The sequence below is a fragment of the Agelaius phoeniceus genome, chromosome 5 (genome assembly GCF_051311805.1).
Source record: "Agelaius phoeniceus isolate bAgePho1 chromosome 5, bAgePho1.hap1, whole genome shotgun sequence".
Taxonomy (NCBI): domain Eukaryota; kingdom Metazoa; phylum Chordata; class Aves; order Passeriformes; family Icteridae; genus Agelaius; species Agelaius phoeniceus.
Window position 1 is genome coordinate 12,466,352 of NC_135269.1, and position 72,089 is coordinate 12,538,440.

Below are 72,089 nucleotides of genomic sequence, written 5' to 3' on the forward strand. Positions count from 1 at the left end.
AATGTAGACATTGATTATCTGCTGCTGTGGAATGGAACAGGTGGATCTGTGATTGGTCTCATGTTGGTTGTTTCTAATTAATGGCCAATCACAGCCCAGCTGGCTCAGACAGAGAGTCCGAGCCACAAGCTTTTGTTATCATTCTTTCCTTTTCTATTCTTAGCTAGCCTTCTGATGAAATCCTTTCTTCTGTTCTTTTAGTATAGTTTTAATGTAATATATATCATAAAATTATAAATCAGCCTTCCAAAACATGGAGTCAGATCCTCATCTCTTCCCTCATCCTGGGACCCCTGTGAACACCATCACACATCAGTGCATGAGTTCCCTTGAGTGTTCTGGTGCCCTTCAGCTGCAGCAGCAGCAAGGGCAGCAGCATCCAGTGGGATGTTGCTGAGGCTGAAGATCCTCTGAAGCTGTTAATACCAAAGCAGAGGAGAAAACAAGTGAAGGAATAAGTGAACTTTCATCTTCATGAGTTCTTAGCAGGGAAGGAAGGAAGAAGAATGGACAAGCAGACAAACAGCACTGAAGTGAACAAGGCACTGTGATCTACTGAGGACATGCAGATTTCTGTACCCCAGAAACCTGGAGTACAAATAATCAGCTATGTGATGCTCCCAGAGCAGACCTCTGAAGCAGGTGTCCACACTTCTTGCACAGGCTTTGGGGAGCTCAGGAGCTCTCAGTAATTCTTTTCTTGAAGGCCCTGTAATGAGGTCAGCATCATTACTCCCAGTTTACAGATGAGGAAACTGAGGCAGAAGGAGGAGAGGTGATTGAGCCAAATATGCAGCCTGATCCAGCTACAGGCTTGCTCAAGCTCCTTTTATTATCTCTTCCAAAGAAAAGAGAGCATCATGCCATCCAGGAGTACAACCCAAACTTATTTACTTGGTTCATCAGCAACAAACACTGCAATGTCATCAGTTACTGCTAATCTTTTCTGAAAGTTATGGTTTGAAGGGATGGGTAAAATGTTTTCCAAATTCAACAGAGTGCACTAAGAGAGGAAAAAAGAAAATAAGATCTGCTACGTACAAATTTCACATCAGAGACAGAGCTAATGTTTCCTATGAGCTGGGAGGGGGCAGAGCACAATCCTGCTAAGCAGAGGGTGGAGTACAACCCTGCTGAGAGAAAGTCTTGTTATGATGTTTAGCTTAACAAAGAGAAATGGGAGGTGAGGTGTTTTCACCTCCTTAGTCTGTGGTTTTATTCTGAAGCAATGCTAAGGTTGTGGCAATTCCCAAGTTTGTTCTGATCTCCCTGCAGGGTTGGGCTTAGTGATGGAGATCTGAGGGGTGAAGCTCTGCTTTGTGCAGACTGTTTTTTCACCAGATTCTGGGTGTTGCTGTTCTCTGTTGTACTGGTTGGTTGGTTTCACCTGCCTCTCTCTTATCAGAAGAGCACAATCTACTCTGGCAGACTGCATAAACAGGATCAGAACCTTCAAAAATAGTAGTTTTAGTATTTTTCTTTCTTGTATGCAAGAAAAACACACATTTCTGACCTCTAGTGCAAGTCAGATGATTCAGAACTGGAGACAGACTTTAATTGTGACATTTAACCTTAAAAGACCATTATATCAATGTCATATCATTGACCTAGGGAATTTTTCAGAATGGCCTGTGTTTTTGAAGAGATAGATAGATAGATAGATAGATAGATAGATAGATAGATATAGATAGATAGATGTAGATAAATAGAGAGATATCTAAATAAATGTACTTTCTTTTTGCTTAGAAGAGGTTCACTATCTATACACTGTATGTATGTCAGGAAAAGCATAGTGAAGATGCAATAAGCTTAAAAGTGTTGAAAATAAGGATGTCGCTGCTAGGGCTCCAATACTTAAAGCCAAGCTGGAAATCAAGAGAAATAAAATTTGTTTCCATGTGAATTTAGTGGAGCAGTAGAGGGAGTCTGATGTGAAAGGACTCTGGGAAGCAGCAGTAGCGGGCAGGGTGTTGGAAAGGCAAACTCCTCTGAAACCTCTCACCCTAAACCGCAATTGTTTTAATGCCTGTGACAGACCCTGCAGCCAGGACAGGAACCAGCAATTTGCTCACTGTTCAGGAGCCCCGAAGTGCAAACAGCTCATTCCGAAGTGGTTTGCACCTAAAAACATATTAGAATGCTACAGACCCAACCGGACTCGGCAGAGAGATGGTGGGATATTGACATGCTAATTCTGGTGTCCCACCGGGGAGCCGCTCAATCCATTTTGTAGGAAAACAAAGGGAGAGGTAGTTGCACAATATGCAAAGGCTTTTGTAATTTTCATTAAAGGCTGGAGAATCCCCAGGGTTTTATTTAAGCAGAGAAGCAGTGGGCAAAGTTATTTCAAATGCACACCAGTACCAGTGCAGAATGGGAAATGAACTAACAGTAGCTATAGGTCAGTGAAGGTTGCAAGGTAAAAAAAAAAAAAAAAAAAAAAAAAAAAAAAAAAAAAAAAAAAAAAAAGGATGACCAGATAATTATCCTTTCTTTCCTAATTGACTCTTGTTTTCAGTTTCTGCCTAGCTTTCCAGCCCTGAGGGAGAACGTGTTTGCAAGACAGGTGCCAGGTGATCCAGTTCAAGGTGTCCCATCACTTCTGAAGCAGAAGCAAATTACCTGAACTTGAGAATAAGCTGGCAGCTACAACAAAACCTGCTGTCACTTGTTATTTTTAGATCAAGAAAACGAGATATGTGGCCACAAAGGAAACCCCACCTGCATGCTTCGAGTGTAAGGCTGAGGACACTTTTTTTTCCTCTTAAAGGGCACCACTCCCCTATGTGAGGCAATTTTGACAGGCCTTCAGAAAGTCAGACTGCCCTCTGCAAACCTCTGCAAACTCTAGTGAGTAATACTGAAACAAATTTAGAAGCAGCTCTCTCTGGTCCTTATAAAAGAACCTGTAGAACTGTGCTTTTCTATGCTTTCTAATGGCTCTGTATTTTTCCTCTTTCCTATAAGAAAATAGGTCATATCTAGCAAGATCATGTTTGTTTGGGGTTTTTTTTTAATTACATGGAAAAGAAATTCCTGCTTGGCATTCTCTAGAAAAAAAAATTCTGGAGGAAAAGTAACAACCTAATGTGACTCATAATCTTCCAAATCTATATTAGGGAGAAACCACCTATCCTGCAGGAGGAGGGGTAGTCATAGGTTGATCAAATCCCCACTAATTCCAGACAGGGCATAAAATCTTCCAGCACCACTAGAGGTAGATTCAGAATGAGGAGAAAGAGGGGTTTACATGTTGCACCCAGCCCCTGACTTCAAAGCATGGAGATAATTCTTCCATGTCACAGAAGATCATAAAGAATAGCTTGAACAGGACATGAAGCAATTACTGCTATGAGCTCTTCACAGCTCTCTGCTTCTCAATCACTCCCCCCAGCCACAGCCTCCTGGAAAAATTTACATTTCTTTCCCATAGCTCAGGCACATATTCTACAGAGTAGGAAGAATGATGGGAAAATTAAATCCACACATTAGACTAAAGTGCTTCCCTGCTCGAGTAAGATGTGCTACATCCACAGGAGAAGGAGAACAAGCAATTGATCACTGTGTCACAGGACAGGATGGAGCTGCTGAATTAGTATTGAGCTGGAGTGCTCCTTCTCTTAGGAAGCCAAGCTGCATTTCACAGATGTCATTTATAATGAAAGATAAGGTTTATATTCATCTGCAGGTTAGGTCTATAAGGAGATTCACTTCCCTGGCGTCTGAGTCACAGCACTGGAGTGACTCCAGCTCTCCAGCAGGCAGTGTCTTAGCCCCAGCCGTGGACCTGCCAAACATCAAACACAAAATGCTCAGCAAAGCACCCTCTTGGTGTCCCTTATCATCACATATTCACCTGGGGTATGGCACCTCCTGTCACCACAGAGCCATGGATAGTGTGACACTGGAGCGTGACCAAAAGGAGCTGCTGCCTCAGGGTCTGTGTCCTTGAAAAGTGCCTAGTTCACCTGAACCCTCCCCTAGAGAAATAAATGGTGCTGCTAAAAGTACTGCCCCAGGGAAGGACTTTTATAAGAGAGGCCTTTCTTCTTTGCAAATGAGAGTTTGTTACAAAATAAAACGAGTTAAAAAAAAGGGGCAAAAACCCCAACCCTGAACTAAATCATGTGTCTGTCATGTGTGACCTAGTCTAGGACTGTGTGTTAGAGAGATGTTAGTTTTTCTAGTGCTCCAGATGCAGTATTTTATGCAGCACTTCAAATTAATGCAATAGGAAGCTTAATCCAAGTTGCACTTTCTCTTTCCTACTTTTTAGCAATTTGACAGTGTTCCTGAACGCTGTGTTTAGGGCCTCTGATTGACTGTCTGGATGTGGTGCCTGTTTGATGAATCCAAGCACTGTTTCTAACCCACACTTAGCTTGCCACCACTTTAATAGCAGCACTTGAATAATTCATTGTGCACCTGCACAGAGGCTTCACATGATCTGCTTTGGAGGTGTCACCCAGAGCCACAGAGCACAGCCCTCTCCTTTGCAACAACCCTGGTGCTGGCCATCAGGAGCCAGCAGAGCTGCTTGGCATCGCCCTCAAAAGTCAGAAGTTTTCACAGGCTGAGATGCTCAGCAGCTTTACAGTCTTCTCCTCAATCTGTCATACAAGCACCAAAGAAGGGAGCAGGGCCAGACAGCATGGGGCAGGAGAAGAAGGAGAATTATTGGAAGCCCTAAAGAAGACTATTTTGAGGCTGGTCCTTATAAAAGAACCTGTAGAACTGTGCTTTTCTATGCTTTCTAATGGCTCTGTATTTTTCCTCTTTCCTATAAGAAAATAGGTCATATCTAGCAAGATCATGTTCAAAATCTCTGTCTCTTTCAGTCTTTTGTGATGCATCCCAAAGCTCCTAGGAGTGACTTACAGATAAGGACAGGCAGGTTACCCAGAATGGTTTGAAGCTGGCTTTAAGTCATTCTCAAATATTTAGTATTGCAGCTGATGACAATGGCTGCCCTCCAAGGGAATTTGATCCCCTAATCCAAAATGCAAAGGAAGGAGACAGCAAAATGAAACTGGTCACTTTTTAATTTTTTTTCCATAGCTCTTTGCGTCACTGCTGCTTATTGCTGGAATTGGCTGAAATAGGGAGTGCTGCAATATATACAAAATAAGCTACACTATTTCTAGCCACGCCAAAAATACTTGGAAACCAAAGCTTAGCATGCAACACTGTTCTCACTAAATTCAGATGAAGATTAAAGTCAGATTCAGCTTTCAGGAACTCTTACTAGTTCCCAAATGAAATTTCTAAACTTAATAAGGTTTGCTCATTGTCAGATATTCTACTCCAGCCATGGCAGTGGTGAAACTTCATGAAAAGGGAACCCAGGATTCACCTGGCATGGAATACATGGCTCTGCAAATAATACAAAAATAATACAAAATCCAGATCTAAACATGAGTTGCTTTAAATGTCAGATCACATTGTGAGATACTTGTGGCTGTCCCATGCAGGGCCAGAGTTGGACTTTGATGCTCCTTGTGTGTCCCTTCCAACTCAGAGTATTCTGTGATTTTCTAATTCTGAAAGTTATTAACAGAGCCCACATGTTTTTTCCACCAGCCTGTTATGTAACAGACTTGTAGAAATAAAGTAAGATCTTGAAGCCAGCTTTTGTTTTCCTTATTTTGCTGATGTTGGGTATGAGAACACTCAGGCATTTTGGAAAGGAACCAAGAATTCTTTCATATACAGAAATAAAAAAAAAAAAAAAAAAATTAATTCCCTAATAGTTAGGGAAAAAAATAGCAAAACCATCATCTTTTCTCAATATTGCACCTTTCTCAAAGCAAGTAATCCTAAAGCTGTGAGGTTTCCTAAGGTTTCCTCTAGTCTTCCCCTCCTCCCCACTTGCTTCTTTTTATCTTACTTTTATCAAAAATGTCCATTTTAGCATGCAGGAAAGTTTACCTTTCCCTAAAGCCTATTAACCAAGTGAACTTTTTATCCTTGAGATATAGGAGGTCCCTTCTTCAGTTTCAGTGTATCTGATGTCTTCTAGTGCCTTCTGCAAAGGCAAACTAAATGTGTCCAAGTCAACAGGAAGCAAAAAACCTGGGAAATTTTTAGGTACCTGTAGCCCCTTTGAACTTCTCTATGTGTATTTTTAAGAGAGTTCTCTAAAAATGAAAAGGGCAGATCTCATCACAGCTGAAACAAGGCTTCAGAGCTTGAAGACATTTAATATCTCAGCATTAACTATTCATTATGAGGCCATATGGATCGGTTCAATAAATGATGAAATAAGTTATTGAGAAGCCAAACCAAGAACACTGGAAAGAAACATTCTCTTACCCAGCTCAGCCAGAGACTTACACATTTGTTGTTGAAGACCAAAATGCTCTTAACTCACTGAAGACTCTATGTGTATATCTGGAGTCTCATAACCATTTTTCCCAGCTTGTGGGAAACAAGTTTCCCATTTTTCTCTTTTTCATTCATTTTTTTGGCCCTTGCTCTGATGATTGATCCTCCTCTCCTTTCTCATCTTCAGCATGACAAAATCTGTACTAAAAATGACACTGAGAGCTGGATGATTGAGATTGTTCACTGATGATTCAGACCAAACCATGTGTGGCATGGAACTTGAAAAACCTGCATTTTGTCACATCAAGAGATTATAGCTGTCCCAGGTGAGTATAGCACAGCAGATCATTTTTCCAGGAAGGAATATGTTATAGCAGCCATGCTGTTAGGTGCTGAGACAAGTGTTTTATGCGTTATCAGCTGACAAGCAAGGTAAGAACATCCTTAAAATTAGGTACAGTTAAAGGCCCTGCAGAGTCAAAGCTTTATCCCACTTCCAGATATTCTTAGAGCTGTAATTATTTGTATTTGTCTCTTGTAACTTAATAAAAACCTAGTAACTAGAGAAGAAAAAGTGTGGATTTGCTTGCAGCACAATAAAATTTAGAATTAGATGATATTTCATTGCAAGTACAGTTGAAATCACCCTCCTGATTATTTACAGCTCCTCGTTTTCTCCCTAGTAATGTAGGTCTGGCTCAAAGAGGCCACTTTTATGATTGAAATGCTTTTGTGTCTTGGAGTCCTTTGAGGTTCTGATATTTCTTTGTAAGCAGGGTTGCTTTTCAGGTTTTTATACTGCCTCAAATGTGTTTGCTGCAGACACTGGTGTTGTTGAAGGACAATGGTTTATTCAGTTATTATTTTGCACTGAGTGATTGAAATTTTGCACTGAGTAGTTTTCCTATTGCACTAAGTGGTTTGTTTGTATCACATGGTGTGTTCAGTTCTCCCCTGTCACTGTCATATTTTCTGAAAAATCCTCTTTGCCCAGGATTCTTCTCCTGGGAAATTGAGAAGCCTGAGGAAAAAATGAAGACAATAATTATGTGATTGCTTCTCCCTGTTTTGCTGCTTTGGAATGTGGTTTGGAGATTGTTTACCAACTGGTGCATGTTTGATTGTTTTCATGTGAATTGTTTTTACTTAATGGTCAATCATGGCCAGCTGTGTCAAGGCCGTGACAGGACAAGGTGGGAGCTGAGAATTGACTCCAAGTTCTCAGAAGGCTGATTTATTATATTATGATATGATATGAAATTATATATAATTATATAAATTATATATACTAAAACTATACTAAAGAAAGAGAAAGGAGACATCAGAGGGCTAAACAAGAATGAATAATAAAAACTCATGACTGGCCAGAGTCCCGACACAGCTGGACTGGGATTGGTCATTAAGTTAAAACAATTCACATGGAACCAATCAAAGATGTTGGTAAGCAACCTCCAAACCACATTCCAAGCAATCAGGTAATTATTGTTTACATTTCTTTTCTGAGGCTTCTCAGTTTCTCAGGAGAAAAATCCTGAGAAAAGGGATTTTTCAGAAAATATCATGGTGTTATACTATAGGTCATATTCGCCTCGACCCTCACCATTGGATAATTTCCAAAACCCCTGTACCCTATAGAAATCCCTACTTCTGCCCAGTTTGGGAGAAGAAGCTGTCACTGGGAACCTTTGCAGAAGCTGCCAAAAAAGGACATCTCTGTGGAACCTCACACAGCCTTCTCCTCTCTCTCCCTGCATCTGCCAAAGGCCCTTAGCAAGCAAAGAGCTGAAATCACAAATGAGCTGATAACCCCTAAAGAGCTGATATCACCTAAAAGCTGAGCTTGCTAAGGTTGCCTGTGGCTCTGGAGCCCACCTGAGGGGCCCAGACAGGTCATGCTTATCTGGACTTCTCTGTTTGGGACACCCACTGCAGCCATTTTCAGGGAGACCCCAAAACACCAGAGCCGCCTCACCAGACGTTCCTGGACTGGTTCCACAATGTTATAAATGAATGCTCTGATTTAATAATCAAAGAACTTTATGAAATGATCAAAAGTATAAATTTGGAAAAGGCCACAAGCAATTTGACCCTGAGGCGGGCAGTCAGTGCCAGGGAGACTCAGGACTTGGTCTCTCTCTCACCAGAGTCCCCGTGGGTCTTCAAGGGTCAGTTCTAAGGGGTCCATTTTTATACAGTCTCTCAGGCTTTGGAAGGGGGTCTTCTTTAGCATATCATCAGATTGCTTTCCCAGAACGGGTGAAAAATTGCTGGAATCCTATCAGGTGAAAAATTTCTGGGAATGTCTCCTGCTGGGGTTTAGTCAGATGAGTGAAATCCCCAGAAATGAGTATACATTTCTGGAGACAGTGTCTTCTTGGTGTTTGAATCTTTGTCACTTAGTCTGTTGCTGTTGCTAAAGCCTATCAAAACTGCCTCCTGCTGGGGTCTTGTCAGATGAGACATCCTTGGGAATATGCATCTCTGGTGGCAGTATCTTCCTGGTGGTTTGAATTTCTATCACTTAGCTTGCTTGTTGCCTGACTTTCATTTGCACATCATTTGCTACTAATAAAAAGACAATAATAACACCAGATTTGTACCTTAAGCACAAATGAATAATAGAAAATAAATTATCCTGAAATAATTTTCAAAACTCAGGGAATAGTAGCATCATAGCTGAAAAGGAAAAGGCTTTTACAATCCCAAATGTTTCTATTAAAGGGTAAAACAATACCCCGGGCCATTTCAAATTAATGGGGCCTTTTAACACACATTTATTGATATATATCTTATTTGTATCTGTTGAAGTAATATAGAGCAGTGAAGCATGGCCAGAAGTGGTACTCTGCAGAGAAATCTCTGCTGGAGAAGCTGCAGAATTTTTATCATTTCGATTGACTAAAATGAATGGGGGAAATCTCCAAAGCAAGTTGGCAAAAGGTTTGTTTTTTATAAATCCCATTTTCCTGGAAATAAAGATCCATTAATCAGCAATGATGATTAGTTTCATGAAGGAAACTAAAACCTATAAAAAACAAACAAACAAAACTAAACTAGAGAAGCATGACCTTAGCACTGTAGATGCAGCTAAGCATGGCATGAGTGAAGAGAGGCCAGTGATGGCAGAAATCATATCTGAGTGGGAATGGAAATAGACTTTACTGCTAGAAGCTGTTTTCACACTAGAGTACAGACACACAGCCAGTGTGTAAGATAAAGTATTACACTTTGAAATTAATTAATTACACCAGCACGTAGCCTGTGCCTGAGTAAGGCATCAGAACTGAATCCAATGAACAGCTTTGTGTTTTTAACACTGTTCAACATCCAATATGGCTCTCAGAGCCATTTTTGAAATATTTTTCAGGTGGTTTGCAATCTGTTTTTCACAGACAGAGCTGTCACAGTGACTCAGTAGGATTCTGCAGAGTAGTCAGTGTCAGAATCAATACAAACAGCTGCAGCGGGTGCATCCTTGGAAGAAAGAAGAAAAAAACCAACCCCATCTTCAAGATTTATAATTTTCTTTTTAAAATTCCAAGACTTTGTCACTTTTCTTTTTCCATAAGGTCTACACAGAGATTGCCTTGAACAAGCACAGTATCTGAAAACATCTGAAAATATCTGTAAAGTACACTGAATTACTCAGTTTCAGAGGGTACCAAATCCAAAGCCAACCTTTAAAAAGCCCAGAAAGGCAGCTGAGCTTCTGATTCTCAATATGACTTTAAAATATGATAATCCATATAAATTGCATAAATATGCCTCCCCTGTATACATTTTTTGTCAGGCATGTATTTTAATGCTTTTTTAAAAAGTATGTTTAGCTCTATTTAATATATATACACCCCCCAAACAGATGAAACTTCACAAAATTGCTGGCCTAGGAGGAGTTTGGAAAAAGCACATTGTTGAAAAGGTTTACATGAGTAACTCCTTAAAAAAAAAAAAAGAAAAAAAAAAGAAAAAAATGTTTTTAAGAGCATTTCGTGATGGAGACTCCTTAGGCTTTCTCAGAAATGCTTCAGAAATTCCCTATTTCTTGATACCAGTTTCCTCATTGTAGTTTATACCCATTTTTACCTCATCCTCCACAGCCATGGAGAAAGACAGCTTCCCTTCCTTTTTGCAGGAGTGTTTTACATATCAGAAGGGCTGTTATTGCCTGTTTTCAGGACCTTTGATCATTCTTGCTGCTTTCCTCTGTGTTCAGAGCATTCAGAGTTTATCCTACTGGAACTGAGGACTTTTGATCTCTCAGAACTATTTGAAGTGGCAGCTGATGTCAAACAGCTATAAGCTGTTTACCTGTGTGCATTGTATCACAGAAAAGAGACACCAGTGTTTGGCCAGCACTTCTGGACACCACTATAAGGCCCTAAATAGATTTGGTACCAGCAAGCCCCAGAGGAACTTGACTGAGAATTTGGAGACTGTGAATTTTCCTTCTATTTCTGTCCTTGACCATGGTGCTTTTATCTCCAAGTATCTGCTTCCTCTCTCAAACCTCCCACATGCAAATGGTGCATAAGAACCAGGCATTACTAATTTTATTTTTCAGCTCTTTGCCCATGTTATCATTGTGTTGGGGAACTCTAGCAAAGTTGATACTTTTCCATTCAAAGCATTTCTTCAAATTCCAAAGGACTGTCTGCTGTATTCACAGACTGATAAGTAATTGAAACACAAGACACTCTGATGGCTTGTCACAGGCTGTTTGAGATGTCAGCCTGCTGGAAACCTTGGATTTTCAGTTGCAATGCATTTCTGGAACATATTGCAGATATACAAGCTCACTCCATTCCGGGGCCTGCAAAATTCATGATCTGTCCCAACTTAGTTTAGATGGAGATGAAGTCGTGCATTGAAGCTGCCTGAACAGCCACTGGTAATTTGTTGTTTGCTACAAGAGGCAGGGGCAGGGAATCAATTCATTCATTCAGGAAAGGAATCGATTGCTCCCCTAAGCATAGGTTTACCCTTGAGCAGTTTATAGAGTAGGATGCTTCACAAGGACTTTGGGGTAAACGAGAACTTTTAATTGCCTGACCATTTACACGTTTGGGACGCTTGCATTCTCTTAATTCCTTTCAAGTCAGAGTCCAGAGCCCCCAAGGATTGTAGTTACAGGGTAATTACTGATTGTTAAGGAATTATGCTTTGTAAAATAATTGTCCCTATAGTTTCTTCTCTATTGCCCCTCACACCTGGTAGCCAATTGATTTTAAAGAAGAGAAACTTCAAGATAGAAAATGTTTAAGTTTTCCAAAGACTTTTGACCAAAAAAAAAAAAAATCCCTTCAGAAGAAGCTATTAAAGAAATCTGGCAATCAGCACGGATAAAAGTTGTGGCACAGTTTAAAACTGGAGACAGAAAGAATTGGACATCAGGAGCCATTTCTCACTGCTGACAGAGGTTAATACTGGAGTGACCTAGGGACCAGCCTCAGGACTGGGCTGAGCACATTCAACCCATGAATTAATGAATTGAAAGGGAAGGTGAGCGCCAAGGTGACTATGTCCCCTTGATTATTCTGGATTCTTGTGGCCACTAGCATTTACAATAAACTTTGGAAAGACCTAGCAAAGACCTGGGAAATGTGCCAGATGTGATGAACCCACAGACAGCTACAATTTTTGTCAGTACTGTCAATTAAGAAAGAAAATTTTGCTTCTTCTCCCTAACAGAAGTTAAAATATTGTGTCAGGGTTATCATAGTTTTGCTGTTGTTGTTAGGCTGCATTTTCTGCTACTTCAGCTCTCTTTTGACCAGGTGAGAAGTAGTGCTAACGCAGGAAAAGAGGCTGGGGCTCAAACCACAGAGGAGAGGGGGGGAATTCTGCTTTTTCAGCAGCATTTGTTATTTTAACTGTTTCACCAAACCACAGCACAAATGATTTGTCTGAAGATCAAACAAAATAACAAGGAAATCAGCTCTCCTGAATCCAGAGATGGCCACACCATTCTTCTCAGCAGGGGAAAGCACTGAACAGCAATATTCTCCTGGCTGTGTCTCCACAGTGCCTTTTTGTGGGGATCTGTAACTTTCCCACCACTGCTGCAATTTGTAGATGCCAGGAACAGTGGCCTAAGGATCCTTCACACCAGACCCCAATATGCCACCCTTTGAATGGATTTTCCTCTCCCTCCAGAATGGCTCATGGAAGCTCATCAAGCAAGGCGTGCAAGACCATACAGTAAAAAAGGTGTTCAGCAGAGCTTAAAGCAGTCCTGGAGGTGACAGCTGTGAAAAATGAAGTCATTGCAGCCACCCTCCACAGGCACTCCTGCCACTGAGAGGCAGGAAGGCAGGGAGCTGCCTCAAGGACAGGAGAACCCAGATAGATTCAGCCAGATAGATTTGTACTTCCCAGCCTCCGCTGGGATTGCTGGCTCCAGAGTGGAGAGAGCTTAGTGCTTGTTTATTGCATTGAAATAGGCATTTATCTTTGTTATTTCTGTATTCAGGATTACTGCCTTGGGTGAGTGGCTCTCAAAGTTTTCTGTGTTATTTCTGTATTCAGGATTACTGCCTTGGGTGAGTGGTTCTCAAACTTTTCTCTGTAATCGAACCAGAAGGAAGTTTCACAACCTCAAGCCAGCTGTATGTAAATTAAGAGAATGTGGTCATTCTCAAAAAAGGACAGAGTCTGAAAGTGTAGAAAGCCTGTGGAAAGTAGCTCTTGGTAATTATTGTTCGCTTATATACTGCTAATTTTAAATAGGCTTTTGCATTTTAGAAGGCCTGCTGTGCTTGCCTGTTTCAGGAAGAAACATTACAACTGCTTTCCTGTGCATTTTGTAATACTATATTTCACAATGCTCTTTCAACTCAGCAGAATATAGTGGTTTTACAGTTCAAGGTTAAATAATAGCACCATTTGAAAAGCAAATATTCAGCCAAAGAACTTCAAAGCTGCAACATCCACTAATTCAGCTTCCATGTATTTAAAACGACAATAAAATAAAAAAGCTAAATGAAAAAGCAAAACTAATTAATTTGAAAATATTATAATTAATATCTCAAGTTTGGACTAATTTCTTTTGGTCTCTCCCAAATTACAGCACAAAAAGTCCCCTGAACTTTATCAACTTTTGCCTTACTATACTGAGTCAAAGCTGTCTGCAGCAGAAACTACTGGCCTGTGTAAACGTGAAATTTATTAGCAAATGCATTGCACTGCTTTCCCTTCCTGTAGGGTTAAAACTCTTTCTCTTGCCCCAGCCACAAAGAAAGCTTTGCTGCAAGAATAATTTTGCCATTTGCATTTTTTTACCAAGCTTTTTGCAATGCACACTGTGCATTATTTTCCTTTTGTTGTGTTACCTGGTAATTTTATGGTTTCCCTAATAACACTAAAAATATCCTGTTTTGCCCCTCTTATGTATTACCTCTAGAGATGTTTTCTGTAGCATCACCTTCTAATGCAATTTCCTCCAAAACTCATCAATTCATAATCAAAAAGAGAGCAATGGTTTGGACCCAGCTGCTTTGACAGCACAGCCACATGAATTGCACATGACCCTGCAGACTTCAGCTTTTTGTGTTTATTAAAATGTCCTCTCCACCACTGGCTCCACTTTTTAACCACATTTTATTTTCCAGGCAAGTGTTATTTCTTGACATGCAAGCAGGACAAATTCAGAGTTGTTCAACTTGGCAGTAATACCCTGGGCAATTGCACTGTACAGGTGAACAGTGCTTAAACTCACAAGCATTTCCTCCTTCTGATCATACCTTCCCAGAGGGAAATCACAACTGGCAAGGTCAAACCAAATCTTGTCAAGGAGGGACTTGCTAAATAACTCTGAAACTGAGGGAGGCACAGATTTTCTGGGGCCTGAGTTTATTTACATGTTGGAGAACCAGAAATCAACAAAATTCTCTTTTTTCCTCTCCCTACATACTTCTTGTATGAGTCTGAATTCCTTTGCTGCAAAAATAACTTCTTGTAGGAACAATGCTCAAAGTTCAGCTTTATCTTTGCAAGAGCTAAACGCCACAGATTAAAACAGTGAAACTATTTAACACCCTCCCTAGTATTTTCTCCTGGTATTTCTCAAGTGAGGGAAGCACTACATCTCACAGGAGTGGAAAAGATGGAAGTTTTTGAGAAGAGCTGTAGACACTTGGCCTGGATATCGATGAAAACAACACCCCACAGAGCATTTGCCTCCTGACATGGTGGCAAACAGAGCAGATACATTTTGCTTATACACAAGCCTTTGAGGCTGAGTATCTCCTATTTCTCTGATGTAGTCACACAGCCTTGGGGAAACCAGTTATAAGATGCTACCAGTACTGGCACAGGTATCAAAACACCAATAAGAACTTAAATAAGTGGCAATTTCTCAGGCAGAAACACAAAGTCATTTTTCTGTTTGTTTTTGTTCATTGGTTGGTTTTCTTTCTTTTTTTTTTCTTTTTTTTTCTCTTTTTTGTAGTTAGTGGTTTTTTTTTTGGTTTTTTTGGGTTTTTTTTTGAGAGGGGAGGGTAGGAGGTTGTTTATTTGTTTTGCATTTGGAAAGGAAGTGGCAGAATACCAAGGTTATTTTCAAACCAGCTTTTCATGTTTCTTACCAGCTGCCTCTCAAACCCAAGAACAACCATTTAATTCCTCACACAAAGAAAGTGGATTAAGCAGCCCTAAATTCTTCAGTTCTCAAGAGGAAATTCTTACATGTTAGGTACCAATTGTGATAACAATGATGTCTGATGTGATCCATTTATGCAGCATTCAGATTTTACAAAAACTTCATCAGTTCTTATTCTTATCTAACCCTGCCAAAGATATAAAGTATCAATTTTTAACCACAAAATTTTATCAAAGTCCAGGAAAATCAGGGAATTTCCTACCTCTTATTACCTCCTAATCAATGGTCCATGAGTAAGATGAATTACCCTCTCTCTTTCTTCCTAAAATGAAAGAACAGTCATTAAAGGGAAAAAAAATCTACTTCTGTGCTAGGTATTACTCTGACTGTTTACACACACAGAAGTTTCCCTCAGGCAACAAGGGATTATTCTATTTTAATCAAAGAACATACACAACATGACTCCTAGCTTTAAAAGACCCAAAAGACACAGACTAATGAATTAATCTACCATTACAGATAGATGAATTTTTGAACACAAAGGAAAAACCTGACTGAATTCCTCATTATGACAAAAGAAACCCTGAAAAATAACCCCAACTGCTGATCATATATTATAAAGTGACATTTCTTACTATTAACCTGTCAAAAAATAGATCTAGTATAATTTCAAAGCCTCTGCAAGACAAGCTTTGTATTTGTACTTAGTCAAATACTTTACAAAGTTGAATCCCTGACTAGATATCTGCCTTCATCACTGCTGAATTTACACTACATAAAAAGAAACTTGCTACCCTCTCAGTGTGTGCATCCACAGCGATTCTTTAATGAGACTGCTGGCAAGAGTTACAAAATTTCACACTGGGGTTTTGGCCACAGGCTTTTTAACAGTGGGACACAGAACCTTTGAAGAAACATTCCAAAACCTCAGAAAATCACTGAGGCCTGACCCATCCATGGGTGTACCCTAGCACATGTACCTACTACCTGGAAGAGATTTGAGCATTTCCTTGGGAGAGATTCCAGTAGGATATGGTTTTTTATCTGCAGGAAGTTTTTTCCCAGGCAGGTCAAACTCACGTAAGCTCTTTCAAATCAGCGTTTCCTCACTTTGGTATTTTATCACTAGATAAAAAAGAACAACAATCTGCTTGAAACCTTTTTTTAAAAGGTAACAGCTTTCTGCCTAGATGGCCATGAGACTATTGATGGGTTTTCCCAGTCACCAGTGCATTTGGAGGCCCACAGAGTGTCACAGCTCCTCTCCAGAGTGGAAAGGCTTGTGTGTGCAGCAGGCAGCTCTGCACTGACATGGGTCTCTGCTTCACAGCAAAACTGCAGTGCAATAAAACCAGCATTTTCCATCCCAAATGGCTGAGGAGCAAGAGACACCTAAAATCTCCTAAAAAAAAAACCAACTAAAAATTAATGAAACCCAATTCACAGAGAACATGTTTCATCCCTCATTTTGAAGCAGGAAGGCAATAAAAAAATATGTTCAGCATGAACACACACAAGTATTACCAAACACTTAAACTCAAAATATAATAAAAGCCAACAATTTTAATCAGATTATATCTCACAGATGCACAAAAAAAAATCTTATTCATTAAATTACCAGGTGCTCAGATTTGTCAAACACAAAACTTGAATGCAATACACTTTCATTGCCTTACCTCAACATGTACTGCCCTCCCCCTAGTCTACAGCTCAGATTTTTATAAACTTGGCTTATAATTGTTACTGAAAAGCATTTAGTCTCCAATAGAAACTGCAGAAATCAGCCTAAAATAGAAACTGGTCTGTGCAAAACTACTCAGTCGCTATGGGATCTTACTTTTTATCCTTCACTTGCCTGCCTTGTTCATTGGTGCAATATTTTAAAATCCTGCAAAGCCCAACTCCAGCTCCTCTTGGGCTCCTATTTTTTTAAAGAAAGGATGGCCAATATATATTCAGCTTTTTATAGTGAGCACACAGCCTCAGAAGCACCTCCTTATTAAGTGTACAGGTTATGCAGCCTCATTGCTGTAGGCTGGATCTATTTTCTTTCAAGTTACTGTTTAATATGGCTCTGTAAATATTTAAATGTATAGCTACTTTCAGCAATTTCATTAATTTATAATTTTAGGTCTTGTTCTTATGTTTGCAGCCTCTGACACTAGAAACTTGTGTGTGCTTCCTCCATCTGTCTCATCTCTAAATGTGCTCTTCTGTGCTTCTGAGAACATTACTGATATTGACTGCAAATTGCACTAAAAAACCCTTTTAGGTGTATCAAGACCTGAGAGATAATCCTCCCATCAGCTTACATCTCAAGTGACCAAAAGAGAAGGAAAGAAGTTGGTAACTGAAATACAGAGAAGTTTGTGTGATGCCTAGAGAGGCTACCTAGAACAGAAGTTGGACAGTGTTAAAGGAATAAATAAATAATAGGTATTTATTAAAAGGCCTTCCAAGGATACACCTTGGGCAGGACAAGATCCCCAAGATGGACTCGTGGTCACAAGTTTGACACTTAATAAGTTTTGGTCCCTTTACATATTGGGGTTAAGTATCCAATTACAGCTTCAGGTTGTGCAGTCCCATCCTCCCAGATTGCTCTCCTCAGTTCGCTGCTGTTCACACTCTTTGGGCCCAAAGCTCTAATGGTGTCCTTGGTTCTCAGGCTGGAAAAGGATTGTTTGGTCTGTCCAAACTGTGAAGGGAACTTGCTAACACTTGATATGAAGTTCAGAGTTACACACTAATGCAATACAGAACCTGGGAAATATGAAAGCTAAAATTTCCTTAAGTTTTTTTTATCTGACTATGCATCATGTGCATAGTCACAAAAAAAAAAAGAAAAATCTGCCGCTGTTTTATTGATCCCAGTTCTAGTGGAGGCTCACCAGTATCTCAAAAACTGTTCCAGATTTATCTATGGTAGGAGGTGCAGCACTAACTTCTAATAGCAATCTATCAAAAGCATAGATGTGAGGTATCCTTCAGCACAAATGTTCTTGTGTAACAGATAGACACAAATACAGGCTAATTTTTTTTTTTTTGGCTAAAATATTGTAAGAAGATAAATTTTTGCTGTAGAAAGTGAAATTATTGCTTCAAAAAGAGCGATGAAAAAAACTCTTCAAAATAGTGTTGCAACAAAAAGCCCACCAAAATATTTATAAGTAATGAGAATAAACTTTGAGAAAGACTTCTGGAATGTAAAACCAAAATTTATTTGCCATAGATCTGGTTTGGTGGCTGCACTGAGAAGTTGGCAATAAACAACCAACCAACAAGATATTTTGTGTCAATCAAACAGATCTGTTGATTTTCAACTGAAAATAATACAAGAATAAATAAAAAGAATAATAAAAGAAAAAAAAAAGGTAGCTGGACATGGTCACAAGATGCTGCTACTCAAATAAAAGGCTACATATCTTAATTAAAAGTGTAAAAGGAAAGAGGAAGCATAAATTAACTTCCATGAAGAGTTGCATACTTTTCAAGACTTCCCCCCTCCAAATATTTTTCAGACAAAAGAGTTAAAACATTAATCCAAACTAGACCTTGTTTATTTTACTTTGAGACAAAAGCTTTAGTTGAACAAACTGAATGTTCTTTCAAATGCAATGAGGAATTACTTTCACTTAGAGGAAAAATAATATGAAACACACAAAAAGAAATGTTTCAGAGGTGAATTATTTAATATGTGCACCAAAATTGAGCTCGCCAGCCAAGAAACTATTTTTGAGACTGAGTTTTGGACCCTTCAAATTTATGTTCAGTTTGAGACAACTGAAATAAATTTTCCTTTAATTAATTTCGATAAATGGATTGAGACATGCAGTCTGTTGTGGTTTTGGCACACTGTCCTGCCTCTTAACTTGAATGGCCACGAGATGAACCTCAGTGCATGAAAGTCTCTATTCTTAATTTTACAATGTTGCAAAATTGTGTAGTAAGCAAGAATTGACTGAAAAGCACAAAGGAATCCTGTGTTCTGTGGCAGCCTGCAGTGCACCCATCCCAGAGACATTTAGGATGTGGGAGAATGGAGAGGTGCACTCAGGTGCTCTCCAAACACAACCTCAAGAGTGAAGACACAAGAGACTCCAGGATTTCTATTTAAAAGAAGGCTCTCCAAAACAACATTGGGTCACAATAGCAAGCAATGGTATTTAAATGCAACACTTCCAAGTTTAAAATTAGAAAACACTGTTTTGACTGCTAAGGTGGGAAGAGCAGAGCCCTGATCCTAGGAAAAAAATGTTCACTTACTTCCCAAGCAGACAAAATCTGCATGGGTGTGAAGATTCTGAAGGCACTGCATGAAACCAAGTGCTTCTCAAACACTCATCTAGGAAGTTTATGGCCTAGCTTAGAGTTGAAAGCTGTTTCCAGATGTCAGATCACGAGTAAAACATAAATATTTTGAGGAGAGCTCTGAGAGCATAAAGTTCTCCAAACTGAGAGAAACAATCAAGTGGTGCAATTGAAAAAATTCTTTTCTTGGGCCAACATCCTTCTGGATAGGAAACCATTCTCTTTCAAAAGATCAGCCATAGATAGATAAATATTAGAGACTCTTTACCTGCATAGATGAATTTGGTTTGCCAGTCACTGAGGAATGGGAGCAAAAGAAATCTGCATTTTGAACCAAGAATATTTCCTCCTGTAGAAAAACTGCCCATTAAAAAAAGCCCAAAGTCACACCAAAAACACTCACAGAACAAAGAATCAGTAATATGAACACAAGAACTGAAGCCCACACACATCAGTTGCCACTGGCCATTACACCATCTGAAATGCTTTGGTATTCATAGTGAACACACACTTGTTCTCTCCAATATTTGACTGAAAAATTGTGCATGCAGCAAGAGAAGTTCTGTAAACTTTTCAAAGTTTAGCAGAGAAAACCAGGAAAATTTAATTTATTTTGAAATATTTTTTTGATATTTATAGTTCTTCTACTTTGACACATCTTCCTGTACTTTTCTTTATAAGTGTCTATTTTAAAATAAATCATATCAAACACTTCAGGCAATTAGAGTCAAATCTCTACTGACAAGCAAAGTTAAAAAAGGAAGTCCTGACAAAGTCACTGTGAAGATGTCACAAGAATAATGAATAAACATTTCTATACAATTTTATTCATACTTCAGCTGCGATTTCTGTTAATAACTGTTTTCAATTTCTCTGATGAAGGAGAAAGCAATTTGCTTCAGTCTTCACAGGTAATAAAATTCCTTTCTTTACAGATTTCAGTCTCAGAATTTAAAATTAATAGAAGATCTTCAACCTTAACCATTTAAGCAGGAAAAGGAGATTACAAGGCCACCAAAATTATCAAAACCCCCTTTAAATGGATATACTTGAAAACCCCTCAAAACAACCACAAAGAACATTATATGTTTAATTTTCAAAGCAGCTTCCATTCCATGTTTCTTATAAGCAGCAGCTAAACAGTTTAATCACTGTACATGGGAGCTGGAAGTTAGATGCCTTCCAGGCAAATAAAATGTTGTAGCCTGAGGTTAATAAAACACAGGAGCAGAAACAGAAATGAAACTCCAAATTCTCATATCGCACAATTCAAGTTTATTCCATTCATTCTTGCAACACAAACTTAAAAATACAGTATCATTTAGCATTCTGATGTCTATGAACCATGATAATGATGAACCCAACTGTGTCAAAACAGTTAACAATGGTGAAAAGAGAAAGTCAAATATCAAAATGCACAGAGCACTAATTTTTCTTCTGTCACTGCGTAGAAAGATGATTGTTTATCCATTTACAAAATATAATTAAGACAAGTTTGTTTTGAAATTTTGCATGCAACACTGCAATTGCTTGACCTAGGACACTCTATTCTTGCCAGCCTCTTCTACAAATAATCAATGTTATGTTCAGTTCCATTTAACTATTGTACTCCTTTTCTCATTTGCCCCCTGTAAGAAAAAGGGAGCAGAGGGTACAAAATTGAAAATATACTTAAGTTTATAACTTATTCAGCACAAATTTCAAAGGAAAAGGTTTAAGAACAGAGTGGATTTCCAAGTATATGCAATTCCAGTCTGACAAGGTATTTAAATTCTGTTTATAGAATGAAAAATAATTTACAGTTTGGTATTTTTATCTAGTTAGGACCTACTCAAAGATAGAGGAAGCCACCCATTATTTTTTCCACAAAATAGCTAACAAGAAAGAAACAAATGAACAAGCCCAGTCTTGAGACAATTACAAATGTATAAGCTTTTATTTTTACCTTTCTTTTTTTTAATCCTGGGCAAAATGATTAAACACCTGTTATGTAGTGCAAAAAGCAGAAAAGTATTTCTTCTTTATAAGCCAAACATTAAATGCCATCTTTTTAACTATCTCAAAAGGCAGCTTGGGTATATATTACAGCCAAATTAACACTTGACTCACTGAAGTCTGTTTACTTCTTTTTCCCCCACCAGGGTGAAGTAAGAAAAAATAAGGTGTCCCCATAATCGTAGAAAAAGGGAGGCAAAATTGCCTCAGTGAATCTCCAGAAGAGTTAGTACAAAGATGATGTTTCTTTGCTCACTTAAATGAGAGTTAAAGGGAAGGGCAGGAAAGAATACAGAAGAAAAAAAAAAAAAAAAACCCAACAAAAATACAAAACCACTATGGCCAGACAACTTGATACTAATCAACACAAAAGACTTGAATAATCAAGTTCTGCACGTAAAAACAGATTGCAGTTTTCTAGACTAGTATTTGAATAGCTAAGTATTTAATAGCATAATATGGAGGCAAATTGATGCCAAAGATTGTTACTTTCATAGCTGAATAAAGAGTTAAACCTATAGTCTGTGTTCACACTATTACAATGACATGACAATCCAGCACTGATCAGAGATAAGATTAAAGAGTCCTCTTATAAATAGTTATTAAAAGCACTGTTCACCAAATATTCTTGTTCTTTTATCAGCAGTTCATCAATTGATTTATCACTGATTTCCAACCCTTCTGTTCTTCCTTGCCACCCAGCTCCAAGAAATAGAGTAATTGCACTGTACAGTTTATGGCCAGAGTTGATTGTTTTCTCCATTGCTTTTCTTTTGCTATGTGTAGATGTAAATCAGTTCCTGCTCTCATTTTACACTCTCAATGCAATGCATTTATATCTGAGACATTCAATCCTAATATGCAACATTATTCAAGTAAAACTAAATCTCCATTAAATACGAGTGGTAGTCACCAGTCTACTTCTATATATCCTCTCAATTTCAACAGTGATACCAAAATAGTATCAGCTACTTTTGTTTAAGAATTCAGCATGAGACGTTATATACATTTGTTTTTCTGTATTCTGTTTGTTACCAGAAAGTTTGAAATCTGTGTTTCAAAAGAGAGGAAGATGTATAGTTTGTGGAATAGAGCCTGTTACTCAGTTTTAAGTGAACCAGGAGTCTAATGAAAATTTTCAGGATGAAAGCCAGCAGCTCAGATATTCCTGAGGACCACAAGGTGTGACAGGAGTGCCTACAACATCATTAAATACCTTCCCATCAATGTTCTAGACTGTCATACTAGTACAGTAAATCTTATCTAAAAGTCAATGGTTAATGTGGTATGGTCACACTGGGAACTTCCAGAACAAGCCTCGTGCCTTAGTGGAATTTAAGAGGTTCATCCATTTGACAAGGAAACACTCATTTGAAGATATGCACAGTTAAAAAAAATTCTGTAGTAGTTAGAGCAAGTTAAGACTTCTGCTTGTACATCTTCCTGCTTCTACATCTGAACATAGAAAGGTTCTATCTTTACCAGAAAAGTTTAGCAACAATATTCAGCTGATCTGAATGGCTAAATAACTACTGTTCATTTTCCACATTTGCCTTGATTATCCTTGTGTGCCAAACAGCCTGGAGCTTTCACACATGTCTAGGAATTTTATGCTGATGTGGTGAGTAAAGAAATTTCATCTTACATTCCTTTTGGAAAAAAAACTACAGTGAAATTTTGACCTCTCTCTCAAAAGCAGTTATTTAAAATGTCTGTCCTGGACTGAAACAAATATGGGATAGAAAGACTTCAAATTCAAGCATCCAAAAGTACCTTGGCAGATATTATGGAGTGTAACACCACCATGCCTCAACTGGTCTTTCTTGGTTTGCTCAAGAGTCAGAAAACATTAGTGTGACATCCAATTAGTCAATATAAAGAACAGCTCCAATAACTAGTATCAAAAGTTCTCAAAACTGCAACAGAAGCTTTAGGCAGAAGAAGAATAAAGCTACCCAGTGAGAGAGAAGAGAGAAGAGCAACCCAGCCACCTACATTACTACACTTCAGATTATGGCAGACACTAAGAGCATAGGACTATTGTCTCCTTCACAATTAGTTTCAGGTACATAGCACAGTACTTCCATCTAAAGGAAGTACTTCCATCCATCTAAAAAAAATCTTAGTGCTAATCTAGGAGGCTTACAAGCCAAGTATTCAGCATGGTCTGTCTTCCTTCTTCCATTTTCACTAGAAATGGGAAGAGATTGTGCACTGGAAAGAAGTCCTAGAGGGACACTGTTCATAATACTTTTCAACCCTCTCCAACCAGATTATCTTTGATACAAGTCCCTAACTAGTCTGACTCATAAAGAATTTCCCTCCCCCCAAAGTATTTAGCTGAAGAAGCTGGAAGATGCAAAGAGTGACAGACAGGCAGCAGTGTGAGGCCACAGGAGAGACATTTAAGATATCAGTCCATCCGTCACTGAAGAAGAGTCTTGATTGCCTGGTTGTCAGTGGCTTCAAAGGCAGTTAGTCCATCTGGGCCTTTCACAGTCTTATCAGCACCCTGGAAAAGCAATGGGAAGGACTGTCAGTTCATAATGCCAGGCTAAATCAGTACAAAGTGTGTCAAAAGAGACATAACTTGAATAATTCTATTGATTACATACAGCTTTTCACTGCAGTGCCTTGTTTTCATTCAGAAACCAACCAGACAAGATTTATGCACAGAACTTTTCAGCATGCAGCTAATCTGAGTTTCCAACTTTGTCATTCAAAAATAAGGAAAAAAGCCACAATTTTTGTTACACAGTAAGTTGCAAGTCCAACAAATTATCAGTTTATCTTAGACGTACTTCTTGTTTCCAGCAACTACTACTCTTACAAAAGCAAAAATTCAGTGTTACACACTTCTACAAAATCTATGGTGCACAAAGCTCTCACATGCTAAATTACACAGGTAATACCTGGAAGAGCTGATTTACTAACAAATCATACTATATTAGTTTTATATCATAAAATGGCCACACTCATCAAGGATTGTGCTTCTCTTCCATTCTGAAAAAAAGTCCCTATTGATACATCAGAAAAACAACAGCACAAAATCATTCTGAGTCCAAAACTGCTCAGGTTTGTTTTGGAAGAGTTAGGTCACCTAAAAGCCAACCAAACAGAACAGGGAGGCAACAGGAAGGGTAATGCACCAACTGGGTAAATTGGGAGGATAATGCACCAACTGGATAAATCAAAGAATTAGAATAAACTGCTGCAAGTAAGCACAAGCACTGTGCCAGATTTATGGGAGGAGAACAAAAGAAGGGAAACAGAGTGATTAACTAGTCATGTTTGCTTTGAGCACTGTGTAATCACATTCATGAAAGGGAAAACACAGACTAAACTGTAAATAGGGTAGCTAAAGAAGGGGACAAAAATTATTAGAGATCACAGGACTGATTTCAGAACAACTCTGCAAGATAATATGCAAATCTCACTTGAAAATGACAGGAAAAATACTTTGGGTACAAACACATTTTGTCAAAAGTGTGTACAGCAGAGGCTTGTCTTCAGTTTATGTATAAGCTCTCCACAGAGTAGGTACAAATCCCTTCTCAATTACAAGGAAGATTGTTAGTTACTATTAAGGACACTGAATAGTTTAAGGACATAATGTACCTAGAATTTCCATAGCTTCTTCACTAATTAAACACACAAATCCCCACTGAACTTCCATACATAATACCATGTCTGTTCCCAAGACAACTCTCACTTCCCTAAACTTCTCTAACAGTCTAATAAACTGGATCTGATACCACTGTGATGTGCTACCAATGCTACTTTTCACAATGCAGCATGTTTCCCTCTCTGAAACTTGTACACTCTTTACTTGCATGTACTTAACCCGTCATTTGAAAAAGATGGTTTTGCAGTGGTTTTTATGGCAGCACTGCCAGTCTTGTGGTCCACTGGTCAAACTGATCCTCTTGGAGCTGCTAATCTTCCTTGTGGCCTCTAGAGACTCTCAGTGCAAGAGATGCATTGAGTTCACTCCAGTGACAGGAGCAATTTTTAGTATTTCCTCTCTCCTATCACTGTGTAACATCCTTGGCCCAAACAGTACAAGGATGCTGCAGTTCTTTGGCATATGAACATGAGCTGAATTAGCCTGTTCCCAACAAATGACAATTTGGTTACTGCAAACACACACTTGGGCTGAAACCATGGGAACACAGCTTGTAAAACATTTATTTTTCCCCTAAGAAAACCCCCAAGAGATTTAGTACGTATTCAACACTTGTAATCTTAGTTGTCCAGGGAAAAGAAAGGCAAATAAGAGTACAAATAGCTTCTATGGCACGTGTTGATTGTTTCTACTGCTTAGATAGCACTCAGATTAGAATCTATGTGGAAATCAAGAAGGCTTCAAAAGCTGTTCATTGAGGGAAAAATCTTGATTTGAAGAAAAATGGAACTATGCAGTTATTCACCTGACAGAATTTAAAGAACTTTAATTCATAAAACTCTCCACCAATGTACCAGCACTTAGGGTAACAAAGATAACAGTTAACTGGGGTAACTTGGAAGTATAAAGAGAGGTTTTAATCTTAACATGGGACTGCTCTCCCCCCTCAGAAAAATACTTCAGAAAAATTACTGACATTCAAGACCTGGGTTTCTAAAACAGCTTTATTGAATGTAGGATAAGAGGGTCATGACTACCTAAGGAGGACATCGTTTATTAAACTCAGTACTAATAAATTTAGAAAATTGGCCATTAGCTAGATGGAAAGACTCCTGCCTACATTCAATAAAAAGAGAAGGAAACAATAAAGGTCAGGTCAAGAGGACTTTAATTTGTAGAAGTACAACACTGCCTGGAAGCAACTTTATTAAAAAACTCATGGAAGTACAATGACTTCATAGTATTCTCTACTTTCCCAAAGTAAAAAGTTCCTAATATTTGTGTTATGTTCTACTCTGAAAATACACATACATAAATAAATATAAACCCTCTCTCCTGGGCAGGGTAATAACAAACAAGGATGTTTGCCCACTTAAGTCACCAGGCAAAGCACAAATGTTAAACAGGCTCTGAGAGCCACACATGAGCTACTTGGCTCCAGCTGCAATTCTGGAAAAAACCCAGAGCAACAAGCACAGAACCCATGATGAGAGCTGAGCTCCCACCAAACTGTGAAACCAGAACTGGGGGCACTTAACGAAGCTGGGAGAAGATTGGTTCACACAGCAAGCAGCAAACTGCTAAGAAGAGTTGCCAGATGACACAACAGAGGCAGATGTCTTCTTGTTCAAAAAGTACACAGATGAAGTCATGGCCAACAGATCTGCCAACACTTCTGAACAGGGGACAGATGTATGCACCTCTGAAATCCCCAGTACAGCAACCACGAATGAGGGAAATGAGTGAGCAGATGTGGTCATACTCACAGCTTTTCCTTTTGCCACTGTCAAAGAAAAAAGGGGCTTAACTATCCAACTTGACAGGATACTTCTTGTAAACAAAAGCAGAACTATTTTGGGAGTTGAACAAATGGATGAAGTTTGTTGCATCCTATGCAATAGCCCTCATTCCCTAAGCTTTCAAAACTGTTGTCTATTTTAACATTCTGGCTTCTCTGACACTAAAAAACCACAAATTTTTACATTACAAATCACACACCAGATTATTAAAGAAAAACACGGATCAATGTCTGAAACATTTCTTGAACTACTCCTCCTTCTCCTCCCTTCAATAGCTTGAATCTCATATAAAAGGTTTCCAACATCTCCACAGTCCATCCAGCGCAGAAAGCAATGGAGAATGTTGGCTTAGTAAGTGGGAAGAACATTAAACAGTCAGGTATTTTTACATCTTTCAGTAAGGGCTGACTTCTGATTCCCAGGTATCTGCTACCAAAGAACATATGACTATGGTACAAGCAAGGCATGATTAGTTTAAACTAATGTTTAAACAAGGTTAATAAAATAACTGTGTTAAGAGACAGAACAATCTCTACATATAAGCCCTGCCTCAAACAGACAGAGCTGATAAGCCAACTTCCAGCTTATAAATACTTCATCAGCTAGCCCATGTAAATGGAAGCAATCAGCATTTAACTCAGCATGAAGAAATCTGAAAGTAATTTGAAATAATCTGAAAGTAATCTGAAATTATTTGAAGTAATCTAGGTTGGAAAACCCTCCAAACCAGAAATGGAAATAAATCAACATGGGATAAAGGATACCTTATTTTTTGATGATCCTAAATGAAGGATCAATCCTCACAATAAATTTAAGCAAGTCGGACACACCATTTGAATAGCAAATTAACAGTCACTGCATTTGTTTACAAAAAAGCATAAGTAGTATCAGACAAGATCAAAGTGAAATTCATGAAGCATTGAGGAAGTTAAGGAAAATTTTCCCTGTAAGTGGCACGTGAAAGTATTACATGGCAAGAATTCCTTTGGCTAAATGATTTAAGTGTAATCAAGAAGGACTGTATGTGAATGGAGAAAAAAGACTGCCTGAATTAACTACTGGCTTTGTAAAATTGATCACGTTTGTAATAAAAATCGAAGTGCAAACAGAGACAGATGAGGCTTATTGTCCTCAGGACAAAATTTACAAGCTGTAGGAAAGAGAAAGCTTGGCTCCCTACTTTTATTTCCCCTCCCTCTGCCAACCCAGATGGGTTCTCAGTCATCTGGCAAAAGTTGAGGGAAACCACACCTCTGAGCAACTTCACAGCAGAGATTGCATCACATGAAGCACTTAAACAGCTGCCAAAGCCAAATCCACTGAAGGAATGCATTTTTTTTTCCCCTTACTGATTTGCAGCTCTGCTCTCTAGCTGGAGCCCACAATACTCTGACGGTCACTGTTACTTTTGCTACACAACAGAAGTCCTTCAACTTTGTCTTTCAGCTATCTTTCACCATGATCAGAGTACTCTGTTTTAGCATCTGTTTGAGGTTCTGAACATATCATCTGGAGCATCATAATGTTATTGCAAAAAAAAAAATCCCAGTAATATGCTTTGCTAATGGGTAACTTGTTCAAAACATTCCTATCTCACCTTTGACAGAAGCAATTTCACACAGGAAACGTGGCCCTCATAGACTGCTGATAGGAGTGGTGTGATATTGTGTTTGTCTGGAGCCTGCAAATTGAGATACAATTACTTGAAGGACAATTTCACACAGCATTGTAATGTTTCACAAAACTTTTTAATTTTCTTTAATCAGTAAGGAAGTAAAAAACGGTAAGGAAGTAAAAATTTAAGAATATTAGCCAGAAATGCATTCCACAGGATTTTTTACCTCTTTTTTAATACAGGAAAGTTATAATTTAAAAAAGAGGTAATAGCAAGATATATCTTCCACAAGACTTCAAGGTATCCCAAAGCTTGTCCATAATTTTAGGCCAATTGAGCAGTTTAGCTGACAAATTTTGCCCAATTTAAAAACACTACTCCTAATTCTCCCATTTCACAGGCAGCATCACTTCAGAAAACAGTTTTGGCTGAAATATTCTTTTGGCTGTCTTCTCTCTAAACTACAGTCCTGGAAAGAATAAGAAATGGAGCAACTGAAATGCTATTTTTAACTCTTCCCCAGCTAGGAAAATTCCCAAGGAAGAGATAATCTTTCCAGACAACCAGGAGTGAAATCCTAGCATTTTTGTTAGAACTAAAGCTAAGATGTCTTACATGTTAACTTTTGGACGAGCATTCTAAGGCACATTTGGGGTGTATGGTTAAAGTATTTGGGAATTTAACTTCTGCAGGGCTGATACAGCTTCATCAAATCTTTTCAAAACAAGAAGCCATGCATGTCAAGCTACAGGAAAATGTCTTAAACAAGAAAGAATGTCTCCAAAGAAGAGACACACTTTTTTCCAATGTGTCCAAAGAGAATTAAAATATTTAATAAGCGTAATTGTGAACTTCTCTAGAATCCCACCTCTCAAATATTTTGAAATGCATCGAATTGTTTAGCTTGATTTATACTTTTCAGTGACTGTTTAAGCACTTACACCAATCTCTCTGGTGTGTGTGGGAAGACTTTAAGACCCATTTGCAAATACAATAATACATACATTAATGTCAGCTCCTTTCAAGAGCAAAAATTCCAGAATCTCAAGCTGGCCACAGTCTGCTGCATAGTGAAGAGGCTTCCTCCCACCTTCAAGTGTCCGGTTGACATCTTCACCCTTTAAAATAAACATAATCTCATCAGTAAAATTTTGGAGTTAACACAAGAGGAAGAGCTTGAAAGAAATCCAACACCCTTAAACATGTGTGACAGTGTTCACAGGGGTTCTTGGATGAGGCAAGAGATGAGAATGTTGACTCCAGAAGGCTTGGTTTATTATTTTATGATATATATATTACATTATAACTATACTAAAAAGAAATAGAAGGAAAAGTTTCGTCTCTCAGCAGGCTAGCTAAGAATAGAATAGAAAAGAAAAGAAAATGATAACAAAAGGCAGCTCTCTTGGACTCTGTCCGAGATAGCTCCATCTTGATTGGCCATTAATTATAAAATTCAAGATGGCCCAACCAAAAATCCACCTGCTGCATTCCACAGCAGCAGATAACCATTGTTTACATTCTTTTTCTGAGGCACCAGCTTCTCAGAAGGGAAAATCTTAAAGAAAAGATTTTTAGTGAAAAAGATGTCTGCAACAAATATGCTGAAGAATGTTCCACCCAGATATTTCAGTCACTGCCCAAGAAAAATGAAAATTAAGTTGCTCAATTTTTATTCCCTCACATCTGCACTTATGACTTTAAGACAACCTTGATCCCTTGTTCTGTACTGCATCTCAGGTGTCCCTGTACACAAGGTACAAGTGCACTAGGTAACTACTCATGATTAAAAAAAACACCCAAACCAAACCAATAAAAAAAATCATGAGAGGTTGTACAAAATGGCTCATTTTGCTTCTCTTTCCCCATAACTAGGATCATAGTTATCTGGCCAAGTTCCTTTATCTGCTTCTATGAATACTGAAGCTTTGCATAATGACAAACCAGCTGCATAGAAGCAAGTCAGCATCATAACTACCAGCAAGTGAGTCCAGACGATCCATAATTTAAAACCCAATTATGAAACTGTCCACCCTGTTTTATAAATAGCATTTGCCAATTCTACATGATACAAACAAGTCTGAAGAGTCAAGCAAATCAGGCCACAGGAAGCTGTACTCTAATGCCTCTCATACGAGTGGATTGAGACATCTCTTAAGGCGTAAACAAAATTTAATTTACTGAGTACCTAATCAGCTTTGTTTCCTCACCTTGGGTTGTGCAACTAAGGATAAACTGATTTACTGCCCTTCCTTAGTGACAAGAAGTTACTGGAAACCAACTAGAGACAAGCTGTGTGGTAAGTGGCTTCTTGTTCTTATGTGCAAGGAATCTTAGTGTTTTAGGAAGTGGCTAAATTTTGCATCATACCTCAAGCCCTGTAACTCCACAGGAAAACAATCAGAAGAATTTCAGCTGCAGCACCAATTCGTAGTTCTCTATAGAGCCCCTGCAGCTCCTCCACTCCTGTTCCAAAGTTTTAGAAAGTGCACAGAATAGAGGGATTGACATACATCTTCCAGACATTACTTCCCTTCTAAGAATGGAAGAGAAGATTGCCAGAAGGAAATCTTATTCTGCTTTTGATCTTCTATATAATCAGTTTTACACTACTAGTCAAATAACAAGATGACCTCATTATTCTCCTCTCTTCTCAATAAAATATTCAATTATTCATCATATACCCTTGTAGCAGATAGTATTGTGATGTAGCTTCTCATTTGCTGAATTTCATTGACAATTAAGTTCCAATTTAAAAAAACCACCCAGATCAAAGTAGGCTAAGAGCACATAAATAGTCTGGGAAAGCACATAAAGAAGCAGCATGTACTTATGTTGAACATTAAACTCTACCCATACTTTTATTTGCACATGGACTCTTCCCATAATTTTAAAACAACTGGCATTTACAAAACCCATCATGTTTGCTGATACATTAGGGATTGGGTGCACAGGTTTGAGAAGCCAACCACATGAAAGCCACACAATAACCAACCCAAACCAAAACAATCTCCAAAAACCCTTGTAAAGCCTGACACATGCCAAGTAAAGGAGCATGGGAGAAGGGCAGGCAAGCTAACTCCTGGGACAGCATACAGTCAAGCCATAAAGTTCACAGTCCAAAGGAAAGTTAGAGTCATCGCTTCTCAAGATTAGGACAGTCCAGCAAAGCTCTCACTTCCTTAAGCTTATAAATATTATTTGGCTCACTGGCTTATAAACTATAGTAATTTTTCTTTTGTTTTTAAAGAATAAAACAAAGGTCCTCTCCTAAGCTGGCTGTGGAATAAATTCCTGCTGGATGATGAACTTTCAGAGGAAAAAAAAAATATACCCAAACTCCTAGTTTTTTAAGATCCCTGTAAAGATGATGAAAACATGTTTATAGGGGAGTACCTAGCAAAAGGTTTGCAAATAAAGATGTCCCAAACACAGATTACATGGTATTGAATACTGGCACTGAGAACATGTATCATTAACATTCAAAGTTAAACATCAGAACATTTTAGTCTGAATTAACAGAACACAGACATAATATAAATTAGAAAAATAAAAAAAAAAAAAAATCAAGTACTCCTATATTCTGCAATAAACCAAGTCAAACATCCAGTTGTTTCATAGGTTTGAAAAGCCACTGTAAAACAGACCACTGAATGTCATACAGCTTTACCTGGCCTTTCCTACACCCAGTCCAAGAAATACAGAAGTAGGAAGGGAAGATAAACCAATGCATTTAATATACAGGGATCAAACTGGCAAAACCACTTGTTTCAAATGCAGTCACCAACATATATACATTAAAAATTTACAGGACTCTTCACAGGTAATTTCTCTCAGGTCTTTAGATCTCCTATTTACCTAGGACATCTCTCTGTAGGACAAGCAGTGATTTCCAAAATGAGGTGTGAAAACTCAAAGGGTGCAAGGCAATCCACTGGGGTGTGAAAAGAAACTATATATTGTACTATTATTAAAATGTAAAAATAGCATTCATTTCATCTTTAATTTCCATTTTTGGGGTATATTTTATAATGTGCACATTACACAGTACAGGAGTACATATTGAAGCTGATATAATAATATCTTAAATATCAAGTCCCAGTCTACCTGCTCAGGGTCAGGCTGGATGCGGCTTTAAGCAACCTGGTCTTGTGGAAGGTGCTCCTGCCATGCAGGGGGGGTGGAATGAAATCTTTAGGCATAAAATAAAGACTTAAGCCCCTGCCTCATAAATGAGACAGCTCTGGTGAAGGGGTGGCTAATTATACCAACACGATGAGATGAAGTGGTCTCTCAAGCCCTGCCAGAGGTTGGTACAGGAAACAGCACACAAGTAAAGATTCAAAGAGAAACATTATCTCTGCATCAAGTTTTCCAAATTTACTGTGGTTTTGAGTAATACTGGCCAAACATGCCATAAAGAACGTTATGAACTTGGGTATCAGCAATCTTATGAGGTGATGATTCTCAATACAGAACTCTGAGAGAGCAAAGTAACCAATATATTGGTGGGCTGAAATGAAGCTGCTGAAGGTTTACACGAAAAATCACCATCCCCTGCAGAGGCACATGGTCAGAATCCACATGAACTGACAACATGAAGCTTAATTTTTCCTTTACACCCACAGGAGCAACATCTTCTGTGCACTAGACCAAAAGTGACAGAATGATTCTTCAAGGAGATTTTATGGGACTTCTGCCATTTTCTAGAGTCTAACAGAGCAGCAAGGAGGTTAAGCTGTGTATTTGGAGGAGATACAATTAAGACAGAATCAAGGAATCATATCACCCTCAAAATAAAATGTAGCTTCAAAGGTCAGACTTCTCCTGAAAGAAGATTATTTATTTTCACTTTCTAGAGTACACCCACACATTCACTAACATTGGTGTAAATATTTGTGCACAGCCTCAGAAAGTAATTTGCCCAGGCAAAAGAAAAGACATGATCACCTCTATAATGGCCTTCCAGAATACACTGAATGTACTCAGTCAGCCATTTAAGGCTAAGTCTGGCACAAACTACATTAGTCACATTTTTCTTTTCAGATCAAAGACCCAGGGCACCAGCTATATATTATCATTAAAAACACGTTACACCCATGAAACATCAGTTCCCAGGTATCTGCTTTAATCCCCTCTATTAAAATCTGATTGGGAGTAAAGAAAAGCCTCTGTGAATCTCCAATTACTAAACAAGATGACATAAAAGAAGACTTTTATACCCTATTTCAAAAAGTCACATAAAATGGCTAACAGAAGAACTTTAAATTAGGAGATCTTAAGGTATCAATTTCAGCTGAAATGTGGCTTTCAATTTTTCACTGCAGGACAGGAAAATAAAAACTGGAAACTCACTTCCAAATACTTTTAAGAACTTTGCTTTTTAAGTAACTAAGAGTAGGATTCATTATAGCAGCCTGTGAATGCAACTATCACCCACTTTCTGTAATAGAGCAATTTAATCCATAAAAACATCTGTTCTAACTAATTTCTTAAGTGACTACTGTCAAAAATAGTTACTCTTGAACTTAATTCTTTCATTACCCTCTCTCACTCACATTTTCCTTGCTTTACCTTCTCTTGCCAATATATTAACACAAAATCCCTTGTTATATCTCATGTACTTTTCCAGTTTAGCTCTAGTCAAGGCTTTGGCTTTTTTAGTTCCATCCCTGCACACCCTGGGGAAGTGACTATGTTCTTCTTGGGTACCCACCCCCAAATCCCATTTTTATGCTCCCCTCTTTCTTCCTGAGCTCAGAGAGGAGATCCTGACAGCCAAGCTGCCCTCTACCCTCCTGCATACCTGGTGGATGTCCCAGAGTAATCTGGAAGGATCTGCACCTTAACAGCTGCCCTGAATAAGTCGTGCCAAATTTAATTCCTTCTTCAGCCCTTGTTAAAAGAATGAACCAGAGTTTGCTGACTTTGTCCCTAATGCACATTATGACCTCAGCTCCATGAAAATGAACATGTTTAGTCATAAAGTACACATTCTGGAGCTCATTATTTTCCAGGGAGATTATTTAACCACACCTAACTGATTCCATCCTTCAACTGCCCCTGCCTTTCTGCAGCCTTTATTACACAAGGCTGTATTCAATGCCTGCCTTGGTCTCCCTTTATCTGCTAACTCCCTCTTTTCCCAGCTTCTGCCAGTTTCAGAAGCATCAACACTTAAAGCCAAATGAGCTAAACTCAAGTTCAACCTAATCTAGGTTAAACTTCACCATTAACCTAATCTATGTTAAACCTAATCACCATTCTAGCACCCTACAGCACACTCCAGGTGCTTCAAGCACAGGCTTATTTTGCAGTGGCACAGGAACTGAAACCAAACCTGAGCCAGGTGTTCACGTGAGCACTGTGGTTTGTCAGAAGTGTTGTTCTAGAACATTACTGCCAGGCTACAAATGCCACAGCTCACCCTTCACTTGAGCACCAGCTTTTCTCCTGTGGGGCAGCAACAGCTTTGCTACTTCCAGCCAAAGTTTGACCCTTCCCACCACTGCACCACAATCAGTGGTTGAATGATGAATTCCATGAGGGAACTGATCAGTGTGAGAATTTATTTGATCATTTCCTTCATCTGTTCCATGACTTGGCATCTGAACACACCAGCAATTAGTAGCTGGGATTTACACTGCAGTCCTACCACAGGAATAGAAACTGTGGCCTCATTAAATCCTATTGCATAGGTTAACTGTATTAGTAGAGCAGTGCCTGTAATACTTATGGCATTAAAATGCTCTTTCAGATTTAGAAACAACTCCATATCTCCATCTGTACTTATCATGCAAAAATAACTGCATCTCCCCTTTTCGTGCATTCCTTTCATTTCAGTTTTAATGAAGGAAATCAGATTCCATGCAGTCAGATGTCCTTAGAGGGCAGGGAAGCCTCTTGCAGGAGCTGCTGTGTAATTCCTGTCTTTATTATAGTAGGAAAGAAAATAACTCACTGTACAGTCTGTTGCATTACTTCCATCTCTTTGCACACAAGGGATGGCCACCCTTACAGTGTATTAGGTAACTCTGACATTTTAAGCATAGCAACAACTTTGCTGTCTCAATGGACAAGAGGAAGAGTAAAAAATCCTCTTTCTATAGAGAAAAGTTTAAGCCCTATGGATGAGATATTTTGACTATTTTGCTGCATATCGAAAATGCTACTTCCAAAAGCTTCATATTTACTATTTTCTCCACAGACTTTGTTTGTGCTGGTTGTATTATTTGTTTTTTAAAATTCAAAGAGATGGCAGAAGTAAATTAATGATGTTGGATATAATCTCAAGATATGCTCTGCTATAACAGAAATTATATTGGCATCCACTGAATGAAATCTTTCCCTCCAATATAACTAAGTTTTAGTTTTTAAATCAAGCTAAGTGCCTGAAATGTTAAGTTCTATGTTTTGTAGCGGAACATATATAAACTGAGCTCTGAAATCACTTAAGAACAATCTATTCCTTATTCTTCTGAAGGAAGAGTAAGCTTGGATAAATCACACCTGTAGAAAAAATTATTAGCCATATACTCAAACAGTTTAGAAAACAATCTTGCACTTCCACAGTTGGTATGTGGGGGGCATGGATGAACTGATTATGACTTAATCTTCCCCAAACACTCTATTTCATTTTCTCAGAGCTTGAGTCTGCTCACACCCCTTCAATCATTCTCCACTATAACTTCTCCAGATTCATTCATCACTGGAAAGACTTTTAAAAAAAGCCACAAACCCACTCTCCCACCCCTCAAAAATCCACAAACACCAGGTAAATACTCTGAAATTGAAAATACATTAAGTTATTTTTGTCATTCTATTTCAATTCTCAAAATGGTTGTATTTTAAGTACATAAGCCAAAGTACTTTACTGTTTAACCTGTGTTTGTTTCAGTTGTATGTTCATAGAGCTTTCAAGCATTTACTGCTGCCACATGGCAGCTCTGGGGCTCATCTAACCAAACGTTACCTCTCTAGCAAGGAAAACGTAAACACCTTGACTGAGAATCCCTAAAAACAATGCTGTAGAAACAACTGAAAAAACCACCCATTTTCTACACACAAGTCAATCATTCTGCAATTTCTAAAATAACTGTGAGCTCAGAAATATTGTAAGCCAAGCACAAACTTCAGTCCACACTCAAACAGCAAAAACAACGTTTTTTATACAGCTAATCCACGGGTCATAAACACTGGTGGAAATGAGGGAAAACTTAAATACCACACTTCCTGAAATCTGACTAATAACCTAAAAATATAAGGAGAGTTTAATTCTACAAGCTTGTCAGTCTAGTGACTCATGCCATTACAGACTATTTAAGGCTGAAAGGGAACTTTGGAGGTTATGCAGTCTAACATTTGCTCTTAAGCAGGTCCAATCAGATCAGGCTGCTCAGCTGAGTTCCACAGACCTCCAAGGACTGAGGATTCCAAAAGTTCTCCAGGCATAAGCCCTTTCATTTTGATCATCCTCACAGGGAGTATTTTTTCTCTTACACCTAATCAGAATTTCTTGCATTTAAACTACAACTGTTGTCTCTTTCACTGTGCACAGCTAAGCAAACTTCTCTATATCCTGCCCTTTGTACAGAAAGATAACTATAAAACCTTCCCAAAAGGAAAAAAACCCAAAAATGAAAAACAAAACAAAACAAAAAAACCAAGCTACCACAATTCTAATAACATTAACTTGTACATCCTTCACCTACCAATAAAACCAGAGGTAAAAAAGCTTTTATAATTTTTTCAGTAGGTCCTATACTTCATAAAACAGCTGGTACAGATCTTCCTATGCCTTCCAGATTCCTAACTAATTTCAACTGCACTTCAGCTGTCATACCTCCTCCATCTCTGCATATTTGTACAATATTTCTACATTCCTTCCAGTGGATCATTTTGCTTTCCCCTTCTCAGTAACTCTGAGTATTTGTTATAAATTCCTCAAAGTATGTGACACGGAATGCAAGCTGCAGTATTGAAAAACACTCAGCATTTCTCCTGCTCTCATGGAAGAGAGCTCCAAGTTCTAAAGAAAGGCCCCTGCAGGATCTTTTTCACTTTAGAGAGGCTGCAGTGCCATCTTATTTGTATTCAAACAGCACAAGCACAGGCTGGGCAGAGAATGGATCAAGAGCTGCCCTGGGGAGAAGGACCTGGCGGTGAATGGTGGATGAGAAGCTTTGACACATCCCTGAGAGCCAAATGTACCATGGACTGCACCCAAAGCCATGGGGCCAGCAGGGCAATTCTACCCCTCTTCACTCACCTGAGTGCTGTGTTCAGCTCTGGGAAACATTTAGATGAGATATTAGGAGGAAATTCTTTACTGAGAGGGTGGTGAGGCACTGGAACAGGTGGCTGTGGAAGTTTTCAGGGCCAGGGAAGATGGAGCTCTGAGCAACCTGGTCTAGTGGAAGGTGTCTGGGTTCATGTCAGGGAGGTTGGTGCTAGATATGTTTTAAGTTCCTTCCAATCCAACCATTCTATGATTCTATGAAATAACACAAAAAAAGGCAATCTGACCTTTCATCATAGCAACAGAACTTTATATATCCTTCCTCCTCTGAATTCTTCTTCCACAACTCAGTTGTTCAAGCACAGAACTGGAACCTCAAATACTCTTGTTTTTCAATTAACTTTGAAGATTTGAGAAGAACTAAAGTTGATTATGAGTTCAAACACGAAAAGTCAACACAGTAGACTGAGTTTTACCAATGAAGACACAACTGCTACTACCCCAATTTTCTTACTATTGGAATTTTATTGAAACAATCCTTGGGCTTATGTGCAGAAGTACTAGATTTCCCATATGACCCGAACAAGAGTGCTTTCCTGCTCCTCAGTCTGCCTCTGGAATGATTCTGTATAGATTCCATTCTGCAACCTTGTTCTCACCTAAAGCACCAATCCACACACTGCCAACCTTAACTGCAAACTGGAATGAAATACACCTACACACCCCAAGAGATGCATTTTTATAAAATATGCTGAAGAAATCTGACAGCCTTGTAGAATAGCAGCTTGCTACACAAAAATAGTCACCTGGTCTGCCTTTTAGGCCTTCACTTCAGTGATCCCAAAACATTCTAAGAGTCCAGAACAGCCTCAGAGTCTAAAAAGCAGCACTGACTTTGATGAAGTAGTTTTCATTCTTGCCAAGACAAACTGATTTAGCCAACCAAAATCCATGCTAGCACTTTCACAGGTCCCTGGAGATTACCAATAGGAAAAGACTTTAGGTATGAATTACTGAATCCATTTTATGGTGTATCTAAAAAAAGATATTTATTGTTTTCAAGGGTCAAATTAACATTACTCTAAACACCTCTGACTAGCAGAGAAAATAAATTAATTTCTTCTTCCAAGCTGGTTATAAAATTTCCTTTAAATACTTTGTTATGGTAACTGAGATGAGCACCAGCCTGAAGCAGTTTTTGCTGGGTAGAGAGGTTAAATTTTGAACTGACACAGCTTTTCATTGATACAGCAAACAGACCCTCACATCATCTTCCTTAACACAAATCTGAAGGTAACCGAATCACCAGTCCAATACTTTAGACAAGGAAATAATTTATGTAAGCTTTTATGTGTTTCATCATAACACTAGTCCAGTGTGCTGATTTCACATTCCCATCTGCTTTAACTAAGAGCAAGAATAATTCAAATGACAGTTCAAAACAAGTCAGTGCAACACATAATTTAAACTTCTATACATTTTTTCCCCTATAAATGTAAAAAACTCTTGACATATGATGCCTCAACGGTTGCAGACCTAAGAACTGGGCAGAGCAGATGGAAAAGACAAATTTCACATTTCCACTCAATCTGTTTTATTGAAAAAAAACTTCTAAAACAATGCAGGAGGCCTAAGAAGAAGCAACAGTATTTTATCATTTCTGCCCAGCAATTTATTGAGTCTCAAGTTTTCTTATCTCTAGTTTCTGATTCACAAGAAAAATGACCATGTTTCACTAATAGTCACTAAATATTCCAACCAAGAGCAAGAGTGGGACCTGCTGAAATAACTAGCAACTCAAAGTCTGGGTTAAGCCAAAGAGCAGAAAAGGGAAGTAAAAAGATTAATGTTGTAAGCTGTGAATTGTTTATAATTTTGAAGCTGATTTCTTCAGTTAAAAACTCGCAATAAGATCCTTCCAGAGCTGAGGAAATCAACTCACTGCAACTGAAAGTAGGCAGTTTCCAACGGCAACTGCAAAAATTTTGTGCCAAATCCAAATTTTCATGTGAATCCCCTATATTTTCAAAAATTACTTACTTTCAGTCCACCCAAAAAAATCAGTGTAACCCAGCCTCACTCAGGCCGCACAGAGACAACAGCTACTGCTGCTCAGAGGTTCAGCATGTTCCAACCATTCCAGAGCTCTCCAAGTGCAGCCTGAGTGGACTACAGCAGTCTGCAGACAACTGAACTGAAGCAAATGACCTAGATTTGTTGTGTGAGATAATCACTTTGCACTTGGATAATTTCACCCAGAAGTTTGTTGGTTTTTGTTTAACAGTTGAGTGTGACTGCACTAGTTAAGCCTTCCTACTGATGATTTCTGTGTTTACCCTCAGACAGATTTAATAACATCTTTTCAATTCCTCTGGGTGTTTTATTCCCCATCCTCTAAATTTTATAACTTGAAGCAAAAAGGAATTTTCTTCCAGCTGTCTTCTTTCTACCCTGTATGCTTTGGGAAATATATGGGACAAGCTGATTTTACACCTCCCCCTTATCACATCTTACTGAAACAAACAGAAATAGCAAAAACATCCACAAGAAATCCTGTAGAGATAGTGATCAAAAACCAAATCCAAGATAACAGATGTTGAGAAGGGAACTTGAATACAGAAAGTTAAATCCCTGTGGAAGAGGCTGAAGACATGAGTATCAAATTTTCATTATTTTTCTGGACTCATTTCTAGTATTTGCTATTAGTTTATCCTGCAATATCCAAATGAGCTTCTGTTTTAAAAAATATGTAAAAAAGGCTACTCAAAGAATTTCAGGACAACATTCCCTCTAGAAGACCCTTATCAGTTTATCAAAAAGGGGTTTCTGTTCTGAGGATAGTGTGTGTCTCCAGCTGGCATTTTGTAGGAAGTTGTACAACTAGAGCACACAGATGTAGATGTCCATGTAAAAAATGCATATCTACTTTGCAGTTCTCTACTTTAGGAGAAGCCTTAATTGCTAATAATAACACAAATACCTGGTCTATAAAAGTTAAGAAAATGAATTATGAACCTGATGATGAATTTTGCCTGCCTTGATATCATATCTAAAGTACTCTGAAAGCTTTTAAGGCACTGCTACACTTATTCTGGCTTAAGCCAACGAAAAGGTGCTTAACAAGCATACTTTTCAGGTTTTGTTGGTGGTAAACAATATCTAGCTTATCCACCATAATCAATGCAATCTGAAGTCCTTTGTCTCAGTCAAACAAATACAATTCCAGAAACAACTGCTAAATAAACTGAACTACTGAGCCATCTGTGCTTCAGTTGTATCAGCATTTTGGGAGACAAACAAACCTGATACATGAGTTGTTCTGTAGAACAGCAATGAACCAACTGTTTCCTAGCTACAGCTTCTAGAAGCCCATGCTACAATCCCAGCTTCAAAGATGTGCGAAACACAGTTATTGAAAACAGTTGTTCTCCCCCCGCAAAAAAAAAAAAACCTGTGTAAGATTTGGGTGAGAAATAATGTAACCCACTCACTACTTGCACTAGCAAGGGATGAAACAGGAATGAAGGGCCCAGTTGTGCAGCTTCTCTTAGCTCCTAGGAATTCCCATTTATAAGTCTGGTCCAAAACTTCCATTTATAAGTTTGTTTCTTAGGCAACAGCTCAGAGTAATAGCAGCAAATAGTTCTGACAGAATAGGCTGCTGCAGACAAACGTATCATTGCTCTCTGTTCAGATTAGCCCTTTAACTCATGAATGTTAGTGCATGAAATATTCTGGATGGCAAACTGAAACAGCCAATGATTAGACACTTCCCAAGCTGTCCCTGCTTAGAAAGATTGTCAGAATTCAGAATTAAAGTTAAAATGCTTTAGTTACAGCATCAGGACTCACCTGTCAGCCCTGATATGGAGGGGACAAACATAAATGAAAGCCTTTAACCATTAATTCTAAAGATTTGCAGATCAATCTGATGACTTTATACCTTAAGTTGACATAAACCTAATGTTCCCCCTGAAGAGTTAAGTCAAGCACTGCATCTATTGCAGACAGTGCAGTGTCCATTTTCATAGGCCTAAAAGGATTGGATTTTTGATTGCAGAAATGATTGGCCAGACTTCATGTTTTACCAGTGTATTTTAGATGATGTGATTTGCATGATACCTATTCTAAGAATATACTAAGCAGAAGATATTCCAGCTCACATGGGTGCCAGACAATTGCTAAACAGGAGCCATCAACCATACATAAACCAGGAATCAGAGCATTAATTCTGTCTCAGTAATCGACCATCAGCAAACTGACAACAGATGACACAATGAAAACAGAAAAATCTACAAAACAACACCTGCTCCTGCAAAAAGGAATTTTTTCCCTCAAACTTAACATGTCAGAAACTGCTCCAAAAGTTAAGCAGCTGAGCAAAGGATCCCAGCCATTGCCATACATTCTGCATTGAGTTGTTTACTGCCAATTAAAACACTTTCAGTTTCTGGAAGAGCCCCACATCAAGTTCTGCATTAAACTGCTCAGGACATGTTGTCCAAGGAATGAACAGGAAGTGGATGTTTTCCTTTGAGGCAAACACACGGCGCCAGCTACTGGGTTTCAGTTTCAATAGATGCCAGCTTGATATTTTGAATTCTCTGCATGATCTGAAGAAACAATAAGTAAAAACCCCTGCAACAATAATAAATGTGAATTCTCAAAGCTCAGGTTGTACTGTACCAGGAAGAGATGAGAGAATAAACAGGAAGATGAGTGTATCTCCCAAAGATTATTGCTATGGTTAAAAATTCCCTGAATTTAAGTGCTTTAATTGGGGCTTAGCACCATAAGCAGGAATTACCTCTCCAGAAACTGAACAAAAGATATGTCCAAGGCAAAATCAAGTGTTCTATCAAATCCAAAGCAATGAAGCTTAGCTTCTAAACAGGTTTTCCTATAAGATTAACAGCCGTTATTTTCCTGTGCACAGCGAATTTACATTTTCTTCATTCAGCAATGTATAAAAAGATATGAAATGTCAAAAGCAGCATTAATGAGTTCTAGAAGTTTTGTGCCTTCATGCAGAGTTTTGTTGACATGATGAAGCAGTTGGTGATTGGAGTCATGCAAAAACAAAACACGGAAGCAAAAAACTAGATCAGAAAAGCTTTTTTACATCCATAAAATAAATGCTGCTTTCCAAGCAGTATATACTTAAAAATATATGCATTATCAACTACTGAATGGCCTCTAAACCAATTATACACACTTGGAATATTCAACTTCACTGTAATACTTTCCTTGAAACTTATAAATATTGGTTTTGCACTTTTTAATTTGTAATAATCCTCCTACAAAAGTTAAGCTATTTTCTCCAGGAATTACTGTTGAAAATGCTTTAGTAAATAGAGTCTATTGACTTGTCACAGAAATGGAACTAAACTGTATCTCATGTTATACTCTAATTAGAGGAGGCCCTATTTTGAAAGTAATTATATTTACTGTCATTATGCCCAAGATACATTTAAATAACAGACAATTACTGTTTTTATCACGAGCCAAATTAAAGTTTTTTAAACTATGCTAAATATCCATGACTTTAGCCAAGAAACAGTTAACACCATTACTGAAGTTATTGAGAAGTCAGCAATCCAAGAAATAAAGATTCTCACAAATGCCTCACTTGAGTACAAAGGCTTCTGTGGGGTTTTTTGTGAGTTTGTTTGATTTTTCTTAATACAGGGCACAAACAGAAATGCAGATCTCACCTCACAGGAACTCTCCTGGCCTCTTTTTTATTGGACTCGAAATCTTCTACTTTCAATTGCATTACCTGAATCAAGCACTGGAAATATTTTTGAGCAAACAGAAAAATACTTTTTAAACATTTATTGCCTATGGTATTTGCTTTCATAGTGTCATTAACAAATCAGTTTAAATGAGAGATGCTGATGGTAACTGTTCTATGGACAGCTCTCTGTCTATTGTCTCAAATGGCCTAACAGCTCATCTTTCCTGCTTGAAGCTAATCACTAATTTATAGGTCACAAGTGTGTTAAAAAGCAAGTTCATAAATGACCAGAGTTTGGGAAAAGAAAGAATCAGTCATCCAACAATAATTATCAAGACTTGATCTTAGCTCATCAGAAACTCTGAGCACACAATTTTGTTGTATAAAGTGACTCAGAACATTCTCTGAACTTTGGCTGGAAGTGTGACAGGGCAATCTCCAGAACACCTATCTAGTGATGTTTTGGTCTGCTCAGCTCATTAGCCACAGCATGCAATTACTCTCTTTGATTTCCAAAGCATAGCTGAAGGCTAAGGAAAAGGATTTCACCATTTCCCTTCTGGCCTGTAACCACTGAGGAAGGCAGCAATGTCTGTAAGCAAAGACAAAACTGCAGACCATATTCTAATTCTTGGTGCAGCAAGAAAGACACAAAAATTCTTTCTTTGAAGAAATGCAATGCCCTTGGCAAACATATCTGAACTGAGGTACAGAATTACACTGCATAAGAAATACTAATAAAGAATGTAAAAATGGGCAAAGTGCTAAGAGCACCAAATCCCAACTCCCTCAAGCTACTTCAAAACCATATTCATGTGCATTATGAGTTTTCAAGACCATATTTTTCTTTCCCTTCCTACTCTCCCTCATCAGAATTTCAGTTGCTTTTGGGAAAACAAATTATTTGCTACCCTAGTCTTTATTAAAAAGAGAAAAAAACAAAACCAACCCCCCCCAAAAAAACCAAAACAAAAAAACACACAAAACACACATAAGTACATTCCAATCAAACAGAGAATTAAGACAAACACTGTAGCTTGTTCAATAGGACTTATTAGTACTGACTGCATTCCAAGTCAAAATAGCAACACTACAGATAGCAGGTTCCTTAACCATTTAAATGAAGGTATTGTTTCCTTCCCCATCTGTGCCCTGTGACTGTAGAATTTGCCATCACTGGTCACAATCAACATAGGCTTTAACACCAGTACACTACAAAAAGAAGTCAATCTCCTACCCAGCACCCAATAAAAGTTTAAAATTCACTTTAATACAAGCTGTACTGATTTGTACCTACCCCTCCTCATAATGAGCTAAAGCAGAAGAACATCTAATTGTTCGAAACTGCTGAAACTGCAACTTGTAAGAAAAACAACTGTTGTATAACCAACTGGTCAGTTATTGGCACTTATTAATTCCAGCTCATGCTTTTGTCCTAGCAATAGATCTGTCTATGGAAATGACAACTGCTTCTTTCCACAGAATTGTACTGGGAAATCCAACATTCATTTTATTATGGAGGGGATGAAAAATTAGGGATAATTTAACACAAACTTTCAACTTGAGAAGTGGGAAAGTTAGGTAGAAAGAAGCAACTTTGCTCACACTTTTGTGTGGACACATATTCAGAAGTTCAAACAAGCATTAACATGAAACCATAAAAAACATGCTAAATTCAACTGATGCTTCACATAAAACTGGATCCCCATGACTTCAGCAATACAATTATATACATCCCCTGGTTTTCTGCATCTTTCCTCAATTTTCTCTTCTGACCTTTAATCAGCCATAAAAATTCTTGGACATGAGAACCCTCAGTTCACAATGTTCTCCTTGAACTTAAGTAGAATATTTGATCTTCAAATCCTGATATATTACCAGCTGAGCCTGTGGTCCTTCAGAAAAACCACACAGAAGTTGTTTGGTCTATTGAGAACTATCCAAAGGAATCCTCATTTATGCATTTTGACACTGCTGCGAGATCCACTCATTCAGGATTTTTTACTTATCTGGCCTGCATGAGTCACCAATGCCATGGTACCCAAGTCAACATTCACTGCACAATCTTCACATCTAAGTCAACTTTCCACATATTATTCCAAATGGATACAGATCCATACCACTGCAGAACTGTTCTCTTGGAGTTTTAGAAAGCTTAGCTCATCTCCTGTAAGCCTTCTGTTGAAGTCAAAATTAGCTAACTGAGCTAGGCTTGAAAAACAAGGATTTAATAAAGATAAAACTGACACAAGAGGGAAAACTGTGGTTAGAGTAAAGGAGGGCAGAAAGAAGAAGAGCAGTAGTAGAATTAAGTATTTTCCTCACACCACCAAATTCTCTGCTTGTTATTCATAACCTATTCCCAACTTTGACTGTCATACTTAGGAATGCATATGCTGTATACCACAAACTTGGACAAAACAGGATATATTTCAGAGATAAAATTTGCTTTCAATTTAGGGAATGGAATACATTAGTACATCAGCAAAAAGAAAAAAGATTAAATTCAATGTTTTATTATCTGGTCTTAATAACTACTTTTTGCAGCAAGCACCCATGAGGCACAGGACAAATCAGCACAGTAAGAACAGCCCAGACAGAATCAAGTAAGTAAGTAAGTAAGTAAGTAAGTACTTAACTTGGGTTTTAAGCATAGAAAGGTCAATTATGAATCACTTAGGCAGTATGTTAAAGCCACCAAGATTTTCAGAGCACAGACACGAACTCAATGAATAAAATCACCATAGCCTGACATCAACATCCCAAAGAAAATATTACATTTAGCAGTTCCAGATTCATGATCATTCAAATGATCACAGCTGGAATGAGCTCTATTTACATTTCAAATTGAAATGGCTGAAGAATCAGTTCTATCTGTACCTTCACAAAAAAAAAGGGAGATTTGAGAATCCTGGGATGTTCATTCAGTCAGTGAGTCACACATTCCATCACAATGCCAGGTTTGCAGGCAAGTTTGGTACTCCATGCTGCTCCTGTGAACTACTTAAGAACTGATGCACAAACTATTAATATCTTTGAATAATTCTTTGCCACATATTCTCAGACTCTCTTGGATCAGACTGGGGAAATTAATTAGCCATCCTGAAGAGGTGGTTTGCAACAACCTCATTGATTTTATTGTGCACACTACCAAGAAGTGGCAGCTGTGCTGTGTTTTTCTGAAAGTTTTTCTAGTACATTGCTGGGATTTTGGTTAAGAGCAACTCCACCATGAAAATGGAACCTGCTAATGGCAGGTTACAGTAGCAAACAATTATCTTGTTCCATAAAAGAAGGATTTAGGTCATCATGTTAAAATTTGCAAAATGTAAATTGAACACCAAGTTTAATTAGAACTATGCAGTAAAACAAAATTATCTTTACCAATCACACTTCAGCAGACTCAACAGTAATCAAGTGGAAAATAACACAACCGCTAGAATCTGCAGATGAAGACAAACCCTCATAGTAAAAGTGCTGGCAAAACACTGGGGAGTTACAGAGATTCCAAGGGAGTTACAGAGATATCCAAGAGGCCCCAGAGGGAATAAGCTCAGTCCAGCAGCTCCCAGATCAGGGCTAGCTCTGATATGCTCCTGGACAAGCCAGGGAGGTAGAGCTGCCCTGCACTGTAATCCAGACAGGCTTCCAGGCTGTCACTCAAGAGCAGGAAACCTGTTACCTGACCAGAGGCAATTCAGGTATCAATGCAGCCATAATAAGAATGTGCACTTCAGCATTCAGCATGATGAGATAAGGGGAATTTCAATGTATCCATTATATGCCTTATCTGTAAATCAAGTAATCCTCTCATATATAGCAACCATTTAAGCACACACTTTCATTTAGTTTGTAACTGAAGGTGTAATAGTCATTGGAACGGACACTGAAGAGAACAGAGGTTATCCCCAAGAATTAGAAACTATTTATTACTCCATGTTAATCTCTCTTCTTTCAGATATGTTTGTCTCTTCTCTTTTTCACAACACTTAACTATACCCCTGACTACTGCTTCTTGTTCAAAAAGGTACTTCTAGACAATTTTTTTAATTTTAGCCTCCACAGTTAGTTTAGCAATAGTCAAGTTTTATGCATTTCTCAAGACGTATTCAAACTTCACTATATCCCAAAGAACTGCAAATTGCAGCATCACAGTTTTGTCAGGAACACACAGGTGGTCACTGTTGTCTAGATGAATAATTGGAGGTCCTCCAGGAATCTGGTTTTGTTTGTTTTGTTATTTAAAAAAACAAGACTCCACACCAGAAATGCCTATGAGGCCGCTTTCTACAGACATCCATTTCACATCCTACCATAACTTCAACCTCCAAGTCCTCTGAGCAGCAAAAATCTGGTGCTTCCAGCTTTTTTGCCTGTTCTATCTTCTTATGGTATTAGGTTAGTTGATTTACCAAACTTAAATGTAAGCAGTGGTAGGTTTAGGAAACGATGTAAGTGATTAAATCAGCTCATGGAAGTGGGAAATTCTCAGTTAAGCTATGGGAGACGAAATTACTTCAGAACAAACATTTACTGAAGCCTCTCCTACAAATGTAAGTTTATCTTTCCAAAAACTTTATGCCTAGTGAATAAAAGAAATTGTACTTCGCCTCAGAAATCTACTGCTGATTGGAAATGCTATGTGCACATGCTAATAGAGAAGTCCTTTCTAAGCAAATGCAGTTTATCCAATTCCACTGGGGAAGAAGGTTAAAGAAAAGGAAAAAGAGCAAACACTATTCATATTAAGAAATTCTGTAGGCTTAATACAACTTGCTCTTCTTCTAACTAGTACTTTTTAACCCACTCCCTACTTTGAGGGAGGTAAATTTCTTTCAGCTGCGTGGGTCCTCCTCACCCATTGAACTGCACATTTGATTCAGTTGTTCCCATGGAAGTTTCTGCTTTCTTGAGGAATTTTAAAAATTTGAGTGGATGTACGTGGGAAGAGTGCAGAATTCCTTCAATCCCTTAGATTCCTGTAGGCATCTCTGAAGCTAACATATGCTGGCTATATTAAAAAGGAAGACATCAAAGAAAGCAAACAGTAAAAACTACTTTTTAATCTAGTCATCATAAAAATAGCTGACACTGTACTTGCTGGCATAACACACTAGATACACTATTCCAGGAGAAATTTACATTTACCAGGAGAAATTTACATTTACCATAAAGAAAAAGTTGACACTGTTGTAAGTTGAGAAATGTAGACACTAATATCACGTCTCTTAAAAAACAGAAATAAGACTTACATGGCTTTTTAAAATATAAAAAAAAATCTTTCATATTTTAATCAAATAGAAGTCACCAGTATCTTTCAAATACAGACTGGCAACACTGAGATCTCTTTTGCTAAGCAACAAAGCAGTATCACTTGGCATTGTCTGTCTCATTGGCACCCCTCAGAACTACTCTTTCTGTGAAAAGTTTTTTTCTTGAAGACAGTACCTTCAGGAGAATGCAAAATCCCTATGTAGAAAAACATGTAATGCAAATGGAGACCCTTGCTTCTGATCCTGTATCCTTTCTTTGTCCAGGAATTGTTGAAGTGGCAGAAACATTCACATTCTTCTTGGTACTTACTAGCCAAACCTCAGATTAAAAAAAAACCAACTTATGACTCCACAGACAGAACCTCCACAGCTTATTACACACAAGTGAAGAAAAGTCCAGTCTGATTAGGGGGGGTTCAATTCCTACAGTCCCACTGATAGCATCCATTTATATTATTATTTTTGGAGCACCCAGGGTCACCTAGTTTGCATTTCAAGCCCTGCCATTCAGATATGAAACAAAATCAGAGGTCAAACCCTTCATGTGGTAATTGGTGGCAAAACTGCAAGAGCATAGTTAAAGGCTGTATTGTTTCCAAACAAATAATGAGGAAACAAGACTAGAACAAGAAACAAAACAAATGAGAAGCTGGGAAACAAAAGTTTCAGGAAGAGGGACAAGGAAGAATTTTATGAAGATGCAGACTGTAAGATATGTGACTGCCTCCCCCATTCCAGGGAGAGGAAATTTATGCCACTGCAAAGTTTATATAAGTAAAATTCCTGAACATTAAATCATACTTAGAGCAGGAAAGCAGCAGGGAGCAGAAGCCATGTAACTGATAAGGAAGAAAGTCAGAAAGAACATAGAGCACAGAACAGATACTTTCTTGAGAACTCTAACTACCAAAGCATGATTTGCCTTCACATATTTCATTAATCTCAGAAGTGAGAATGTGAAGTTCCAGCTGAGGCTTCTCCTACATTCAGATGTTTACAGAGTTCTGTTGCCCCTCCTCAACGTGCATTTCCTGTGATACAGTAAAACTAAACTCATTCTTGTACTCTTCCCTTCCCTGAAGGCACCCCCTCTATTTCATTTACCTTACCAAAACCGACCGACCTGCACCTCTGTGAAACTTACAAAAAATCAGACAGAAAAAAAAATGTACAAACCACTATGAAGGATAAGGATCAGTCAAGACTTGCTTATATAAGCTTTGTTTCCACAGGAAGACAGCCTAGGAGTTTACTAGCCCACTAGTCTGTCAAGGAAACAAAAAGGACTGAAAGGACATTTGACTTCTTGTAGGTTGTTTAACAACTGAAGTCACAATACATACTTGGAAGTGTGAGAAAAGTATGAATAAGATTAGATCACAAACCAACAGAAAACACCCAGAGTTGATTCAACTTCTACATCACAAGCAGTTCTACAATGTGAGAGTACTCAAGGATTGCAGGTTCCTTTTACAGTAATCATCTAACTCCAGTGAGTATCTCTCTTTTGAGGATGTCTGCCTCATTAGTGCAGTTAGATCACAGACTTCAGCCTCTTTACTGCAGCAGCGTCAAACCTCTTTGAGTAGCAGATGGAACCAAGTATTTGACTGGGCACTGAAGCAGATGAGGAGTGATCACATAAATCCATTTCCTACACGAGTTGCAGTGACACTCAGGAATAGTGGGAATACAGAAAAAACTTTCTAATTAGCACTGCAGTGAACTTGTAGATAGAAAACTGAACCAAGACAATGCCACAGCCTTAAAGCTTTTGCCTCAGCAAAAGATACACAAGGAACCAATAATTATTAGCATGCAGTGAATTTTCTAGACACAGAAACCATTTAAAAGCAGGAGGAAAATCCAAATATGCTGCTGACACACACTGCAAGTCCCCAAATCTGCAAAGATATTAGACATACCAATGTATTACCCAACTTTATTACACATACACAGGTACACAACCCTTAGCAAACAGCTGAAGTGGGGTAATTACATTGTTCCCAGTTATTTCCTCTAAACTTTATAGGCAGAGCATGTGAGTGCACAGCCACTTTGATGCAAAGTCCAGAAGCTTAGCTGGAACTGTCAGAGGAGACTATTCAGGCTAAGCTGTTGGACTTTGTACTAAAGCAGCTGGAAGTACTTGCACACTTTTCTTTCTGCCAGGAGCACTACGAGTTTGAAAGTTGACAACTGGAGTAGAAAGAACCTAAATCATCACGGCAAGTTGTGTCAGCATGTGTCAAGCTCCCAAAGACAATCATTAACTTGTTTGGAGATCAAAATAATTACAGGTAAATTAGATGTACACCTCTGCTCTGATGTAACAGCTCGCAGACAATCTTCCTGAACAGTAAGGATTCACTGAAGCAGGATGTTGCCTTTGTGTACTTTTTCCCACAAACCTCAGTGACAAGAGAAGGCGAATGAGGACAGAATGCAGGTTTCCAACCCTGCCATGTACCTGAGGAGTGCTCAGCCATCACACAGGTGTCCGCTGTTCCCGAGCACTCGCCCTGACTAGTTATCAACACACTTCCCAGAAGGTTAATGAATTAAGCCTCAGCACACCCGGTGGCTTAGCATCACCCTATTAAGGATGAGCCCTGAGGCACAGAGGGGAAGGATAACCAAACCCAGGCCACAAATCCACACAAGATCAGGGACCGGGATCCTGCCTGTCAATCCATTAAGTTTCCGTGGTGACACGGAATGACTCCACCGGCATAAGCGAGGGGCTGCCGGGGCAGGAGAGAAGGAGGAAGCCGAGGAACCGAGAGGCCCCGAGGAGGGGGAGGGGGCCCCGGGCTCCGCGCGGAGCTCAGCCCACGGCCGCGGAGCTCAGCCCGTACCCGCCCAGGCCGCGGCTCCCGCCGCCCCGGGCCCATCCGGAGGGCTGCGCGCACATCCATCCCTCCCCTCCCTCCTCCGCCCGCGCCGCCGCCTCCGCCTCCTACCTTGGCCACGTAGTCCTTCACCTCATCCAAGTCTCCGTTTTTGAGGGCCCACATGAACTCCTTGTCGGACATCGCGGCCGCCGGGCGGGGGGACGCGGGCGGGCGAGGCGGCGAGGGGCCGGCGGCAGCTGCCGGGAGCGCGGGCGGCGGCGCGGGCGGCGGGAGCCCCTCCCCGGCTGCCGGGCGGGGCGGGGCCGGGCTCGGCGCAGCGCGGGAAGGCGCGCGGGCAGCGCGGGGCGGGGCCGGGCCGGGCACGAGGCAGCGCGGGCGGTCCCGCCGGGCCGAGGAGCGGCTTCACTCGCGCGCGGCCGCGCTTCCGCTTCCGGTTCCTGTGCCCGGCCCCCGCTCCGCCGCGACGCCCACGCGGGACGGCGGCACACGGGGCGCAGGGCGCATGCGCGCGCCGCCGGCGTCCCCGAGTTCCCCGGGATACCGCGGGGGGAAAGGGAGGGCGAGCAGGGAGGGCTGCGCATGCGCCCTGAGCCCCGCCCGGGCCCCGCGGTTGCCATGGAAACGCGGCCTAGGCCGGGCCCGCCGGGACCGAGCCGTGCCGAGCTGGGCCGGGATGCGAGATCCGCCCTCACAGCCTGTTCCCGCTGCGGGAACCACGTGTCTGAATAGCTGTTCTGCAAACCCCGAGGCGCTGAGCTGCGGATAATTATCATAACGCTTCCAAAGCAGCAGCGGGGAGACATGAAAGGAAGGATGTGGTGGTTAATTAATATGTTGGCACTCGGCGGTTGCATCTGTTTAACGAAGCCACATGTTTTGCGTATGGAACATGCAGCCTGCTGTGTGACTCAGGCTCGTCTGCCAACAGGCAGCCGCTCTCCCTAATCCCCCCTGGCAAACAGCATCCCAAACATCCTCGAAGCTGGAGCTGCTCTGCAGTGCCTGTAGCCGGCCTGAATCACAGAGCAGTTCAGTTGAAGAGACCTCTGGGATCATCCAGTCTGACCTGTGACCCAACACCACCACCATGCCTGCCAGACCATGGCACTGAGTACCACATCCAGGCTTTCCTTGAACTCCTCCTGGTGACTGGAGGCAGTATGAAAACACACAGGTTAGGAAGAATTTCCTCATTGTGAGGGTTGTGAGGCACTGGGGTGGTTACCCAAGTGTGAGAGGTAACTGCTCACTTTGAAAATTTAAAAAGGTTTGTTAAACCTTAACAAAAACATAAAGGTCTACATAAAGAAAAAACAACAGCACCAGGAACTGCCTTCTTGCACACCATGCAGCCAGTTCCTCTTTAAGATGGATGCTCAGGCTTTTATACCCCTGGGGGTTGCATCAGCCAGCCCTGGCCCCTCCCAGAGTCTGTCAGTCAGCTCCTCTTTGCCATTGATCAGTGGAGATGCTTGCTTGTAACTGGATTGGAGGTCAGGTGTTGCCGTGCTGCCCCCCTAAGCACCCCCAAGCTTTTCCATTCCCCACTGCCCCATGCCAGGGACACCTGTGCAGCCTCTTTGTACCTGTCCTAGACAGCCCAGGCTGTCTGATGGCAACAGTACAGGGGGGAAAGGGAACTGTGGGGAGAACAGAGGACATCTAAACTACAATAACATAACTATACATCACTAAAGCTTTTCTTAATATTCACACAGTAGTGATCTTTTAATTGTGAGAGCCAATCATCTCATCATCCATCTATAACACCAAGGAAGTTAACAGATGCCCCATCCCTGGAAATGTCAGGACCAAACTGGATAAGGCTTGAAGCAATGTGGTCTAATTTAAGTTGTCCCCGTTCATGGCACAGGGCTTGGAGCTAAACATAAATTTCAGCTCCTTCCAACCCAAACTATTCTATGATTCTGTGAATCCATCATTCTATGATAACGAGTTAAAGTGTAGGGAGAACTGTGCCTTTTCTGTGCCCAGTTACACCCATTGAGATGAAATGCAACTTTCTCCTTACTGGTTAAGCTCTGGTTTGAAGTCCTACCTTACTGCTAAAGTGTCCCAATCTGTTTTAATAAATAATTGGAATTCATTGTTGCAGTCTGTTATACACTGTTGGTATTCTATAGTGTATCCACTTGTATAAATCATAAATACAGTACACAAACAGTCTAGAATAAAAGATAGTCTAATTAATTCAGCTATCCACCTAAAAAAACCAAACCAAGCCAACAAAACCCAAAGAACAAACAACATAAAAATCCAAGAAGGAGACTTGAATACATATTGGTCCCATTGCAGGTTTGATTTAAAATCACGAGTTTGATCTCATACTTGCTATATTCCCTTTGTGTAATCCTGAACAATTCATACACAACAGCTGTTAGTTCAGCAACAACAGCCAAACAGTAATATAAAATACCCTCATATAGAACTCAGTCTGTTGAGGAGAAAATAATAAAGGTGACAGATAGCAGCCTAGATATAGTTATGGAACTGACACAAGAGTGACAAGTGAAAATTGAACAATTGATTTTCTTTCTGTTTATTAGCTTGTATTTATACTGAAGGAAGAGGGAGTGGAAAGGAAAAGGAAAGAAGAGTTATTTTTTTCCTTCCCAAGGTCAAGTGAAGCTTGCAGACAGGGATACCCAACAATTATTGACTGTATTCATTGTGGGACTTGAAGCAGGAGGGGAAGCAGACAAAGTCAGACACACACCACCAGTTCTTTGGTGCTTGTTCATGGATCCCAGGAGAGTCTGGGCCTCAGAAAGTCACTTGGGGCCAGCCTTGGTGGTGGGGAAGGGTGTCAGTCTATGGAAATGTGTCATCCCACAGAATGGAAATGCCTTTTCCTTGGACACCGTAAACACAATTAGCAATTGCTAAGCAAGGGACTGGCTCTGAAAACTAAACCAGGGGATGATTCAATGTTGACAAATACTCTCAAGCAAATCAGAAGATGAATAATGGTTTGGAAGTTTTACCCTTAATACATAACCAGGCTAGACTTATTTATTAACACAGAGTACAAATCTCCTTTTTGCTATAGGTTTCCTTTCTTTCATTATTATAATTTTCATTGTTTATTTCCCATCTAAGTGCTGCTGTAGGCACACAGTTTGTGGTGATTGGTAGTGGGGCTGTGGCTAAGCCTCATCCCCAGTGTGCTACAGCTGTGCAGGACAGGTGAACAGCATTGAGGGTAATGAGCCATGGAGTGCCCAGGGGCACTGACCAACCACCAGAGGGAACAGAGGGCACACAGGTGCAATGCATGAGTGTGAGGGGTATAAAAGTTGGGCTAAAGAACAAGAAGAGTGGATGCTTGCAGCCTTCTGAAGTGGTATGGTGGTACTCTGTTTGGGTAAGTCCTTAAAGCCTGAAATTGTGTGGTGATACTCTTTGTATTGTGCCCGTCTCAACTGTGACATGCTGCACCTTTTACTTACAAGAGTGTGCCTGCAAGTTACTGTTGCATTATTCTATTCTCCATGATTAAAGCAAGCTGAAATCTTACCTTCACACAAGACAAGTTTCCTTTTATTTCTATAATCTTATCTATCTTTTCAAGAGCAGGCCATAGGAAAAAGAAGTTCAAGAAATTATCTTTTGATAAGCTGTTATTTCTTTAAATCAAAGTCATAAAATTCTAGACACACAGACTAATTTAGGTTGCAAGGAACCCCTGGAGGTTATACCTGATCTAATCCCTGCTCAAAGCAGGGCTAATTTGGATGTGGCTGCTCAGGGCAACCAGTCAAGTTCTGAATATCTCCAAGTGTGATGAACCCACAACTTTTTCTGGGAGTTTATTCTGCTGTTTGACTGTTTTCACAAAGCAAACAAAAAGCCCTTCATTCTAGTCCCAATTTCACTGCTGTAACTTTTTGTTTGTTACTTCTTGTCCTAGCTCTACCTCTTGAAGAGTGTTTGTCTCTATCTTCTCTCTGTAGTCTCATGAGATAGGTGAAGATAGCAGTAAGGTCCCTCTACTTTTGCCTTGTCATCTTAGGGCTGAACAAGCTAATTCCTTTGAGCTTTTTGTCACATGTCAATTGTTTAAATCAGGTGGTCATCTTCCAAAGGACTCACTCCAATATGTCCCTGTCTCTTTTACTCTGGAAGTGCAAACCTGGAAGCAGTACTCCATCTGCAGCATCACAAGGGATGACTAAAAAGGGTCAGTCCTTAATTTTCCCTTGGAGGCTGGAATTACCTCAATCAAATCTTTGAAATGAAGGGTTAAGCATCAGGGTATCCAACCCTACCGTGTTGGCTGTGAGTGTCAACACATCTCTGTTCCAAAGCTGGGGCTGTTTAGGACAGCTGAGCATCACAATCAGGAGAACTTAGCCCGAAGCTTTGCTGATGGGGCCAGAGCCTGAATAGGTTGCAGTTTGGGATTTTTTTCCACAACAGCTTGGGCTTTGCAGTGCTGACAAAGATGGAATCTTCTGCTAGTAAGCAAATGAGAGTTGGTTGTATTAGGGACTGATACTGACAAAAAGGAAATGTAACTACATTGTTTCCCTCACAGCACTCATTATTAAAGTAATAAGCAACTGACTACTAAAAGTGCCACTGATATGATTTTTTTTAACAAAATTAAAATAAATTATTATTATTGGATTTTCTCAGCTGCCTAGAGTTACACTCTAAGTGACATTCTGGAGTTTTATGAGCACTTAGAAAACTGGAAATTCCCAGCTCTTTATGGAAGAATTGGATAGCAAAATTCTACCTTTTGTGGAAATGGTAGCCATTGAGGAAAAAAGAAATTACACCTAGCATGTATTTTTAGCCTAATTCAGAAAAGGTGTTTGTGTGAAAGTTGTGTTTGGAAAGTGAACATAAATGTCTAATTTCTATGTTGGGTGAAAGAAGGACTGGAGAGATTGAGTAATACCAGAAGTAGGACAAAAACCAAGAAAATGGCTAAAAGTTTCAAGGAAGCTGCCTCATGATCTTTTGCTTGCTAGATCTGCAATTTTCCAGTCATGAACTATGTACTTCATCGTGTGTTATGGTTTCCTACCCTTAATAGGAATCTTCTGAGACCCTTTTTCCATGGTGGAAAGATTTTACACGTGGGAGAGACATTGACTGCTGGCTTCTAGATCTTGCTATTTTTGAAAGAGTTTCATATTTTAAGTGTATTAAGCACTGTCTGAAACTCTACAGTGTGTATAGTCGGCATGTGTACTGTAAGCTGTCATTGTTCTAGAAACAGAAGTTTTGATTACAAGATACAGAATAAATCTGCTTTTATCAAACCAATGGTTTTCAAGTTCAGAATGTCCAAATGAGTCATACAGATTACACACAGGGGATGAAATATTTGAGCATTTGACAACAGTGAGAAATTTATGCTCACACTCAGTATCATATTTAAATTGGGACCACTGAGATACTGCTCAAGGTTCCACCCTGAGATCTACATTTTCAGAGCGGTGTGGTGCTGGATTTGTGTAGGCTCATCACAGCTATACTGGTTGTTCTATAAGCATCAGAAGATAAAAAACCAAACTAAAATCTGAAAACCCTCCAACCAATAAAAAAATTTTTAAAAACCCCCAAAACTACAAAAACCCCCTCATTCAGTTATGTGCGTTTGTGCTAATTGGTATAGTCTAATACTTTGAGGAATATTTTGAATATTCCAATGTGTTTGATAAGCCAAGTATCTCCTTATAACTATAAGGGCAAGGACAGTAATTTCCTTATTTTTTTTGGGTTTTGCTTTATTCACTAGTGTTGTTTAACAAACAACAAGCAATAACAGTCACACTTGCTGTGCCACAGGGAGACTCCATTGTCCCAGCCATAATTTTTTATGCCTTCATTTTCCTATCCATAATCCAATACTTTTCTACAATTGTGGAGAGCCTTGAGGATCTCAGATGAAGAATGTTGTATCAGTGAAAAATAGTGCAAATATTGATGTGGTTTTTCCTGACAATCATATGCTGAAATGCAAAGTAGACAAGTCTAAGGAATCAGTTACAGTTATTACTTGCCTTTGGAGAAGAATTGGAAAAAAAATAGTTAGGGTACTTTGTTGATATGTAGATTTCTTCACAAATTGGAACATACCCTGTTTTTTGAGACTCTTTGTTTCAGAAATTAAATATGCTTGGAAACATGCAAGAAAGACCACAGCCACGCTACAAATTCTTTTTTGTGGTGCAGCACTGAAAAAGTTTAGTTTTCTGCCTTCATGATAATGTTCTTGTTTCACAGTAACTAAACATATTCTTATGTCACTTGTATTTCAGTTGTGTCTTCAGTTGGGTTTCTCCTGTAAAAATCTGACAGGTTATATAAACTGAAAATGTTGTGCTTGAGAACTCTCCAGTGTTTTTCAGCTAACCATAATGACTTAATGTCCAATTTGAATCAGCCTTTTCCTTACTTTGAAGCAGCAGTGGGGGTTTTTATCTTTTTTCCTTCCTTCTTCTCTTTCCATATTTTTCTCTTGTCCATTTCCTATTTAATACACGGGCTATCCCTTTATATTAACAGAGGCAGAACTGTGGAAATGCTCTTACCATAATCTATGTAAGAGTTTGTGCCTCCTTTTGCAGAGGGGAATAGCTTTGAGTGGGTGTGTATTCATCTTGCTGCATTGGTGGTATGGATTATGAAACAGTTTGCTCTCAGTTTGGGGTGCATCTCTGGTGCAGTACAGTCTGGAGCAGTGTTGTGTTGCAGTGCTGCCCCTTCTGTCTTCCCAGGGAATGTTTTTGCTGCATTCTCCATGGTCCTAGCAGGCAGTGGAAGGACTAAATGCCATTCTAAATTGAAATGGCTTAAAATTTTATCTTTCATCTTAATAGTGCAGTTACTGAAGGCCCCAGCAAACCTGTAACATTCATTATTCTGGCATTGTAGTGGGAATACTGCAGGAGTGTCTCAAGAGAACAGCTAAATCTTGCCAGTGTGCTCTGTCAGGTTGCTCCTGTTGTGTATGTGCCACACTCCAGAAGCACAGCTGCTGATGTTTGTAGTGACAGGGTACAGCCATCACCACTGTTAACAGACTGCAGCTCTCCATCACTGTTTGCACAAAACCAGCTCTTTCTTGTCCTAGGAGATGCCTGCTGGAGCAGTGGAGCCCCCTCAGTAGCCTCTGCTCTGTGCTCTTCCATGACTCCTGCAGTGCCTGCAGTACCCCCAGTAATGAAGAAGATGGGCTGTGGTAGCCCTTCCTTATTCTCATGGTTTATTTGTACTTTCAGTTAACCCACCTTCTGCTAATAGGGTACTTCTGTTTATTTCCTTAGCAGATTAATGAAGTTATAAAGTCTCAACCTGGAAAAGGAGAGGGAGAGTCCTATGCCTGGAATATTTCTGCAGCTATAGATCATCTTAAAGCTTTGTGCTCATCCCTCATGAGTTGGCAGAGCCACTTTTTATCCATGCTTTGCTCCATCCAGCCAATATGCTCAGGGGCTCTGTCGCTTTTCTTGTGGTGGTGCCTACTCTGCCTCTGCCAGAGGGGATGGAGTACTGGAGCAGTGTGTTAATATAGCCTCTCTGGATAAAGCAACACATGCTGTGTATGCCTTATCCCATATCTGTTCCCTCTTTTCTGGAATGGTCTTCCTTATCTTGCAGAACCACTAATGGCACCTGATTAAGTATTTAGAGTGTTTTCTCACAGTTCTCATTTGAAGGGCAATTGCAGATTACATTATGTACATGCTAATAATAAAGCCTGTGCACAGGCATGTGACATTTTTTTTCTCTGTCCATCTACCAGCTGTTACTCTCTAATTTCCAGCTGCTATTCAATGTGAAATTCAGGATGTAGCAGTGGAGCTAAAATGCAAATAAGAGAAAAAGAATGACTTTTCCTATGTCTGTGTGTCCTTGTTCCTCTTCATGGAAACTGATGAGCAGTTGGCCCTCTGTTTTGTTTGGTTGGTGTGTTTTGGTTTGTTTGGGGATTTTTTGAGGGGTGCTTTCTTTTTGAATCTAAGGAAACTGAACTATACATGGATTTTGGCTATGCATATGGTTTAGAAGTATTAAAACAGCAATGCCACATATATATAATGTACGGGGACACAGGATCCAGAGCAGACTTCAGTGGCACTTCTCAATTTGCCTCTGTAGACCCTGTTCATAGTGGTAAGAGGCAAATAATCAAGTCACTATTAGCCACAGTTTCAGAAACAACTTTAGATTGTTACAGGCAGTAATTAGGCATTAATTTTTGTGTGTCTATTCAGACATAAATCAGAAGACTTCTCAGCTTTTTCTGCTTTGTGTAAGTTTGGTTCTGACATTGAAGCAGCTAAATAGAAGATTTAGGACTTTTTAATATCTATTAGAGATGACATGAACTGTCAGAAATCAGTAAGTATTAAAAGGTTAGCAGGTTCTCTTTTAATGAGTAAAATATGTTTGAGTGTCTTCTCTTTATTTCCAATCATATTGTGGCAAGTACATGTAAACTTTGTTTCTGTTTTTTGCCTAAAACCATTAAGGACTTGCTTCAGACAGCTATCTCAGAGTCTAGTAGATGGCAAGTGCCTGTACAGATTTTGCCTAATTTGAATTAAGTGATGTTTCTCCCGTATGTGCTGTTTTCACAGAACTATCAAAGACAGGCATCACTACATATAGATTTACAGATCTATGCTGAATTAGGAATGTAGGAGACACAGTTTGATGTGAAGCTTAGTAAATGTTACTGAGTTTGCAATCATTTCTTCTGTTTACTGGGGACATGGTAGCTGATAAAAGAAATATGGCTATTTGCAAGTGAGTAAATAAAACAAAGCTATTGTGGCCTTCTTGTTGATAACTAAGCCTACCTTAATGTCAGTGTTGGTGGAATTATTTTGGCTGCTTCCTGGGAAATAAGCTTCCACGAAATATAGAAGTGCTGTTAGAGCACATAGCTGCAAATCAGGCAGGATGATGAGTGCACCAGGTAGTGAAGTGGCACAAGGGAAAAAGAAACATGAATGTTTGAGGAAATTCTCTGAATCATTCTCTGAAGTACAAGATGCCATCTAGTCTTTGAGCTTACAGCTCTGTAGAGGATGCAGGGGAATATGAGTATCCATATCAGAGGAGAGGGATATTTTTGACAGAAGTAGCACTTTTCCTGTGGCCAGGAAAACCTATGAGTCTAAAGGAGGCTGTGGTCAGCTCTCCCACTGAGTGATGCCACCAGTTTTGTGACATGGAGTGGTCACCCGTGAGCTTGATGTCCCTGAGGAGATTACCAGAACAGGGACAACTGACTGGGAGATTCAGGGACACAGCTGCTAAGCAGTTGTGCTTGTTTCAGTAGGATATTCTATGTGTCTTCTAAGACTAGGACTGCAGTTCTCATGCAGTCTCCTCCTCATTCAGAGGAGAAAAAATGTGCTACAATGTTTTTCTATATATTGTCCTGTCCAGTCACCTTAGTATAACAAAAGCAATGTGGAAAACCTGTTTCAGGTGGCAGCTGAAGATACAGTAAATAAGTAAACTTTGGGTAGATTTGAGCACTTTGAGTGTTTGTTCAGCAACTGTGTTTACTGGGAACAACTTCAGTTTATATAGAATGCCTGTATTTACCTGCACACCTGTTTTCTATCTTATAAAACCATTTCCTCTCTGATCATTTCATACCAGTGCATGTGGTCTGTCTTGAATATATCAGTTTAAGTATATATAGATCAGTTTTGCTTCCTGACATGAAAAGTAGCCAATATTTTTTTCATGTGTCGCTCTGGTCCCTCATTTCTCTTGCTAATGGCACTCAGAGCAATCTCCCTTCTCATTATGGCCATGATTATATCCCGCCTGACCTCTAGTGGTTTTTTCCCGAAGTGAATCTCCTGCGTGCAGAGAGTGCAACACTAAGAGAAGCTAAATGGGATTTCAGGAGCATGCCAGCGGCATCCCGGCATGTCTCAGTCAGGATGTGGCCAGCAGGAGCAGGGGACTGATTGTCCCCCTGTGCTGGGCACTGGTGAGGCCACACCTCGAGTGCTGTGTCTGGTTTTGGACCCTTCACTACAAGGAAAACATGGACATACCTGCTGGAGCGTTCCAGAGGAAGGGCAGTGGAGCTGGGGAAGGGTCTGGAGCACAAACCCTATGAGGAGCAGCTGAGGGAGCTGGGGATGGAGAAAAGGAGACCTTATCACTCTTACAACTCCCTGAAAGGAGGTTGTGGCCAGGTGAGGCTTGGTCTTTTCTCCCAAGGAAATAAGCAATAGGAGAAGAGGAAATGGGCTCAAGTTGTGCAGCAGGGTTTAGGTTGGATATTAGAAAAAATTTCCTTACTAAAAGGGTTGAGAGCATTAGAACAGGCTGTCCAGGGAAATGGTGGAATCACCATTCCTGGAGGTATGTAAAAGGCATGTAAATGTGGCACTTAAGAACATGGTTAAGTAATAGGACTTTACATCATTAAGTTAATCATTGGACTAGATGGTTTTAGGGGTATTTTCCAACTGAAATGATTTTATGATTCTTTCTCAGGGTTGTTGCATGGAGGGTTGCATGATTGTGTGTGATTAAAGGCTTGAAACCCCCTGCATGCGTTTAGTCCTATCTTCTACTTGTCTGTTGAGTTGAAATAACACCTATCCATCTTTATGAAGTGCTTTAAGAAATATTGATAAGTTTTTCATGGGTTTAGGTTGACTTGATGTAGCAGAGATAAAGAGGTTGGACACCAAATAGAAGCTATCCTGACCTAATGTTGTAAAGCAGGAATGACCTGGAGCTGTGTAAGGGTGTGAGTACTCTCAGTGTGTTATGTCCATGCTTATCACACACCAGTGCCTGGATACTCAAATGTTGTCTCTATTGCTAATGAAATCAAATGAAGCCATCATTGTAATTATAGGTCTTATCTCTTTGCAGGTCTGTTTGCATGCATGTATGTGTACATTATGCAGAGAAATGTTAGAACATATTTCTGCAGGTTGAGTCTTCATGCAGATTTCTGCTTGCTTTAATCCTATTTAAGTGGGTGCACAATCAGTCTGACGTCCTCAAACCTGGTTTTCCAATGAGGATTAGTCATGTTCCTTTTCTGGGAATTTAAACCTTTCATAACTGTCTGCTTACTTAACAACTGCTGTAATGAACTATGGATGAAGCATAAGTAATTCATATTCACCAGAACAGACATGTTCATAACCAAGTCACCTGAGAAAGGAATGGGCAGGTATTCACACTGCTCTTCCAGTCACTTGTATCTCAGCAGCTCAGCTCTGCATATTCCCAGATGCTACTGCACTTTTCCATCCAGAATCTTGCTGGCTACATTTGCCTTGCTAATAAAAAAAGTTTTGCTTTCCAGTATGTACCTAATTATAAAAATGATCCCTATGTATAGGTTTTTCTGCCAGAAGAATGAATGTAGCTTTAAAATGGTTAATGTTGGTGCCTACACCAACTTCTCTTGGTAATGATTTTAACATAAGCAGTTCAGCTTAGAAATGTTGACATTACTGATTTCTTTTAGCCTGGTATTAATGTTTGCTGTCTGTATTGCAGATACCAAAGTTGGTAGGATAAGCCTTCCTGCATTTAGAAGGGGTTTCTGGTTGATAGATCCACCAGACTGGGCAATGGTGTAAAATCTGAGAGGGAATAAGTTTTCCTATGCAAGTAGGGAGAGAAAGTAGGAGAAAATGTGGGAGTGTACTCTGAGAAACAGTAAACAGATTTTTTTTCACTTTTCTCTGGAGCCTGTCCCAGTTGTATCTAACTAGTTCTTTAATATATTAAATTTTAAATTTAATTTTCTGTTATTGAATCTTGCATGGTTGATGAACCAGCCACAGTATTTGAAGCATTACCTTAGTAAACTGCAGATTTGGAGCTGAGCTGAATGTTCTCTGTAATATTCCACACTACCATCGATGGGTAGCTGTTGTATTTGCCTGCAGTTAGGTGAGTTTTACTCCATAACTATCTGACATCAAAAGGGTAACTAATGCTTGAAGTCAGCATCACAAGAATAGAATCTGAATTAAAACTCTATTTAATAAAAAAAAATAGTGGATGAATCATGATGTTGGAGTCATAAAACTTCTGCAATCTATTGGCAATTCTGATATTAGTGACTTTTATAGCCTTGGGCTAGAAATATTAAACATACTCTGTCAAGACTTTCTGAATCTGGCAGATTGTGTAATTGAAGTAGCTGTGCAGAGTTTTGACCATCATAAATTGGCTTTACCTGCTCAAGATCATTATTGAGAGTAGATTAAAAATGCAAGGTCAAGCACTTCTAAATTAGGGTGTACCAGACTTATTATTGTCCTCTTTATGATTATTAACTAGTGTCTAAAATTTAGCAAAATTAAGAAGAATTGGGATAATGAACAGTCAGCCTTAATTAAAATCACCATTTGCAGCTTCTGTAAGAAAAAAATTATATACAGGAGAAGGGTAAACCCAGCTTTAGCCTGGCTAGCTAGCAGTGATTCCAGCTGTTTGGTTTGGTAGTACTGAAGTTCACTTTCTAAGAAGCTAAGAACTGGATTTAATCTGCACTGATGTTTTGAAATGATTGCTTGTTTTACTAGTGAACATCATTTAAGGCATAGTATTCCCTGTCCATGATTCATTATGTATCTAAAATGATACAATGCCCTTTATTTGAGAGTCATATATATTTTACTGCTGTCCTTAAAACAGCAATTCCAATTGGAGGAAGCAGAAAGGGTTAATTATAGATGTCAGCGCAGCACCTGTAATGGGATGCAGATGGAAGCTTTGTTCTGTTATCCTGTCAGTAAACTGCCTGTGCCTTCTGCAAAAAGACAGATTCTGCATTACCTTCCTGTCAGAGTGGATGGAGGTGGCAGTTAGCTCAAGCTCCCATCCTTAATGCAATGTTAGGGTGTTAATTTTGGAGGAGTTATCACTGTGAGAAATGCTTGGAGATATTTTTGGGGAGTGGCATAATGATTTTGTGCCCTTTTAAATGAGATGATACCAGACCATGTTCATCTGGAAGCTGTTCTGCATGGGGGTGGAGAGGTGAGAGAAGAGAGGGAGGGTGCAGGATCCTCTCTGAACCTCAACAGGAAAAACAAATGTCTCAAGAGAACTGCTTTAATAGGAGAAAATAATAAGAAGAATTTAGAAGGCCAGTAAATCTCATTTCCCTTCACATTTTTGTCACACTGTATGTGTGGGGCATCTGATGGAGCCTGGGTAGATTTTCCCACAGCACTGCACAGAGCAGAAGAGAGAAAAATTCTCCCTTTTTGTCATTCAAGCTAGTATATAAGAAAAAACCCCTCTGTTCCTTCAGGGTGCTCTCATGAGAACTTCTTGCTGCACTTTTAGTTAAAGGCAAGGTGTGGAAGGCAGAGGACACCAAGGCAGACACCACATGGGATCTGCCTACAGGCTCCAATGAAAGGAGGGCATGGAGATGCTCAGAGAACTGGAGCAGCTCTGCTCTGAAGACAGTCTGAGAGAGCTGGGATTGTTCAGCCTAGAGAAGAGAAGGCTCTGGGGAGACCTTAGTGCACCTTCCAGTATCTAAAGGGAGCCTAAGAGAGGGATGGAGAGGCCCTTTTTACAAGGGCATGTGCTGGCTTTGAACTGAAAGAAGGCAGGTGTAGATTAGCTATTAAAAGAGAGGAAAAGATATGTTTAAACTCTCATTGCCATAGCTTCTCCTCAAACCTGCAAACCTCAGCAGAGACCACAGACAAATTAACATTGTTGTGTGCAGTTTTTTTCCAGCACAGGGACTGAGTAACTAACCCCAAAGGACTGTCATTTCTTTCCCTGTTTTTCTCATGGCAGTACAGGAAGCAAATTGTGATTTTTCTCACCAATACATGCACATTTTCTCCTGTTTCCTGGCATTGCTTTATTAGTATTTTCTATGTCTAAACCATGTTTTTCTGACTAAGCCTTTCAGATGAAGGAGAATCTGTAGAAATGCTGGTTTTGTATAAAGCACTTCTGACAAGCTATAGAATTTTCATGCAGTGTTCTACAGAGTTTCAATATTTTTTTTCCAGATCAGAAGCTAGGTTTTCACTCCATGCATTGCAAATTCTAACAAAACTTTATGCCTAAACTTTGGAATGGATGGAACATTTAAAATTTTCCCTGTAATATGTCTGAGGAGTGAATTATAATGAAAAATAAAGTGAAAAAGTGACACTTGCCATTTAAAAAATTCTGTTAAAATACTGATAGCTTTCAAACTAACTGTGTACAAATTTTACAGTCAAACTTCCCTAAGATACTAGGGGATGCAAAATCCCTCCTTCAGCTTCTGCAATTTCAAGGTAACTTTTCAGTTCTTACTATAAGAATGGAAGGGATTAGGTAGCCAAAAATGACAAGGTGCATTATAAAATCTGCAATGATGGCCAAATTTTAGACTCCAGCTCTCTAGAAAATCCATATTTGCTGTCAGGTTCAAAAAGAAAACCATTGTGCACGAGGGAGCCAGGAACCAGCTGGAGAAGGTGAAAATAACACCCTGTGTTGTCACTGTCACATCTGGTGGATTGCAGAGGGCTGACAAGCAGGCTGTGTGTGAAGGTCATCAGCACCACTGTTTTTGTCCCAAAAGCAGCAGTGGTGACTGCATCCATACATCTGTCAAGTCTTGGCCACTCTGTTTGAGCTTGGTCCATCTGACTTCTCCTTCACTGCTCCCTGCACAAAGGGCTTTTGTCTGTCTTTGACAGGGCTTGTCTCTGACATTTTCTCCTGATAAACCTACTGAGGGGAGCTGTGAAGGAGATTACCTGTGGGGTCATGGGCTGAGATCACAAAATGGAGAAGAAACAGGGACCCCCTGTTGCTGCCAAGGAGCTGGTTACCCACCAATAAAACACTGAGTAAAATGTTGTCCTGCCAAGTGGCACAATCTGCACCCAAAGCCCAGGGCTGGGGCTTTTCCCAGCTACATGATCTGAAGCACCAGGAATGCCTCTTGTCTGATGGGGAGATGAATTGCTGTCTTGCACCTCAGAAAAATAAATCTAAAATGTCAGTGTGTGCTCAGCAGGATGGCTGAAGGTGTTTACTGCATCTGGTTTCTAGCACGAATTTTCTTAACTAAAGCATTTGTTTGTGTTTCTCAACTGAAATCTCCTTTTAGATGTCCTTGGAATCTAAAAGGATTCACATCCTGCTCCTGGACTGGTTGGAACCATCTCTAGTCACTACAGGTTTTTAATCTGGGATTTTTTTCCCCAAGGTTTATAGCTATATGATATGATAGCTGTTAAGGTTCAATGTAGAAAACAAACCTGTTTTTAAATAGGATCTTTGAAGAGGCTATAAAATATATAATGCTATTTTGTGAATCAATTTTTTCATTTAATACGACTTTTTATGTATGGACATGCTTCCTTTGATCTATATTATCTGTCACTTGCCTTGAAATGAGAAATGTAACTACTTTAATAAATGGATTTGAAAGGTTATCTAGTTTCATGGTAGCCTCTCTAAGTTACCATTACATGATTTGCTGAAGTGCTATTTGCAACTTTCTGAAGGGATATCTGCATGCTCTGGGGTAGTTATAATTTTATTTTTTTCATTGTGTGGATATATGTGAGAGGCAGATACTGTTTCACTTTCCTCTGTGCAGACAACTTTAAAATAGTCCATCACTCTTTTCATTGGCATGTGAGGTCACTCATTCAACCTCTTCTTCAGACCTTTAGAAACCACCCTAAGTTACTTCTTTCTTTAACTTAACGTGATCCATGACATTTAGTTTTATCTGGGGCTGAATTTCTCAGACAGAAGATAAACTTACATTGCTTGGTGCTTTGCTTATTACATGGTATATACCTCAGGTATATACCTTAGGGCTTCTGAAAATGTCTGTATGACCCAACCAATGGGAGTCTTTCCTGCAGCTTGGGATGAAAGAGCCTGAGAAGATTCCATATGCAGATTATGACCCTTTGTACTTTGTGCTACATCCAGAGACTTGCACCTGACAGTTTAGGAGAGCACTCCCTAAGTGCTTTTATTCCTTCAGCCTCCCTATCAGGAGGCAGAGGATTGGGAAAAGTAAATAAGGTACTTTATCTGGGGAAACAGTCCAAAAAGTAATGCTTTCAGGTACTTTCTGTACTTTGTTTCAGCCAAAGGCACTGCTGTCTTGCTCCCTGGTAGGAAAGGACAGTTTTTCACTATGGCAAATGACATTCTCTGCTGTTGACCCACCATTTATCTTATGCAGATAGTTAACATTTTTTTATATATATATTGCAACTTTTGTCAAGACAATATATTCTTCATATGGTTTCTTGGACCTCTTTTTCTTCCTCTTCACCAACATCCCTCGTACAATCACTGGCTGAAACACCTATCTCTATTAATCACAGCTAGGTGTGCAGATTTATAGTGCATCAGCTGTACTTTTATGCTACCTCCTTTATTTTTGAGTCATCCATCTTAAGACAACTGACTGAAGCAGGACAAAACAAAAAAATAAGTACTATTAGAAACACTCTGCAACTGAAATAATCCCTTTTCAAAAATGCTGAAGGAGATTGGCAAGGATATGGCAATGAAATATAAGTTCATTATTGATCATGATAGAGAGAGCTGGGAGGGGAAAAATACTGCCTTGTGTGGGTGTATTCATATATAACAGGCAGGAGGGGAAGCCAGGCTTCTTAAAGTGAAAACAATAAGCTATTTGTTTCTGGATGGCTCAAGTGGGAAATAATGGGAAGGAAGATTCAAATTGTAGACATAAGTTTTTTGAGTGAATATATTGTAGTAATATCTTTTTCTGGTAACCAATTCTCTGTAATTACTTTGCAGTAGCAAAGTTATTTTCTATAGTTTTTTGTTTTGCTTGCCTGTGATATTTTTTTGAGAGCTCCTTACTCAACCATTTCTTTCTGCAGTGCCCAGTGGTTTTTCTGTGAGGAGAAAGGACTGTGCTCTGGTGGGCTCTTAAGCTGCTGCAGCTTAAAGGGCAGCAACAACAGGGCCTTTGTCAGACCTCAGCTGTGCTTGGGTTAACTGACAAAAATATTTGCCTTTGGAATGTAAAGTTCAGATCAGCTGAAACATGTTAATGTGCTAATTCAGCAGGGAAGAGAAGCATGCCCTTTACCATACATTCTTTCTCCAGGTTTTAAGATCTTTCTTCAGCCTTGCTTAAATGCAGGCAAGGAAGTTGAAATCTGCTGAATCAAGATCTGTATGTGAAAGGTAGAGTTGTAATATGAATATGGAGGAAGTGAGATTAAAATCCAGAGGAAAAGGCCAGAAAATCCTTTTGTTACTTTATGCTACTGTCACACAAAGCCTGTTTTGCTAAAAACAATGTGTGGTGCAGCTCCCAAAGAGCAAATCCAATGACAAGGAGTCATAGGTTTTCATTGTATTTGCTTGAATGTGTAGCAATTTGAGACCCAAGTGAATAATTTGCAGCAAACAATTTATCTCATGAGTTTTTCTTAGATCACAAAATATCTGTGAGCAAATTGTAGCTTCCCAGTATGCATTGTTCAACGAGTGCATTTTAAAAATTTTATCTTTGAAGCTTGTGATTAACAGAAGTGCTTTAAATACAGACTGTCTTGTAATTGATCATTTAAATTTGACAGTTTGTGTTCTATGACTCTTCAAGATGCTCTTTTGCTTCCTTTGTCTCATTCTAAATGTGATGAGGACACTCAGTGGGGCTAGAACTTTGGGATTTTCCCAAAAAAATTCTCCTCCATCACCTGCCTTTTTACTCTAAATAGACTAAATATGAATGTTCTATGTGTATGAAGAAAACATGATAAAACCTGTAGGGAAACTATGGGAAATCTTCCAGAGAGATGACTGTCACAGTTGTTGAGAGAAAACTGATTTGAGTTTCTGGGCATCCTATCTGTTTACCTGGTAGATTATATTTCTTTTTCCTGCTTTGAAGGTATCTTTTCTGTCATTCTCACTCTTTTTCCCCTGCTTTCCACATTCACATCCTCCCCTCCATGTCAGTAATCTGTCTGGCCAAAATCCTCCTGTAACACAAAACCAAGAACAGGCACAAACATTAATGAAATTCACATCAGTAAAACTATCAATGAATATTGGTGGATATTCTTCTTCTGCTCTTTTGTTTAGTTCTTGTGGTAATGGAAAAGTGCTGTGAGTGTGTCTTGGCTGAGCAAGGCATGGAAAGATATTGAGAGCTTCTTCTGTAAAAAGATTTTCCATCCCAAAGGAAGAAATCACCAGCTAGAGAAACAAGGAGAGGAGCAGAAGGAAGGGAAAGCAAGAGGATTATTTTGCCAGATGCTCCCTTGCAGCTGATTGATGATATGGAGTCATTCTAATGCAGTGTATTAGCTTTTCCAGCTGGGGTTGTGCCTGCCTAATATGACAGTATTATTGCAAGTGGGAAAGAGGTCCTGGGCTTGAGGGTTCACATAAGGATTCAGAAGTCTAGGGATCTGTCTTCAGTTATGTCTGAGACACCTTTGCTATTTCAGACAAGTCTTTCATCATCCCATGTTTGCATTCTCCATGTGCAAGATGGGTGTCTATCCTGTTTTCTTACCAGCTGTCATACCTGCACTCTCTGCAGTTCTCATGGGTAGGAACCATTTCTGACACAAACTGGTCATTTTACCAGTCAGAGTTGTGGGTAAAGTTAATTATTTAGCAACACACCTTATATTCAAAGCTTGTCTGCCAGCTGTGCCAGCTGAGGAGCCCACCTTTGAGTCAGGAAGAGTGCAGCCTTCCTCATTCTACTGCTTTTAGCTTCTCACCATCATCTGTTTCTGCATGGGACCTATTTAATCTCCTACCCTCAAATGTGATCTATCCTTTACTCTCCAGGACATCCTGAGAGTTTCTCAGCAAGGAAAGATCCTGCCACTCATTGTCCACTCATTGTGGGGAAATAACAGGAGCTCATACTGTGATCAAGCTCTCTTTTAAAAGCCATCTAATATTTTCTTAGAGTAAAATGTTTTCAAGAAAACTGTATCACAAAATCAGTAAACCCAAAATGTGTGTGCCCTTTCTCCCAAGCCTTGATGTTTCCTGGGTCGAAGAAGGCTGATTATCCTTAGTTCCCTCCACAGACCCTGCCTGTCAGTTTGGCATCAGTTCTGGTAATTGACCTTCCATTCCTTCTTCTGAAGTGCATTAAAACACATTACAGTTCTTTTGATCTACAGCCTGCTGATTTAGTTAGGAAGTTGATTGCTATCTGCTGGAGCTGGGATGCTTGAAACAAAAAGCTTGTCTGCCACATTCTCAGCAGAGTGAGTGTCTCCTGTCTCCTCTTGATAGGTTGTGTAGCTTTTCTGCATGCGTTCCAAAACCCCTGAATCAGTTTTTAATCAGTCAGCTCCTGCAAGGCACAGTGATACTTCACTCTAAGTCTGCAGTAACTAACATGTGGACAATATTGCTGTTATGACTGCATGTAAGGAGTCCTTTCCAGTTCCTTCATTGTACCTTAACAAGCAATGGAAAAGGCTGTGCAGGGAAGTGGTGGAGTCACCAACCTTGGAAGTCTTTTAAATTGATTTCTGGATAGTTTTGAAGGGTAACCACTGTATTGTGGTCAGTGAATAACTGTTCTTTATTCACTTTATCTACTGCTTTAATTATTTTGTAAATCTTTATCTCACTTTCCATCATCCTGTTGAAGACTTCGGTCCTTTTTAGCATTTTCTCATCAAGTAGCTTCTCCACCACCATGATCATCTTAGTTATCCTCCTCCATACCTTCTCTAACTCTGCTACATTCTTCTTGAGTTGCAGGGATCAGAACCTATCACAGGACTCAACATATGGGCAAACAAAGTTTCTAACAGTAACAAAATAATGTCTTTTATCTTAGTCTCAGTACTTTTCCAAGTGATGTCAAACTTTTTTCTTTTATTGATTTGCTGACAGTTGTTTCATAATGAATTGATGGTCTCAACTGTTGCTGGGATCTTTTCAGTGAACTCTGTGTCAGTTCAGATTTTGATATCCTGCAGCCATGGTTCAGGTTATTCTTTCCCTATATTCATTGCCTTCCATTTGTAGCAAAACATGCTTGTGCTCCTACAAAACATTTTCCTGTCACTCTAATTTGTGAAGTTTGAGTTCTGCACTATTGACCATTTGATCCCTTGCAAATCCCACCAGAAAGAATCACATCCCCAGCTTGTGTACAAAACCTTTCTGCCTGCAGAAGCGCCAGAGCAGATGGGAAGCCACTCCTGCCATACCTGTTCAGGACCATGCTTTTGTGCAGGGCTGAAAACACATGGCCTTAGCAGTCTGACTTAACACAGCTGCTAGAAAATTCAGCACCAAAGCAACTACACTTATCCTCACTTCCTTCCATGGAGCCAAAGAAAATCAGCTCATGTCTGTGTAATGTCCCGTTAATTCTTCTAACATATTGTATCCTGAAAAATAAGCACAGCACCTTTGAGTTAAAAGTCATGTTCCAGACTTTGCTCTCAGCTCTATTATTCTCTGGAGCTTAATTTTTGCCTTCAATATTATTATTTATAAAATTTCAACTTTTACAATTGCTTTAATTTTTAAAGCAAGCAAAGTATAGATTTGCAAATGTCCAGATGAACAGGATCCCAGCTGCCATTTTAGCTTCCACCAAGGTTTCTATGAGTACAAATACTCCAGTTCTTACAACAGGTGGGTAAAATTCATCATGCTGTCCTATGATTTTAGCAGAGCACATCAGATGATGCA

General features: G+C 39.4%; 1 protein-coding gene across 1 annotated transcript; it reads right to left on the reverse strand.

Annotated features, from left to right (window-relative positions):
• Positions 1–20,491: 20,491 nt before the first annotated feature.
• Positions 20,492–51,780, reverse strand: MTPN (myotrophin). The gene is made up of 4 exons (XM_054631606.2): positions 51,477–51,780; positions 29,270–29,383; positions 28,248–28,331; positions 20,492–23,738 (listed from the first exon to the last, which is right to left on the reverse strand). Exons 1-4 carry the CDS (start codon positions 51,546–51,548, stop codon positions 23,652–23,654), a joined length of 357 nt encoding a protein of 118 aa, XP_054487581.1. The 5' UTR covers positions 51,549–51,780; the 3' UTR covers positions 20,492–23,651.
• Between the last annotated feature and the right edge of the window lie 20,309 nt (positions 51,781–72,089).

What these genes read in the sequence shown, in the direction of transcription:
- MTPN (XM_054631606.2), bottom strand. Translation starts at nt 51,548, where the DNA reads ATGTCCGACAAGGAGTTCATGTGGGCCCTCAAAAACGGAGACTTGGAT. An exon ending in TGAAGGACTACGTGGCCAAG is followed by an intron (nt 29,384 to 51,476) that starts GTAGGAGGCGGA and finishes TTTATTTTAAAG; the next exon opens with GGTGAAGATGTCAACCGGAC. An exon ending in TGAAAGGAGCTGACATTAAT is followed by an intron (nt 28,332 to 29,269) that starts GTATGTATTATT and finishes CTCAATTTGCAG; the next exon opens with GCTCCAGACAAACACAATAT.